The sequence below is a fragment of the Lolium perenne genome, chromosome 5 (assembly GCF_019359855.2).
Source record: "Lolium perenne isolate Kyuss_39 chromosome 5, Kyuss_2.0, whole genome shotgun sequence".
Lineage (NCBI taxonomy): Eukaryota > Viridiplantae > Streptophyta > Magnoliopsida > Poales > Poaceae > Lolium > Lolium perenne.
The window spans coordinates 243,046,911-243,115,335 of record NC_067248.2 but is presented as its reverse complement, the minus strand read 5'-3'; the positions used below and the strand labels follow the sequence as shown (position 1 = coordinate 243,115,335).

At 44.7% G+C, this 68,425-nt stretch overlaps 1 protein-coding gene and 1 pseudogene across 1 annotated transcript; both read right to left on the bottom strand.

Moving 5' to 3' along the window:
- Positions 1 to 28,187: 28,187 nt before the first annotated feature.
- LOC127302484 (dehydration-responsive element-binding protein 1H) lies at positions 28,188 to 29,508 on the bottom strand. The gene has a single exon (XM_051332952.2). It carries the CDS (start codon positions 29,412 to 29,414, stop codon positions 28,665 to 28,667), a length of 750 nt encoding a protein of 249 aa, XP_051188912.1. The 5' UTR covers positions 29,415 to 29,508; the 3' UTR covers positions 28,188 to 28,664.
- Positions 29,509 to 36,820: 7,312 nt separating this feature from the next.
- On the bottom strand, positions 36,821 to 38,100 carry LOC127302486 (dehydration-responsive element-binding protein 1H-like; annotated as a pseudogene).
- Positions 38,101 to 68,425: the final 30,325 nt, after the last annotated feature.

Here is a 68,425-nt window from a genome sequence, read left to right as displayed (position 1 = left end):
GAAGAAGAAGGGAACGAAGAAGAAGAAGAAGAAGAAGAAGGAGAATAAAAAGAAAGAGGTAACGGCGTATCCCCGCGTGAATGAGGTAACGCTAGGTAACCATAAGTATGTTGCTCCTAATGATTATTGTGATAATGAATCTGAATACGATGATCTTCCTATGCCCTTTACATACATTAGAGATCATGATTTGAATGAGCACACTACTTTTGATATTGCAAATCTCTGGGAAACTAATTCTGAAAATGATGATGATAATAATTGCCATAGTGTCAGTACTATCCATGCTTCCTCCCATAATGATATAGAAAGCTCTAAGCTTGGGGAAGAGGTGTTTGAAAATCCTTTTGCTACTGATCATTATGTGTTTAATACATCTCCTTCTAATAACAACGATGGTATGGTCATAGATAAACCGACTGTGAAAGATAACTATTCTATTTCTTATGATGACACTGTGCCTCCGATCTTTGATGATTATTATAAAAAATGCTATGATATAGGTTATAACTACCCTTATGAAACTTGTCATAGTCATGATTGGGTTACCAAAAATAATTCCCTTAATATGAAACTTGTTTACCATGTTCAAATTCTTGATAATAATCCTGCTCCAATTACTATTAATGAAAAGAACTCTCCTTATGCCAAAATTAATGATACTTCTATGCATATGAACCATGATAAGAATGTTTTAAGTGATGGGTATATTGTGGATTTCATCAATGATGCTACTGAAAGTTATTATGAGAGAGGGAAATATGGTTATATGCATCTTAATAATATTAAGTTTCCCCTCTTTATGTTGAGAATCTTGAAGTTACTCGTGTTTTATCCTCTTATGCTTGTCACTTTGATCTTCATGAATTCATTTGTGTACAAGATTCCTCTGCATAGGAAGCATGTTAGGCTTAAATGTGTTTTGAATTTGCCTCTTGAAGCTCTCTTTTGCTTCAAATACTATTTCTTGCGGGTGCATCACCAAAACTGCTGAGCCCATCTTAATGGCTATAAAGAAAGAACTTCTTGGGAGATAACCCATGTGTTATTTTGCTACAGTATTTTGTTTTATATTTGTGTCTTGGAAGTTGTTTACTACTGTAGCAACCTCTCCTTATCTTAGTTTTGTGTTTTGTTGTGCCAAGTGAAGCCTCTAATCGAAGGTTGATACTAGATTTGGATTTCTGCGCAGAAACAGATTTCTATCTGTCACGAATCTGGGCTGTTTTCTCTGTAGAAAAATCATAAAAATATGCCAATTTACGTGCGTGTTCCTCAGATATGTACGCAACTTTCATTAGTTTTGAGTTTTCTGATCTGAGCAACGGAAGTATTTATTAAAAATTCGTCTTTACGGACTGTTCTGTTTCGACAGATTCTGCCTTTTATTTCGCATTGCTTCTTTCGCTGTGTTGGGTGGATTTCTTTGTTCCATTACCTTCCAGTAGCTTTGAGCAATGTCCAGAAGTGTTAAGAATGATTGTGTCACCTCTGAACATGTGAGTTTTTGATTATGTACTAACCCCTCTAATGAAGTTTATGAGAAGTTTGGTGTGAAGGAAGTTTTCAAGGGTCAAGAGAGGAGGATGATATACTATGATCAAGAAGAGTGAAAACTCTAAGCTTGGGGATGCCCCGGTGGTTCACCCCTGCATATATCAAGAAGACTCAAGCGTCTAAGCTTGGGGATGCCCAAGGCATCCCCTTCTTCATCGACAACTTATCAGGTTCCTCCACTGAAACTATATTTTTATTCCGTCACATCTTATGTGCTTTGCTTGGAGCGTCTGTGTGCTTTTGTTTTTGTTTTTGTTTGAATAAATGCTTTTGTGGGAGAGAGACACGCTCCGCTGGTTCATATGAACACATGTGTTCTTAGCTTTTAATTTTCATGGCGAAGTTTCTTCTTCGATAAATTGTTATATGGTTGGAATTGGAAAATGATACATGTAGTAATTGCTATTAATGTCTTGGGTAATGTGATACTTGGCAATTGTTGTGCTCATGTTTAAGCTCTTGCATCATATACTTTGCACCCATTAATGAAGAAATACATAGAGCATGCTAAAATTTGGTTTGCATATTTGGTTTCTCTAAGGTCTAGATAATTTCTAGTATTGAGTTTGAACAACAAGGAAGACGGTGTAGAGTCTTATAATGTTTACAATATGTCTTTTATGTGAGTTTTGCTGCACCGGTTCATCCTTGTGTTTGTTTTAAATAAGCCTTGCTAGCCTAAACCTTGTATCGAGAGGGAATACTTCTCATGCATCCAAAATACTTGAGCCAACCACTATGCCATTTGTGTCCACCATACCTACCTACTACATGGTATTTTCCGCCATTCCAAAGTAAATTGCTTGAGTGCTACCTTTAAAATTCCATCATTCACCTTTGCAATACATAGCTCATGGGACAAATAGCTTAAAAACTATTGTGGTATTGAATATGTAATTATGCACTTTATCTCTTATTAAGTTGCTTGTTGTGCGATAACCATGATTACTGGGGACGCCATCAACTACTCTTTGTTGAATTTCATGTGAGTTGCTATGCATGTTCGTCTTGTCTGAAGTAAGAGAGATCTACCACCTTATGGTTAAGCATGCATATTGTTAGAGAAGAACATTGGGCCGCTAACTAAAGCCATGATCCATGGTGGAAGTTTCAGTTTTGGACATATATCCTCAATCTCATATGAGAAAATTATTAATTGTTGTTACATGCTTATGCATAAAAGAGGAGTCCATTATCTCGTTGTCTATGTTGTCCCGGTATGGATGTCTAAGTTGAGAATAATCAATAGCGAGAAATCCAATGCGAGCTTTCTCCTTAGACCTTTGTACAAAGTGCATAGAGGTACCCCTTTGTGACACTTGGTTAAAACATGTGCATTGCGATGATCCGGTAGTCCAAGCTAATTAGGACAAGGTGCAGGCACTATTAGTACACTATGCATGAGGCTTGCAACTTGTAAGATATAATTTACATGATACATATGCTTTATTACTACCGTTGACAAAATTGTTTCATGTTTTCAAAATCAAAGCTCTAGCACAAATATAGCAATCGATGCTTTTCCTCTATGGAGGACCATTCTTTTACTTTCATTGTTGAGTCAGTTCACCTATTTCTCTCCACCTCAAGAAGCAAACACTTGTGTGAACTGTGCATTGATTCCTACATATTTGCATATTGCATTTGTTATATTGCTTTGCATTGACAATTATCCATGAGATATACATGTTATAAGTTGAAAGCAACCGCTGAAACTTCATCTTCCTTTATGTTGCTTCAATACCTCTACTTTGAATTATTGCTTTATGAGTTAACTCTTATGCAAGACTTATTGATGCTTGTCTTGAAGTGCTATTCATGAAAAGTCTTTGCTTTATGATTCACTTGTTTACTCATGTCATATACATTGTTTTGATCGCTGCATTCACTACATATGCTTTACAAATAGTATGATCAAGGTTATGATGGCATGTCACTCCGTAAATTATCCGTGTTATCGTTTTACTCGCCGGGACGAGCATAACTAAGCTTGGGGATGCTGATACGTCTCCGACGTATCGATAATTTCTTATGTTCCATGCCACATTATTGATGTTATCTACATGTTTTATGCACACTTTATGTCATATTCGTGCATTTTCTGGAACTAACCTATTAACAAGATGCCGAAGTGCCGTTCTGTTTTCTGCTTTTGGTTTCGTAAAGGCTGTTCGGGCAATATTCTCGTAATTGGACGAAATCAACGCCAAACCTCCTATTTTTCCCGGAAGGCTCCGAACACCGAAGAAGAGTCGTAGAGGGGCCTGGGGCCACCACACCACATGGCGGCGCGGCCGACTCGGCCGCGCCGGCCTAGGGTGTGGCGCCCCCAGGTGCCCCCCTGCGCCGCCTCTTCGCCTATAAAATCCCTTTCGACCTAAAAACGCAGTACCAATTGACGAAACTCCAGAAAGACTCCAGGGCGCCGCCGCCATCGCGAAACTCCAATTCGGGGGACAGAACTCTGTTTCGGCACCCTGCCGAGACGGGGAATTGCCCCCGGAGCCATCTCCACCGCCGTCTTCACCGCCATCTTCACCGCCATCGCTGCCTCCATGATGAGGAGGGAGTAATCCACCCCCGAGGCTGAGGGCTCCGCTGTAGCTATGTGGTTCATCTCTCTCCCATGTACCTCAATACAATAATCTCATGAGCTGCTTTACATGATTGAGATTCATATGAGTTTTGTATCACAATTCATCTATGTGCTACTCTAGTGATGTTATTAAAGTATTCTATTCCTCCTGCATGGTGTAAAGGTGACTAGTGTGTGCACCATGTGGTTCTTGTCGTAGGCTATGATCATGATCTCTTGTGGATTGTGAAGTTAACTATTACTATGATGGTATTGATGTGATCTATTTGGTTATGTTGATCTATCTTACACTATAAGGTTACTAAAATATGAACATTAATTATGGAGCTTGTTAACTCCGGCATTGAGGGTTCGTGTAATCCTACGCAATGTGTTCATCATCCAACAAAAGTGTAGAGTATGCATTTATCTATTCTGTTATGTGATCAATGTTGAGAGTGTCCACTAGTGAAAGTGTAATCCCTAGGCCTTGTTCCTAAATACTACTATCGCTGCTTGTTTACTGTTTTACTACGTTACTACTGCTGCAATACTACCACCATCAACTACACGCCAGCAAGCTATTTTTTGGCACCGTTGCTACTGCTCATACTTATTCATACCACCTGTATTTCACTATCTCTTCGCCGAACTAGTACACCTATTAGGTGTGTTGGGGACACAAGAGACTTCTTGCTTTGTGGTTGCAGGGTTGCATGAGAGGGATATCTTTGACCTCTTCCTCCCTGAGTTCGATAAACCTTGGGTGATCCACTTAAGGGAAAACTTGCTGCTGTTCTACAAACCTCTGCTCTTGGAGGCCCAACACTGTCTACAGGAAAAGGAGGGGGAAGTAGACATCAACTAGCAACTAATTTTTTTGTGTTTTGATATAGTGCAGCAAACAAAGTAGTAAATAAAATAAAGCAAGACAAAAACAAAGTAAAGAGATTGCGATGTGGAGACTCCCCTTGCAGCGTGTCTTGATCTCCCCGGCAACGGCGCCAGAAAAAGATTTGCTGGCGTGCAGTTGACGTGGGAGATAGAAATATCTGTGGTGTAATTTCCTTCACGTCCCCGGCAACGGCGCCAGAAAAAGAGCTTGATACGCGTACAACACGCGTCCGTTGGGAACCCCAAGAGGAAGGTGTGATGCGTACAGCGGAAAGTTTTCCCTCAGTATGAAACCAAGGTTTATCGAACCAGTAGGAGCCAAGAAGCACGTTGAAGGTTGATGGCGGCGAGATGTAGTGTGGCGTAACACCAGGAATTCCGGCGCCAACGTGGAACCTGCACAACACAACCAAAGTACTTTGCCCCAACGAAACAGTGAGGTTGTCAATCTCACCGGCTTGCTGTAACAAAGGATTAGATGTATAGTGTGGATGATGATTGTTTGCAGAGAACAGTAGAACAAGTATTGCAGTAGATTGTATCGATGTAAAAGAATAGGACCGGGGTCCACAGTTCACTAGAGGTGTCTCTCCCATAAGATAAATAGCATGTTGGGTGAACAAATTACAGTTGGGCAATTGACAAATAGAGAGGGCATGACCATGCACATACATGATATGATGAGTATTGTGAGATTTAATTTGGCATTACGACAAAGTACATAGATCGCTATCCAGCATGCATCTATGCCTAAAAAGTCCACCTTCAGGTTATCATCCGAACCCCTTCCAGTATTAAGTTGCTAACAACAGACAATTGCATTAAGTATGGTGCGTAATGTAATCAATAACTACATCCTCGGACATAGCATCAATGTTTTATCCCTAGTGGCAACAGTACATCCATAACCTTAGAGATTTCTGTCACTCCCCCAGATTCACGGAGACATGAACCCACTATCGAGCATAAATACCCCCTCTTGGAGTTAAGAGTAAAAACTTGGCCAGAGCCTCTACTAATAACGGAGAGCATGCAAGATCATAAACAACACATAGATATAAATTGATAATCAACATAACATAGTATTCTCTATCCATCGGATCCCAACAAACACAACATATAGCATTACAGATAGATGATCTTGATCATGTTCGGCAGCTCACAAGATCCGACAATGAAGCACATAAGGAGAAGACAACCATCTAGCTACTGCTATGGACCCATAGTCCAGGGGTAGACTACTCACTCATCACTCCGGAGGCGACCATGGTGGTGTAGAGTCCTCCGGGAGATGAAACCCCTCTCCGGCAGGGTGCCGGAGGCGATCTCCTGAATCCCCCGAGATGGGATTGGCGGCGGCGGCGTCTCTGGAAGGTTTTCCGTATCGTGGCTCTCGGTACTGGGGGTTTCGCGACGAAGGCTATTTGTAGGCGGAAGGGCAGGTCAAGGGGCGTCACGAGGGGCCCAGATGACAGGCCAGCGCGGCCAAGGGCTGGGCCGCGCCGCCCTATCGTCTGGCCACCTCGTGGCCTGATACGTCCAATTTGCATCACTATTTTATATCATAATTTGCTGTTATTCATTGATATATTTCATATTTGGACACAATACTTATGTTATTTCATCTATTTTGCATGTTTCATCATTATTGGAGGATCGAGCACCGGAGCCAGGATTCTGCTGGAAAAAGCACCGTCAGAACGCAATATTTCGGAAGATCAACTGTGGAAGGAAATTATACCAAAAATCCTATTTTTCCAGATGACGAAGGAAGCCAGAAGGGGGAGCCAGCTGGACCCAAGGTGGGCCCAGACCATAGGGCGGCGTGGCCCATGGCCTGGCCGCGCCACCTGGTGGTGAGGGGGCCCCACAGCCCCTTTCGCCTCCTTTTCTTCGCGAAATCCTTCGTCCCGAAGACCTAAGCCACAGAGGGTACCTCGCGAAGAGTTACAGCCGCCTCTGCGGGGCGGAGAACACCAGAGAGAAAAGAGCTCTCCGGCGGGCTGAGATCCGCCGGGGAAATTCCCTCCGGGAGGGGGAAATCGACGCCATCGTCACCGTCATCGAGCTGGACATCATCTCCATCACCATCATCATCATCTCCACCATCATCACCGCCGTCTCCACCGCTGGACATCGTCACCGCCGTAGCAATTTGGGTTTGATCTTGATTGTTTGATAGGGGAAACTCTCCCGGTATCGATTTCTACTTGTTGTTGATGCTATTGAGTGAAACCATTGAACCAAGGTTTATGTTCAGATTGTTATTTGTCATCATATCACCTCTGATCATGTTCCATATGATGTCTCGTGAGTAGTTCGTTTAGTTCTTGAGGACATGGGTGAAGTCTAAATGTTAGTAGTGAAACATGGTTGAGTAATATTCAATGTTATGATATTTAAGTTGTGGTGTTATTCTTCTAGTGGTGTCATGTGAACGTCGACTACATGACACTTCACCTTTATGGGCCTAGGGGAATGCATCTTGTACTCGTTTGCCAATTGCGGGGTTGCCGGAGTGACAGAAACCTAAACCCCCGTTGGTATATCGATGCAGGAGGGATAGCAGATCTCGAGTTTAAGGCTGTTGTTAGATTTATTCTTAATTACTTTCTTGTAGTTGCGGATGCTTGCAAGGGGTATAATCACAAGTATGTATTAGTCCTAGGAAGGGCGGTACATTAGCATAGGTTCACCCACACAACACTTATCATAACAATGGAGATTATTTAGCCGTATGTAGCGAAAGCACTAGACTAAAATCCCGTGTGTCCTCGAGAACGTTTGGTCATTATAAGTAAACAACCCGGCTTGTCCTTTGTGCTAAAAAGGATTGGGCCACTCACTGCAATTATTACTCTCGCACTTTACTTACTCGTACTTTATTCGCTTGTTACATCAAAACCCCCTGAATACTTGTCTGTGAGCATTTACAGTGAATCCTTCATCGAAACTGCTTGTCAACACCTTCTGCTCCTCGTTGGGATCGACATTCTTACTTATCGAAGATACTACGATACACCCCCTATACTTGTGGGTCATCAAGACTATTTTCTGGCGCCGTTGCCGGGGAGTGAAGCGCTATTGGTAAGTGGAATTGGTAAGGGAAATATCTACTGTTTGTGCTGATTTTATTTCTGCCTGTTGCCATAATTCATTATGGAGAGATCTCCTTTAGAATGCTTATTTGGGAAATCCGCTACTACTGCAAAGGTAGTGGATGAGGCGCCAGGTGAGGAGGAAATACCATACAAAATACCTATGAAAATTATTGAACGCGTAGTGAATAACCGTTATACAGGGGATGGAACTGTCCACCCTGGAGATCATTTATTGTTCTTGCATGAATTATGCGGTTTATTCAAGTGTGCAGGTATTGCTATGGATGAAGTGAGGAAGAAACTATTCTCTATATCGCTGTCTGGTAAAGCGGCGCATTGGTATAAATTAATGGATAATGGGGATTCTCTTGAATGGAATGATATTGTGCCCCGATTTTATTCTAAGTTCTATCCTCCAAGTGAAATTCACAAGGATCGGAATCGCATATATAATTTTTGGCCTCATGATGGAGAGAGTATTGCCCAAGCTTGGGGGAGATTGAAGTCTTTAATGCTCAAATGCCCCATTCATGAGCTCCCTGGTAATGTTATTATTGATAATTTCTATGCAAGACTTTCTTTTGAAGACAAGACCTTGCTGGATACTTCTTGTTCTGGATCATTCACGCGCAATAAGGAAGAGTTTAAAAGGGACCTTCTTAATCGGATCCAGGAAAATACTGAAGGATGGGAGATCGACAAAGATAGAGAATCAGGTATAAATTATGATTACAAATGCATTGAAGCTTTTATGGATACTGATAAATTTCGTAATATGAGTGCTACATATGGTCTTGATTCTCAAGTTGCTGCAAATCTTTATAAAGCTTTTGCCTCTCATTATGAATTGCCTAAGAAGAATTTTGATAAGTATCATGAACCGTATAAAAATAAAATTGATTCATCTATTAATAAATGCGTTGTAGTTGAAACTGTTGATCATGTTATTCCTGAAGCTTATATTGAAAAAACTCCTTTCCCTGCTAAAATGAAGGAGTACTCTGTTATAAATAGTGCGGTTCATAAAAGTGAAAAGAAACCTATAGAACCTGAAGAACAAATAAAAGTTGAACTCCCGTTGCAATAGTTAAAGATCTTGTGACTGAAAATTTGGAGGAAGGTCATATTATTTTCTCGTGAAGATGCTTCTAATATTGTTTCACATCCTAATAAACCCAAGCAAGCTAGTGTTCCTATGCTATCTCGTTAGAATTGGTGATCATTGCTATTATGGTTTATGTGATATTGGTGCAAGTATTAGTGCTATTCCTTATGAGCTTTATACGGAGATTATGCACGAAATTGGTTCTTGTGAACTTGAAGATATTGATGTGGTTATTCAGCTGGCTAATAGAGAAACTATCTCTCCAATTGGTATTGTTCGAGATGTGGAAGTTCTATGTGGTAAGATTAAATATCCTGCTGACTTTTTGATACTTGGTTCTGCTGCTAGTAATTATTGTCCTATCATTTTTGGTAGACCTTTTCTAAATACTTGTGGAGCTATTATAGATTGCAAGAAAGAGAAAATTTTGACTAAATTTGCTGGTGAATCTTATGAGTTTAACTTCTCTAAATTTACCAAAACTCCTTATAAAGCTGATTTGCCTAGTAATGATTTTAAAATGGAACAGTGTGCATCTATTGTTCTTGTTCCTAATAATCCTTTGCAGCAACATTTGGAGAATAGCGAGAGTGAAGTTTTTAGGAAAGAAAGAGATGAGCTTGAGGAAATTTTTCTCCGCCAACCTATTCTTAAGCATGATTTACCGATGGAAGATCTGGGTACAACACCGCCACCAAAGGAAGATCCTGTCTTTGATTTAAAACCTTTGCCTGATAATCTTAAATATGCTCATATTGATGATAAGAAAATATATCCTGTTATTATTAGTTCTAAGCTTACAGAGTTTGAAGAAGAAAGGTTATTGGAAATATTGAAGAAACACCGAGGTGCTATTGGCTACACTCTTGATGATTTGAAGGGGATTTCTCCCTCTATTTGCCAACACGCCATTAATATGGAAGAAGATGCGAAGCCTGTTGTTGAACCTCAGCGTCGTCTAATTCCTAAGATGAAGGATGTGGTAAGAAATGAGGTATTACGACTTCTTGAAGCTGGTATTATATATCCTATTGCTGATAGTAGATGGGTTAGTCCTGTGCATTGTGTTCCTAAGAAAGGAGGAATGACTGTTGTGCCTAATGATAATGATGAGCTCATACCTCAAAGAGTAGTTGTAGGGTATAGAATGTGCATTGATTATCGAAAAGTTAATAAAGTTACTAAAAAGATCATTACCCTTTGCCTTTTATTGATCAAATGTTAGAAAGGTTATCTAAAAATACTCATTTTTGTTTTCTTGATGGTTATTCTGGGTTTTCGCAAATTGCTGTTAAAACTAAGGATCAAGAGAAAACCACTTTCACTTGTCCCTATGGAACTTATGCTTATAGACGTATGCCTTTTGGTTTATGTAATGCTCCTGCTACTTTTCAAAGATGGATGTCTGCTATTTTTCATGGTTTTTGCGAGAGTATTGTAGAGGTATTCATGGATGATTTTTCTGTCTATGGGAATTCTTTTGATAATTGCTTGCGGAACCTTGATAAAGTTTTGCAGAGATGTGAAGAAACTAACCTTGTTCTTAATTGGGAGAAATGCCACTTTATGGTTAATGAAGGAATTGTATTGGGACATAAAATTTCCGAGAGAGGTATTGAAGTTGATAGAGCTAAAGTTGAAGCAATTGAGAAGATGCCCTATCCTAGGGATGTTAAAGGTATTCGTAGTGTTCTTGGTCATGTTGGGTTTTATAGGAGGTTTATTAAAGATTTCTCCAAGATTTCAAAGCCTCTTACTAATCTTCTTCAAAAAGATGTACCTTTTGTTTTTGATGATGATTGTAAGGAAGCTTTTGAAACTCTAAAGAAAGCCTTAACAACTGCTCCTATAGTTGAACCTCCTGATTGGAACTTACCATTTGAAATTATGTGTGATGCTAGTGATTTTGCTGTAGGCGCTGTTCTTGGACAGCGAGTAAACAAAAAATTGAATGTTATTCATTATGCTAGTAAAACTCTTGATGCTGCTCAAAGAAATTATGCTACTACTGAAAAGGAATTGTTAGTTGTAGTCTTTGCTTGTGATAAGTTTAGATCTTATATTGTTGATTCAAAAGTTACTATACATACTGATCATGCTGCAATCAGATACCTTATGCAAAAGAAAGATGCTAAGCCAAGGCTTATTAGATGGGTACTTCTGTTGCAAGAATTTGATTTACATATTGTAGATAGGAAAGGTGCTGATAATCCTGTTGCTGATAATTTGTCTAGATTGGAAAATATTGCTTATGATCCTGTTCCTGTTAATGATAGTTTTCCAAATGAACAATTGGCTGCAATAAAGGTGAGTTCGCGAGACAGTCCTTGGTATGCTGATTATGCTAACTTTATTGTTTCCAAGTACTTGCCTCCAACCTTTTCAGCTCAGCAAAGGAGGAAATTCTTTTATGATTTGAGGCATTATTTTTGGGATGACCCACACTTATATAAAGAAGGAGTGGATGGTATTCTGCGAAGATGTGTTCCCGAATATGAACAACAGGAGATATTGAGTAAATGTCATGGTAGTGCTTATGGAGGACATCACGCCGGAGAAAGAACCGCTCAAAAGGTTCTACAATCAGGTTTTTATTGGCCAACTCTCTTCAAAGATGCAAGGAAGTTTATTTTATCTTGTGATGAATGCCAAAGGGTTGGTAATATCTCCAGACGCAATGAAATGCCTATGAATTATACTCTTGTTATTGAACCGTTCGATTGTTGGGGATTTGACTTCATGGGACCTTTTCCCTCTTCGTAAGGTAACACTCATATAATTGTTGCTGTTGATTATGTTACTAAATGGGTGGAAGCCATACCTACAAAAAGTGCTGATGGTGAGACCTCTTTAAGAATGCTCTTAGATATTATTTTTCCTAGATTTGGAGTTCCTAGATATATTATGACTGATGGAGGTTCTCATTTTATTCATGGTGGTTTTAGAAAAACTCTTGCTAAATATGGTATTAATCATAGAATTGCTTCCGCTTATCATCCTCAAACTAGTGGGCAAGTAGAATTATCAAATAGAGAAATTAAATCTATCTTGCAAAAGACTGTTAATAAAACTAGAAAGAATTGGGCTAGTAAATTGAAGGATGCACTATGGGCTTATAGAACTGCTTATAAAAATCCCATGGGAATGTCACCTTATAAAATGGTTTATGGGAAAGCTTGTCATTTACCTTTAGAACTAGAGCACAAAGCTTATTGGGCTGTTAGAGAATTAAATAAAGATCCTAAACTTGCCGGTAATAAGAGGTTGTTGCAATTGAGTTCTCTAGATGAATGGAGAAGTGAAGCTTACGAAAATGCTAAACTCTTTAAAGAGAAAGTTAAAAAATGGCATGATAGAAGGATTATCAAAAGAGAATTTAATATTGGGGATAAAGTCCTATTGTATCGGTCTCGTCTCAGATTCTTTGCAGGGAAATTACTCTCGAAATGGGAAGGACCATATGTTGTTGAGGAGGTGTATCGTCCAGGAGCAATTAAAATTAGCTCTCTCCAAGGCAATGCTACACAAGTGGTGAATGGACAAAGACTCAAGCATTATATCTCAGGTGATTCTTATAATGTTGATGTTGATATTATTCGAGTGGAAACACCGGAGGCTTTCATCAAAGGACAAATTGACAGTCCGCCAGAACTCGACTTTGAATAGGTAACAGTACTGGTAATGAAAAGTTCGCAATTTACTTTCCGAACAATATTTTTGCTGTTTTTGGAAAATATGAAAAATTACGAGATCGAAACGGAGTGGAAAAGACGCATGAGGGCGTGCCACCATAGGCCGGCGCGGCCTGGCCTGGGCCCGCGCCGCCCTATGAGCTGGCCACCTCGACGCCCCTTTTCGACTCTGGTTCGATCTGGTACTTTCCTTTTGTCGTGAATTTTTTTGCTATATAATTCCCCGGACCCCTGGAGGCCCGTATATCGCTTTTTTGACGTGTTTTGTTTCGAGCTGTTTCTGCCAGGATCTGTTTTCAGTTTAGAAGCACCATGGCCTCCAACAACAAGGGCAAGGGGCTTTCGGAGGAAGAAGTGAAGAGGGTGCCATCAAAACAAGAGCAGCAAGCCGTTGGGAGCAAGCAAATCTTGGTGGGATCTGTTGACACTCGACGTTCTTTTTCTCATAACTTGCAGGGACCCTTACCACCCGCTCTTAGCCTCGACTCCTTCCCTGTGTTGGAAGAAGCTCTACGGACTACCGATGAGTTTTGTGATCAATATCGGGCTCTAAGAAGAGAAGTGGAGATACTCCAGGAGGAGAATTTCCGTCTCCGTAGAATGCTGGAATACCACTCGATTCACATCACAAGGTCATCATCGCCAACTTCAGATAACAATGAATCTCTTCGAGTCTTAGTGCAGAATTGCCAAGCTGAGAAACTGAAGCTGAAGGAGACCTGTAAGAAGCGCGGAAGGAGTTCTTCACCACCATGGCCGAAGGAGTAATTCATCATCGGTATTGGCATCCCCTTGGTTTGTTCCAAGCTTGGGGGAGTGCCGCGGTATCACATCATCACTGCCTTTTACTTTTTATTGTCAAGTAGTGTCATATCATGAGTAGGGAAGTTATCATATAAGATGGGTTGCAGTTTGGAAGTATTTCTCCTTTAGTTGGTTACCTATGTATCCCTTGGTGTGAGTTATCGTTATGGAATATTAATGAGAAGTCTTATCATTTACATATTGCACATCTTATTTTAGTTTGCAATCTCTATTATATGATTTATCTTGTCATTAGTATTGGTATCACTTTGGGAGCATTGAATAAATCTATTTGGTTTTGGCAAACTTAGCATTGGTCAATAGCAACAACACTTTGAGGTTTAAGTAGAAAAGAGAAATACATGTAGTTGTTTAATTGTCTTTTTTTCTTGTTAGCTCATAGCTTATTATTCTGAAGTTAAAATTGTTTGTGCTTATAGGGAAGATGCATGATTGTTTCTATCACATGTATATTTGTTTGTTTCCTTCGACTCTTATGCTTGCTAATTAACCTTGCTAGCCAAAGACCTGTACTGAGAGGGAATACTTCTCGTGCATCCAAACCTTAACCCAAACCTATGCCATTTGTGTCCACCATACCTACCTACTACATGGTATTTTCTGCCATTCCAAGTAAATACTTCATGTGCTACCTTTAAACAATTCAAAATTTACTATCTCTTATTTGTGTCAATGTTTTATAGCTCATGAGGAAGTATGTGGTGTTTTATCTTTCAATCTTGTTGGGCAACTTTCATCAATGGACTAGTGGCTTCATCCGCTTATCCAATAATTTTGCAAAAAGAGCTGGCAATGGGATTCCCAGTCCCAAATTAATTAAACTAAATAGACACTCCTCCATGGTATGTGATTGATGGACGGCACCCGAAGGATTCGGTTAGCCATGGCTTGTGTAAGCAAAGGTTGGGGGGAGTGTCATCATCATAATAAAACCAAAATAAAAAGGCACTCCTTCATGGTATGAGATTGTTGGCAGGCACCCGAAGGATTCGGTTAGCCATGGTTTGTGAAAGAAAGGTTGGAAGGAGTGCCGCACAAAATAAAAATAAAATGGGAGCCGCTCTTTGAAGGTTGTCTGGCAAGGGGGTTAGAGTACCCGCTACCAGTCGTTGACAACAACAAACACCTCTCAAAATACTACTTTTATTCTCTTTATATGATTTCAAAACTGAAAAAGCTCTAGCACATGATTTAATCCCTGCTTCCCTCTGCGAAGGGCCTGTCTTTTACTTTATGTTGAGTCAGTAAACCTATTTCCCTCCATCTCAAGCAAGCATTTGAGTAGTTGTGATCAAACCATTATATTGTGATTTGCTTCATCATGTCTTTTATTCTTCCTTGTTTAGTACAAGTTTTATCTGAATGAATATAGCTTTGCAAGTTATCAATGATCATGAGGAGACTATTATGATTGAGTATGCAAGTTGTGCCATATAAACTTTAACATGAGAGCGCTGCTCAATGAGATAAGTATAATCTGTTAATTGTTCTCTGACCAAGAACGAAGTTTGCCATCACCGACTAATGATTTCTTATGCACCTTTATTTGTGATTACTTTATACTTGTTTCAAGTTGAGTTATATGAGGAAGTTGTTTATTAGAATGTCTTGTGTGAATGAATATGATGCTTCTTGTCCGTATTTTATTTATCGACTCTTCACTCCATAAACATGTGGTCCTGTTATCGAGTTCAGTTTCGCTTGGGGACAAGCGAAGTCTAAGCTTGGGGGGAGTTGATACGTCCAATTTGCATCACTATTTTATATCATAATTTGCTGTTATTCATTGATATATTTCATATTTGGACACAATACTTATGTTATTTCATCTATTTTGCATGTTTCATCATTATTGGAGGATCGAGCACCGGAGCCAGGATTCTGCTGGAAAAAGCACCGTCAGAACGCAATATTTCGGAAGATCAACTGTGGAAGGAAATTATACCAAAAATCCTATTTTTCCAGATGACGAAGGAAGCCAGAAGGGGGAGCCAGCTGGACCCAAGGTGGGCCTAGACCATAGGGCGGCGCGGCCCATGGCCTGGCCGCGCCACCTGGTGGTGAGGGGGCCCCACAGCCCCTTTCGCCTCCTTTTCTTCGCGAAATCCTTCGTCCCGAAGACCTAAGCCACAGAGGGTACCTCGCGAAGAGTTACAGCCGCCTCTGCGGGGCGGAGAACACCAGAGAGAAAAGAGCTCTCCGGCGGGCTGAGATCCGCTGGGAAATTCCTCCGGGAGGGGGAAATCGACGCCATCGTCACCGTCATCGAGCTGGACATCATCTCCATCACCATCATCATCATCTCCACCATCATCACCGCCGTCTCCACCGCTGGACATCGTCACCGCCGTAGCAATTTGGGTTTGATCTTGATTGTTTGATAGGGGAAACTCTCCCGGTATCGATTTCTACTTGTTGTTGATGCTATTGAGTGAAACCATTGAACCAAGGTTTATGTTCAGATTGTTATTTGTCATCATATCACCTCTGATCATGTTCCATATGATGTCTCGTGAGTAGTTCGTTTAGTTCTTGAGGACATGGGTGAAGTCTAAATGTTAGTAGTGAAACATGGTTGAGTAATATTCAATGTTATGATATTTAAGTTGTGGTGTTATTCTTCTAGTGGTGTCATGTGAACGTCGACTACATGACACTTCACCTATATGGGCCTAGGGGAATGCATCTTGTACTCGTTTGCCAATTGCGGGGTTGCCGGAGTGACAGAAACCTAAACCCCCGTTGGTATATCGATGCAGGAGGGATAGCAGGATCTCAGAGTTTAAGGCTGTGGTTAGATTTATTCTTAATTACTTTCTTGTAGTTGCGGATGCTTGCAAGGGGTATAATCACAAGTATGTATTAGTCCTAGGAAGGGCGGTACATTAGCATAGGTTCACCCACGCAACGCTTGTCATAACAATGAAGATTATTTAGCCGTATGTAGCGAAAGCACTAGACTAAAATCCCGTGTGTCCTCGAGAACGTTTGGTCATTATAAGTAAACAACCCGGCTTGTCCTTTGTGCTAAAAAGGATTGGGCCACTCGCTGCAATTATTACTCTCGCACTTTACTTACTCGTACTTTATTCGCTTGTTACATCAAAACCCCCTGAATACTTGTCTGTGAGCATTTACAGTGAATCCTTCATCGAAACTGCTTGTCAACACCTTCTGCTCCTCGTTGGGATCGACATTCTTACTTATCGAAGATACTACGATACACCCCCTATACTTGTGGGTCATCATGGCCCCACTTCATTAGCTCTCCGGTCTTCTGGAAGCTTCGTGTGAAAATAGGCCCCTGGGCGTTGATTTCGTCCAATTCCGATAATATTTCCTTACTAGGATTTCTAAAACCAAAAACAGCAGAAAATAGAAACTGGCTCTTCGGCATCTCGTTAATAGGTTAGTTCCAGAAAATGCATAAATATGATATAAAGTATGCATAAAACATGTAGGTATCATCAATAATGTGGCATGGAACATAAGAAATTATCGATACGTCGGAGACGTATCAGGAACCGTGACCTAGGCCTTTGTGGCGAGGGTCACCGGAGATTTAGGTGAGGCGCCTTCGTGCCGTTCGGTGTGTCGTGTGAGTACCGCATCTTGGGGTGAGGCCTTTGTGGCGTTGGTGTGCATCGAGCAACCACACCTCAAGGTGAGCCTCTTGTGGCGTTCGGGAGCACTAAGCGACCGCACCTCTCCAACGGAGATTAGCACTCGCAAGAGTGTGAACTTCGGGATAAATCTTCGTCTCTCGCGTGCCTCGGTTATCTCTATACCCGAGCTCTTTAATTATGCACTTTACCTTGTGATAGCCATCGTGCTTGAAGTTATATATATCTTGCTATCACATACTTGCTTGTATTGCTTAGCATAAGTTGTTGGTGCACATAGGTGAACCATAGTATATAGGCTTTGGGCTTGACAAAGTAAACGCTAGTTTTATTCCGCATTTGTTAGGCCCATCTCGTAAAAGTTTTAAATCGCCTATTCACCCCCCCTCTAGGCGACATATGTGTCCTTTCAATTGGTATCAGAGCAAGGTCTCTCTTTCTTAGGCTTCACCGCCTTGAGAGTAAAGATGTCGGTTAGGGGATTAGCGCACAATAACTTGTTTATATTTGATGGCACAAATTATGATCTATGGAAAATTTATGTGCTTAAAATCTTACGGGGAATGTCCCCGGACATGGAGCGATATCTTGGCATGGGTTTTTCTTCTCCTAAGGATCCTCAAAATTTATCTCTTGAGGAGGAGAAAAACTCTTGCCTCGATGCTCTTGCTTCTCATTTGTTTTCCATTGTTGTGAGCAATGTAGTTACTTCGTCAATCATGCCTTTTGGGAGCTCTCATGAATTATGGACAAAGCTTCAAGATAAATATGATGTGTCCAATATTATTGAGGATGATTGTATTGCTTCCACTTCCGGCCGTGATGAGTTCTCATCTTCATCCACTTCACCAAAGTGTGTCAAGACACAAGGTAATGATATGGTGAGTGGTGATGAAAATTGCAATGTTGATATTGAGCTTACTATTGATGATTCTTCATCTCTATCTCATTGCAATGCTTCATCTACGGACTCAAACACATCTAGCTCTAGAAATGATTTACATGCTTGTGTTGATAGTCCTTGCATATCATGTGTAAGTTGCTTGAATAAATCTAATGATGATATGCTTGCATTGTCTTGTGGCCATGATAAAAATGCTTCTATTTCCTCTAGTTGTTGTGTGTCTAACAATGTAGAGGAAACCAAAGATTCTATTGGTCAAGACAAGATCTTGAAAGGAGCCTCAAGTAACTCCTCATCTTTATCTCACGGTCCTCATATATGCCTTATGGCCAAGGGTTCCACGGTACCTCCTACCATGGAACCTAATATGTCTCGTGGTGATAAGGATGAGGATGAATATGAAGAAGAGGATTGGGTTGTCTCTCTACGCGATAAGGGTAAGAGCGTATTCAAGGTTATTTGCAAAGATAAAATTGCTAGCACTCACTTCTTTGAAATCTTGACTACCGCTATTGAGAGCCAAAAACTTATTTGGATGCATGAGAACACCATTGATAAAATGGGTGCTCTTGAACGAGAGTATGCCAATGATGTGGCATCTCTAAAGGATGAACTTGAAGAAGAACAAACCACCAAGGAAGCTCTTGAGGAAACCTTTGCTCTAGAATTGTCTAGAGAAAAGGAAAACCATGATAGAGCTCTTGAGGTTGCAAATGAACTAAAGCTAAAAAATGATAAGCTTGTGTTTGTTAATGCTAAACTCCTTGAGGATTTTGAGCAACTCAAAAAGGGCTCAAGGGTTATTGAGAGTGCGCTCACCAAACTCACCGAGTCGCATGAGCAACTTAAAGCTTCTTATCTAAAAGAGCATGACAACTTGCCTTCTCCCATTTCTATTAATAATGATGCTTGTGCTACTAACTCTACTTCTTGTGAAGCATCTATCTTGAAGGAGAATGTTGAGCTAAGGGCTCAACTTAAATTGCTAACTAGCAATTATGGGAAATTGGAAGAAAATCATGGAAAGCTTTCTAGCTCCTATGAGGATCTTCTAGCCTCTCATGATAGGCTAAAGTTAGCTCATGAGGCTATAATATCTAAGGCAACACCTTGTGAGCCTCATGTGGGTACTAGCACTACTACTCAAAATGTTATATTGCCATGTGCTAGTCCTAGTAATTCATCCACTCATAATATTGCTAAATCTTGTGATGAATTATCTTCCTTGCCTTGTTGCTCTAACAATGAAGGTTCTACTTCCTCTAGTACTTGTGTTGTTACTAACCATGTAGAGGAAATCAAAGAGCTCAAGGCCCAAGTCTCTTCTTTGAAGAACGACTTGGTAAAGGGTCATGAAGGGAAATGCAAACTTGATAAGATGTTAAGTGTGCAACAATCCCCCAATGACAAGAGTGGACTTGGATTCAACTCCAACAACAAGATCAAGTCCAAGAACAACAAGATTAAGAAGGGCCAATTACAAGTCAAAGACCCGGCCAAGATTGTTTGCTTCAAGTGCAAAATTGAAGGGCATCATGTTAGATCTTGCCCTTTGAAGAAGAAGCAAAAAGAGAAGCGGCCTCAAGCTCAAACTCATATTCAACCTCAAGTTGAAGAAATGTCGCTTCCCAAGAAGAATCAAGCCAATGCTCCCATTGTGGAGAAATCTAGTGAGAAGAAGGAGAAGAAAAGAACTTACTACATATGCCGCGAGAAGGGCCACATCTCCTCCTTTTGCACTATTGGTACCTCATCCAACTCTATCACCGTTGATGATGTTTATTCTCTTCGTAAGGATGAGGGTGACAATGTGTTTGCCAAATTTGTTGGTGCTCAAAGTGGTGTCAAGAAAAGAACCATTTGGGTTGCCAAGCCTATTGTGACTAACCTCTTAGGACCAAACTTAGTTGGGGACCAACAATCCAAAACTTGATCAATAGGTGCTTGTTGGAGGGAATTGGAGACTTGGCTACATCATGAAGAATTAAGGGATCTTCATCATTTATATTATCTCAAGCCAAGTCTTGGTTATCTTGCTTCTATCATATATTCAATGTTTCTCCTTGCGGTAACATGTTCTCAACTCACTTATATTGAAAGTTACTCGCCCCTTTGCATGTGTTAGTTTTGTTCCTAACATGTGTTTGTATATGTTGTGCTTCCTAATTGTTTTGCTTGAGAAATCAAGTCTATGCATGTTGGGTTGCACACCATGTATTTGTGTTTGTGTTGGAGCCTCTTTGCATCTTGTTGTATCTTATATGGCTCTTATGAAAGATTAATGGACTATCCCATTTTGGGGGAGTGATATTCCTTTGGGAATTTCATTATCCTAAACAATGTGTGTACATGAGGAATATCACTTAGAATTGATATTGCGAGATTATCTAGTCGCTATGTGGTATGTAATCTTCATGAGAAATTCAAATTCTAATGTCCATTAATATCTCTAGTTGGATCTTATTTGCCTCTTGTGAAAATAAATTCCTTATCACATTATGGGGGAGTAATAAGCTTTGTGCATATTACAAGCCTAGAAAATGTGAACATTTGAGGTTGTGTCACATAGAATTGATACCGTAATTTATCTCTCTCCTATGTGGCATGTTTGCTCAAACAAGCTCCAATTTGCTTAAATGGCTTCATTGCTAATATCTTTGTGGATCTTATTTGTGAAAGTTTTTCTTGGCATGGTTTTTCACAACGTGTCCCTCAATACATTTTTGGAAAACCATGTGCTTCAAGTCATACTATTAAATTGCTTTGCATGTTGGTATGAATACTATTAATTGCCTTGCATGTTGGTATGACTAAATGAAGCTATCAAGAAACTTTCTTTGCATGATGGTTAACTCTTATCTCTTACCATATGCTTTGTTCGTTGTAAATATGATCTTATGTATACTTACAAACTACCACCGGGAAATATTTCCTAATACCTCTTGTCCTAGGACAATTGGTAATCATTATGAGGTAGATATTTATTGATCATATCTACATTGGCTCTTGTGTTTAAAATTGCCTTATTTATTGCCATGAATTTGTTGTGCTTTGACTCCCATGTGTCTTCCTTGCATCTCATGGATCTAATTTGTCTATTCAAACTTTCTTAGCATTTTTAGTAGATATAGGTAGCGTGATGATCCTAGTTTTATGCATTTTGTATCCATATTATAAATCCTAGATAATTCACTAATCTTGGGGGAGCTCTCCTATATTTGTTATAATGCTTAAACTTCTCTTGATCATTATCAAAAATTTGGTTTTGGGAGACATAAATTTTATTTTTGGTACTTTGTGCCATCATAAAAAGTGTCGAGGGTTTGGTTTATTTGTTGGAACCTTGCTCTCTTGGGAGTTGGTTATCTCATTCCTTTGTGCCTAGGCTTAATTAGCTTCTTATAATGAGATAAGTCTTTGGAGTCAATCTTGTGTTGATTTGATTCTTTGATATAATTTGGGCAACCATTGTCTCTTGATTTATTTGGTGTTTTGTCCAAATTGTATCTTCCTTTGGTCCTTGAAAGTATTGTGCATGTATATTTAATATATGTATATCTTATGGCATGTGTCACTTTCTTTGATCCAATATATAGGGTAAACTCCATCATATCCTAATTTGGCTAAGATGTGCATGAAATTCAATTTCATATCTATATGCACATAGAATTGTGGAGTTTGTCCTATATGTTGTAGTGTGTCTAACTACTTCGGACCCAATTAGTTTGGGGACCATTTTGTACTTACCTTTGTGTTAGGTACAATGGATATGCATTGGATGCTTGTCTCACTCTTGGAAAGAAGTGGTGACTCAATGGTAACTTGAGGCAAGCTAGGATGGTCAACGAACACATATCTACTACATCCACACCAATGCTATCTTGGTAACAAGTATCTTCTCATGCATACTTTTCTTGTATCCAACCTTATGGTTGCATCTTGGCATGAATCTCTTGATTTGCAAATGTTGTGCTTCTTGCAAAAGTCTTAATGAAACCTCTTTATTGTGAATGTGAGTAATTTGAGATGAGTGCATTTGTTGGGAAGTATTTTAAATCATGCTCATGATTCATCCATCCCAACTATGCCTATCTAGCAATTTTGTTGCATATCAATTCCTCAAGGCTCTCACATGTGCAATATAGATGAAAGTGCAAATTTAGTTACTTCTTTTGGTATCCCCGTTTGTGATACTTGTTGCCTTTCTCAAATGCATCCCAACTATCTTCTATCCCTTGTTGATATTTGTGATGTATTTTAGTTGTTTGTGGTTGAAGTTCATGAATGAACAATAAGATAAAATTGAGCCTTTGGCCATGCTATTAAGCAAAAATCCTTATTGGTATATTGCATGACTTCGTCTTGGATATCATACTATTTTTCTTGCGTATCTATTTTGTGTGTGCATGTTTCTTTGTGGATAAATATCTTTGTGATATTGCCCACTTAGAGAAACTTATACACATAAGAGATGATACATCTCCTTTTTGATATCTTATTTATTTATTGCGTGTTGATTGGTTATGCTAAGCAATATAATTCATTGAAGACTATGATGATGCTTTTTGCTCATCCTTGTAATAGTCTTATAATATGCTTTATCATGCCTTTCACATATCCTCTTGGTTGAGCCTTTTTATTATGGTGCCTCTTACTTGTTGCTCAACTATTTGTTTGTTGCAAGTGTTTAGCTTACTTTTCTATCTATGATCTATTACAAATGTTTGTGTTTTAAATGAGGGAGTGAGGATTCCATGTTATGCATATTGTATTCAAATGCAACATTTTATTTTATGCATGTACCTTGGGGAGCTTCCTCATTTGATTTAGAACACTATCTTGTGGTGATCATTAGAGTTTGATTCACTTGGTATCTTTTGTTTTTGAATGATATTATGGGAGTGATGATTCCATGTTTGTGCACTTTATACTCCAATGCAAATTGTCTAGTTTTGTGCACAAACCTTGGGGAGCTTCCTCATATTATTTAGAGCAATCTTCTTGATCTTATCATAATATCTATCTCTCTTTTGGTATCTTCCTTGTGGTTCATTTGGTTGCTTGCTTCATTTGTTGAAGCTTCTTGACTTTGTTATCTTTTTGCAATCTTTTATCCTATCTATAGTGTGATTCCTTCTGAATATTCGTCATTGGATATGTGCATTTGATTCCACTCAAATTATGAGAAATGCACTCGCTATGGAGGAACTCTCACTATATTGGCCTTCTAAATTTTTCACCCATTTCGGCAATTGGTGCCAATGGGGGAGAAGTTTGGAGGGTTTAAGGGAATTTGGTTATGTCTTTGCTTCGTGCTTAAGCATGTGCCTTTATTGCATTGCATCTTGTTGCTTTGCATAGTTGAATAGTTAGAGGAAACTCCACTAGGCTTTGAATGCCAATATATGCAATGAAAGTCAAGATCATTCACACACGCATATATTATGGGGGAGTTTGCTCTATATATTCAACTTGCTTGCTACTTCAATTCCTTATATAAACCCTCTCAAAGAGATTGTCATCAATTACCAAAATGGGGGAGATTGAAAGTGCATGGAGCCCCCATGTGTGGTTTTGGTAATTAATGACAATCCCTATGGACTAATGTTTGCATTGAATTATATTTGTAGGAGTTGTCCATAGGCAATTCTTGAACCATATGTTGGCTTCGAGGTTGCAATAAGAAGAATTTGATGAAGGATATCAAGTGTCAAGTATGTCTTGAAGATGAAGATGAAGTGAGCCCTCAAGTTACTTCAAGACATCAATATGATGAAGAATGAAGAATGAAGTGCAAGTTCAAGATGAGTCAACTCGAAGAGTTCATAAGCTTGAAGCTTGCCATGGAGAAATGAAGTGCAAGTTCAAGATGAGCCATCTCGAAGAGATCCTTTGCTTGAGTCTTGCCATCCATATGGTGATCATGGTTATGTGAAGATGCGCCGAAGAAGAAGCTCTCCCATGGTGGATTATGGGGGAGCAATCCACAAGACTTCGTCAAGCAAGCAGAAGCAAGAAAGGCGTTCCATCTTGTTGAGGTCAAGATCGTCGTCATCAATATCAAGTGGAATGCGCAAGTATAAGGTTTGCTCTTGATAGGGTTTCTTTCTCACCGGTCTCATAGTGTAGTTGGAGACCGGTTTATAGTTTAGTTGCCGTACTATCAAGAGGGCTCTCGAGTGAGTAACTCGATCGTATCATTCGGAAAGAGCTCAAACCTTTGCATCCTTGCATAATCTTTCTTGGTTGTTATTTGGACCTTATCCATGTGATGTTTTAGAGCTTGTGCTTATTCTCATGACAAGTTCTAGTTCATCGAAAACGGATTTCGCATAGATCACTTGTGTTTTCGAGTTTGATTCATCATCTTTCTTGGTTGTTATTTGGATATTATCCATGTGATGATTTAGAGCTTGTGCTTATTCTCATGACAAGCTCTAGTTCATAAAGAATGGTTTTTGCACGGGCAACTTGTTGCATTTTCGAGATTGGAGGTTTTACCGGTATGTCTTTTTTAGATAGGTCAAACCTTTCATCATTTGTTTCTATCCTCCCTTGTTGGACTATGATGGTTTCCTACATGATCTTGTAGAGCTTGTTCCTAGCTTCAAAACAAGTCAAAGATCATCAAAATCGGAGTCCGGATGCTAAAGTTATGCCCGTTTTAGTTTTGGTGTTTCTGCAGTTTGCCAGGCCGGATATTTCGGAAATATCCGGCCCCCTCGAAATCGGCTAAGGACCAGAAGAAAAGCAGCTCTGGATAGGGGCCGGACTTTTGGCCGGATTTTTACCAGGTTTTGTCCCTGAGGCCGGATAATCCGCCCCCCGGATAATCCGGCCCTTACTTAGGCCGGATTATCCGGCCCTGGTTTTGCCCAACGGCTCGATTTTCTTGGGGGGTATAAATACCCCCCTTCTTCCTCCTTGGGCTGTGGCTTCTCTCACTCTCTCTCTCCTCCATTGTTGAACTAGAGAAGCTTGCACTATCTCTCAATCCCTCCATGATTCTTGCCCCCATTTGAGGGAAAAGAGAGAGTAGATCTAGATCTACATTTCTACCAATCAAATCCATCTCTTTGTGAGTGGAACTCTCTAGATCTTGATCTTGGTGTTCTTTGTGAATTCCTTTGTTCTTCCTCTCTTATTCCCCCAATATCTTTTGTAGCTTTGTTGGAATTTGAGAGAGAGGACTTGAGCATCTTTGTGGTGTTCTTGCCATTGCATTTGGTGCATAGGTTTGAGTTCTCCACGGTGATTCATGGTGGTGAAAGCAAGAAGGTTGTTACTCTTGGGTTCTTGGAACCCTAGACGGATTCTAGGCCTTTGTGGCAGTTTGTTGGGAGCCTTCAATTAAGTTGTGGATGTGTGCCCCAATCTTTGTGTAAGGCCCGGTTTCCGCCTCGAAGGAAATCCCTTAGTGGAACCGTGACCTAGGTCTTTGTGGCGAGGGTCACCGGAGATTTAGGTGAGGCGCCTTCGTGGCGTTCGGTGTGTCGTGTGAGTACCGCATCTTGGGGTGAGGCCTTTGTGGCGTTGGTGTGCATCGAGCAACCACACCTCAAGGTGAGCCTCTTGTGGCGTTCGGGAGCACTAAGCCACCGCACCTCTCCAACGGATATTAGCACTCGCAAGAGTGTGAACTTCGGGATAAATCTTCGTCTCCCGCGTGCCTCGGTTATCTCTATACCCGAGCTCTTTAATTATGCACTTTACCTTGTGATAGTCATCGTGCTTGAAGTTATATATATCTTGCTATCACATACTTGCTTGTATTGCTTAGCATAAGTTGTTGGTGCACATAGGTGAACCATAGTATATAGGCTTTGGGGTTGACAAAGTAAACGCTAGTTTTATTCCGCATTTGTTAAGCCCATCTCGTAAAAGTTTTAAATCGCCTATTCACCCCCCATCTAGGCGACATCTGTGTCCTTTCAGTAGGGTGGCGCACCGGCGGCCACCACGTCCCAAACCCTAAACTAGGGTTTCCCCATTTTTTAGTTTAAAGCCCATATAGGGCTTTCTTTTCTTTTGTGTAAAAATTGCCCAAATAGGGCTAAGTTTAAATTTAATTTGTTTTCTTTTTTTTTGTTATCTTTGACGTTTGGGATGCATCCCCGCGTTGGACGCACTGCGCGACCCAAATGGACCGACAGCCAAATTTACCTATCCGCGTATCCACGCGACCACTCAAATGACCCAAAACGGACAAACCAACACGTCCGTTTGAGTGGTCGCATTGGAGATGCCCTAAGATTTTCTCACTCAACTGTGACCAGGCAAAAATGGACGCCACCACCACCTGCCCACATCAAGGCAAAGATCAATGCAACTAGAAGCCAAGTCCCTAGTGTAACAAGGGGACACATCAAATCGATGCCATGTTGGCCACAGCACACGCTTAACCGGGGAGGAGAGGAGACGCTAGCTGAGGTAGCGCGTGACTGCATCGATCATTCACCGCGTGAGAGTAGGGCGGCTGCTTCCTCCACCACCACACGCTCGCGCACTGGACCAGCGAAGCGACGGCAGGGCACGCTTGCCACTAGCGCGATTTTGACAACACTGAGCTAGCGCGTGAGAGCTCTGCGGCTACTTCCTCCAGAACCACTCGCGCGCCCAATGGACCAGCGAAGCAACGGCAGGCACGCACACTACGCTTGCGCTACGACAGTGCTGACAGCAACAAGATTCAGTGATCCAGTTGCCATTTCTAGACTACTTGGATGTGGTAGCTGGGGGCACGCACCTACCTGGGCCACATGTGTTCTACTGCTACTGGATGATGATAAGTTGATGACGGAGCAGTTACCCTTGGTCTTCTTGTTCGTGTCACCACACGTCAACATAGTATCTTCTTTCAGGATCCTTTCAGCAGGACGTCTCGAAGACTGGAACCATCATTTTCAAGTTTCAACCAAAAGCGACGCCCCTCCATGTGGCATTGTGTCTGTCTGGTTGTCAAGTGTTAAACTGTTCAAGTACGGTTTTGTTATACTGAAAGCCTCTTCTGTTTGTTGCAAAGACTACATCGGAAATTCAATTTGGCTCCCGGCTGCGTATGCTCCTTCTACCAACAAAACATATTTTGAAGTGTGGAAAAATTTTGACAAAAAATTCTACATGTATATCTTCATAATATATGTGTATGCGTCAAGTTTCACGAAAAAATAATATTTTTTGTGGCCTATGTAAAAAAGAGAAAACTTATCTAGTGAAAAGCATTATTTTCAGCACTGGATTTTATCTTTTTTACACACGTCACGTGATAAGTTTATTTTTTATGAAACGACTATGTGAGCGCGTAGCACGTGAAGATGTACGTGGGAATTTTTTGTTTCAATTTTTTTGAAATTTAAAATATGTGTAAGATGCATTTCAAAATATAGGGTGCATGTGCTCCCATGTTCCAAAACACCACTCCCTACCAGACTACATGCTCTTACTTCATGGTTTTATTACAGTCACACGTCTATTGTATTCGAGCTCACCATACAAAATTAGCATCAACAATAGGTAATTACAGACACAAAATGTTTATAAGTTATTAAAAAAATTGAAAAATAATTCTGGAGATTGTCAGTGATACATCTCACAACCATGCAAAACCTCAATCCAATTTTTTTTTTACTTTGTGCTAGACAAAAATAACAAAATCTGACATGTTTTTAGAGATTTGAAATATACTTCTCAGATCTGCATTTTTGTCATTTTTGTAGCTTAAAATATAAAGTATTTTAAATTTATATTTTACACGTTTGTGGGATACAACATTGGCTATATGTAGATTTTTTCAGAATTTTTAAAACTCAAAAATATGATTTTTAATTTATTTAGAAAACGAGATCACTAGTGCCCATATGCAGGGAATATCTGTCCATAATTAAGACTAAGAGGCTATAAACTTTCCAGAGTTAATTAACATGAGAACTTCCTTCCTTCATTTCACGGGATCAAAATTCAAACGCTTACAAACAAGAAATGCAACATTGTTTACCTACTACACTACTCCACCAAACTAGATATCTAAATATCTAAGGTGGCACGTGATCTAAAAAAGTGACACATTTGCCCTGTTGGCCATAGGAAGGAGCCGCCAAAGAGCGAGGGAGGACGTCAGATCGCCGCGTCCGTTCGCGTGGCTACTAGAACTTTGAGGAAAAGGCCAGTAGCTTCGGTAAGCTTCAACCGGCTGACCTGGGATGGGTTCTCGGCCGCATGCTCCATCTTTTTTTCTTTTTCTTTTCTATTGGCCTTTTCTGGAAGCAAATCTTTTTTGCGACCTGCCTGAAATCTGAAACCGTTGACATTCAACCGGGCGTGCGTCATGTTAATTTTACTAGGCTGAGTAGAAGCAGGTTGAGTTCGTTCCAGATGGTGGTGTTTCAGTTTCAGTTGTAGCTCCAGAGCGCGGCGTAATCAGCTCCGCCATCCCAGCACACCTCGGTGAATTCCGGCTGTGGCGGCTCGAGGAGCATCCCCTCCGCGAGGTCCGCGTAGTAGGATCCCAGGTCCATTATCTCGCCGGACATGCCGAACTCGAAGTCGAACATGTCGTTTCCCATGCCAAGTGGTGCAGCTGCCGGCACCTCGAACAATCCGTCCAGTTCAGAACACAGGGACGTCGCCGACGAAGAACCGGCGTCGTCCGCTGAAGACGACGCGGACGAGCTGGAGGCGTCGGCCTCGTAAATGGGGACGGTCGCCACGCAACTGGTGGCCTCCCGGCGCTGCAAGTCCGCGACGGCGGCGAGCGCCGCGCGCCGGACCGCGGCGAGGTCGGCGAGCGCGGACGGGACGGCGAGGAGCCACGCGGAGTCCGCGAAGTTGAGGCGCGCGGCGGAGGCGGAGACGGAGCGGCCGCCTAGCAGCGCGAGCATGCCGGCGTCGTGCGCGCGCGCGGCGGCCTCAGCGGTGGCGTGCGTGCCGAGCCAGAGCCGCTCGCCGCGCTTGCCGCCGGGGACGCGCACCTCGCAGACCCACCGTCCGGCGCTGCCCCGGCGCCGCACGCCGCGGTACACCGGGTGCCGCGTCTCCTTGAACTTGGTGCGCCCCGCGGGACGCTTGGGCGGCTGCGCCATCAACGCCGCCGAGTGCTCGTGCGACGACGTTGAAGAGGAAGATGAGCCGCTCATGTCCATTGCTGGCTGCCGATCGATGGGTAGCTGGGTGCTGGCTTTAGCTTCGTCAGGTATGGTTGGGATGTGGAGTGTGAGGTTACCGGCGATCTTGCTGAGGTCGAGTTCGAAGTGTTGGGTAACTCATTGCTGTGCTGCGGTCTTATATAGTTTATGCTCACGCGTTCAAACATATACGTGGCGGCGGGCGGCGGCGCGTTTCCAGTGAGGAGCTGACGCGTGTCGTTCTTTTGCAGCGTTAAGCAAAGCAGGGACCTATATATTATATTTCGAGGGGCTCTCTGCGCTGTAAAGCCGTATGCAGCACACGGGACAAAACGACATGACAGGATTTCCGTTCGTACCGTTGTAATCTTGTGATATGTGTACATGTAAACTATAAATCTCGTAGTCTAGCAGTACTTTCTTCTTTCTCCATCATCTTCGGAGAGCCGCCTTCAATAGAACCGCTGAGAAAGATACTAACAGAGGCTGAAAGTTTTGTATTTTGACATAGTTTTAAATAGCGGACTATAGACCTGCTATAGCTTGGTTATAACCTTTCGAGCAAGGTGCGGCTAAAGGCATTCGGATGCTAAAAGGTTGCTATAGCACGCTATAATCTGGCTATAGCATTTTTTCGCACGTCTCGGCTATATCCTATAGCCGACTATTTGAAACTATGATTTTGAAAGAAGTGTTAAATATTTGGTGAAGAGATTTTTATGTTGTTTCGAAAAGGAGATTTATTAGTATTATAAAGATGCTAATTACACGTTGACTCTGCAACAACACAGACTATGCACTATGCTAATGGCAATATGGATGCACACGAACAAAAAAAAATACAGAAAAGAAAAATCATGCTATCTATTTATTGTAACATCCAACCAAACACCACCATGACATCAACAAAATACATCCTCACCAAAAACGATGCCTCCAAGAAGAAACAAAACACCGTTATCACCGTGATCGTAGATCATAGGTTTTCACCCACCACGCTCACAAAATAATGCCTAAGGACATTGCCATGACAACAGAGTGTGAAGCTTCGCATGACTACCTCTGTAACCAAAAGGTAAAAAAAAAAACATGGTCGCGCATCACCAAATCACACCCGATCCGGCAATCTCTAGGCATGTCACCATTGGAGTTCGCTGGCGGAGCCTTCCAAATCTCGGCACTCGGGCCAGATCAATGAAGACATGCATCAAGCAGATCTTCGTCAAGGCGTTGGAGGCATCCTAGGACTAAACCCCCTAAATTAGAAGCCATGACGGCAGTCCCCAAACCACCGGGCATCACCCGCCCGCCAGACCCACCGCAACTACGTCGAAAGATCGAGGATGGAGGACCTGGATAGGACCCAAGATCCACATCACCGCCTCTTCCGCAAGATTGCACTGAAGTGAAACATCAAGGAAGTGGATCAGGGCCGAGGAGCGGGAGAGGAAGCAAGGCACAGGGCTTCTACCCGGCTACCACTGCCCCGCGAAGAAGCCCTGAATCGGGTGAGTCTCTAAAGAACCGCAGCTCTGGCATGCTCACCCCTCTAGCACGCCAAGGCACAACCTGCGGAGCTGCCTTCTATAGAATACCGGATGAGCCGGAGTCTCGAGTTCCAAGGTAGAAGAAAGAGGGGAATCTCGGGGACCTACCTAAAGGGGGGTAGACTTGATCATATTTACACATTTTTCATGAAATTTGACTTCACAAATACGTAGAAAGTGATCTGTGATTAATATCTAAAAGTGTCTCAAAATCCAAATATAAGGGAAAAAATATGGCTTTCGGCTATAACCTTGTGTACTTTCAAAATGAGGAACCACAACTTCCCACAAAATAACTGAATTGTTTCTCCAAGATAATGATGATCAAAGAATATCCAGCCTTCCTCATCAATAGCAAGTCGGGGGTGCCACCAAATTCTACATGTATTTGATTGTTCCAACGTTTTGTACAGGTTGTTGTGGTTACCCCTCCCTACCAACATGGCAAAACCCTAGCCCCTGTCGACTCCCCCCACCCTCTCCTTTCTCCGCTCTCTCCATTATCGGAGGGGTTGCTGGCAAAGGAGGCTCGCCCGAGGGCGGCATCGGTGCGGGCCGTGGCCGTCGGGAGCGCGTCATGTCCTAGGAGACAGCAGTCGTGGGTGGATATCAATGGTGGGCGTTCATGGTGGAGCATGCGGCCTCGGCAAGAGGGGGTGGCAGCACATAAGGACTACATTTTTTTTCATGGAGTACTGAGTCACGATTTAGGGTAGAACGCAAGGTCTGGCCTTTATTGGTTGTACCTAGCAATGGTCTTGCTGAAGTCATTATTTTGTGAACTCATATTTTCTCCAGGGTCAAAGCTTAAGACCTTCGACCGGAAGACGACAACGCTTGATCATTGTTTTCTTCTTAGAGACGTTGATTTCAGAGAGTCTCTTTTGTAGTCTGAGTGTTGTCTTTGGTGATGTTTAGAGGGATGTTGTTGCAAATGTTTCATCACGACGATGGAGTCTTAGTTTTATGCTTTTTTTCATTGGTTGTGTGCATCCTTGTTGGTGCAGAAGTTGTGTGTAATCGTTATTAATATACTCCCTCCGATCCTAAAAAAAGTGTGGACAACCTAATACAAGTCTGTTTTACATTTAAGCCCTTCTAAATTTAGGAAAAGAGAATCACAATGTTTGACAACCTGTGCATCCATGGCAGAGAGCAATCAGAGCATGTCCAACACCGATTTGACATTCCAGAGCGGGAGAAGGCGTGGGCGACGAAGACCTTTACATGGTCGTCTTAGGCACCGAAACATGTTGCCGGCTCCCCTTGCGCTCTTGCTGCTATCAAATCGCCATAGGTTATATTGTGAGGCACCTCTCCACGTTATATAGGGGGTCCCGGCTACTACCGCCCGACTTTGAACACTACTCGTAACCTATCGACACTTATTATAACTCAAAGTCGAAATGTAACATATCTTGTACATAATATTCGACACAAGCACATCATCTCTAGTAGAAAAACGGAGATTTAAAATCTGCAGGACAATTGGTTTAGATGTTGTCTTACTGTTTCATGATTACCATATGTTGTTTTTTTCCCTCAATTCTCCTGCTAGTCAACGGCTTCAAAAACATGGGCGTCACTACCAACTGCCCACATCACGGCAAAGATCAATGCAACTAGAAGCCAAGTCGCTAGCGACACATCAAATGGATGCCATGTTTTTTTTTTTTTTTTTTTTTGCGGAGAAAATGGATGCCATGTTGGCCACAGTAGTACACGCTAATCGGATGAGGAGACGCTAGCTGGGCTAGCGCGTGTATGTGCATCGATCATTCACCGCGTCAGAGTAGCGCGACTGCTTCCTCCACCCAGTCCACCACCACACGCTCGCGTACTGGACCAGCGAAGGGACGACAGGAACGGTAGGAGAAACAGCGGCTAACTGAGCTAGCGCGTCAGAGCTCTGCGGCTGCTTCCTCCAAAACCACTAGCGCGCCCACTGGACCAGCGAAGCGACAGCAGAAAGCACACTACGCTTGCGTCTACGAGACTACGACAATTTTGACAGGAACAGAAAGACTACTTGGATGTGGTAGTAGCTGGGGGCAAGCACCACATGTTTACTCGTAATGGATGATGATACGTTGATGACGACAGTTACCCTTTTGGTCTTCCTGCTCGTGTCACCACACATGAACGTAGAGTATTGAGAAATCGTAAATGGAGGCCGAGCTACATGTAACCTTTTATTTTAAAATTTTAGAAATTATATTTAAAATTTTCAAAAAAATCTAATAAAATATTGGTTATAACCAATGATGAAATCTGCAAAATTTCAATGTAAAGTTATTTGTATTCTAAGCTACACAAAAATGACAAAATCTGACGAGTTTTACAGTTTTGAAATGAGCACTATTCATTACGCTCAGATCTACTCCCTCCGTCCCAATTTAATTAACTTGGCTGTCTTTTTTGCGAAAACCCCCCACCTTTTCTTGTTTTTTGAGCGTACATTGTTGGTTGCCGAGTCAACTGGAAACCAGCCCCACGACCCCGTCGTCCCCTTCCCCTACCCCCGTCCCCTCCCTCCCAGTCCTCTCCCTCCACCGCCACCGCCGCCGCCCCTGCAGCCACGGCTTCCTCCACCGTCTCATCTGTTGGGCGCGCCATCAAGGCGGCCTGTCCCACCGCCGCAGCGGGTTCGCCGGCGCTGGTGAGGCCCGTGTCGTCCCTGCCTTCTTGCCCGAGGAGCCTGTGCCGGCGGAGCCGGAGGTCGCCGCGGAACCTCGACCCCGACACTCGCCTGCACACGTCCCCGTCGCCGCCGCCGGCAGCAGCTCCGTCGCCGCCGGCAGCAGCCTCCCGTCGCCGCCGGGCAGCAGCCTCGTCGCCGCCGGCAGCAGCTCCCCGTCGCCGCCGGCAGCAGCTCCCCGTCGCCGCCGCCGCCGTGCGTGGCGGGCCCCATCAGGAGCGGGCGGAGGCGGGTGGCATCCTCATCGATCCAGCTCGATCGATCCAGTGCTTGACGGAGGTTACTGTTTTTGTTAAGGACTGGACTGTAAAATGTGATTAGTGAACTGTTTTTCTCCTCCCGCGTTGATTAAAACGGGACGGAGGGAGTACACACTTGTCATTTTTGTGTAGCCTACAATGTAAAGAATTTCACATTGAGATTTTCTTTGTTAGTAGATTTCATCATTGGCTTCATCGAGAATTTTTTTCAAACGTTTCTGAAACTAAAAATATGATCTCTAAACTTTTCTGAGGCCAAACGCACCCACAGTGTTCAGCTGTTCAAGTACTGTTTTGTTATACCGAAAGCCTCTTCAGTTTGTTCCAAAGCTTCTACATGTTCTTGCTTCATGGATTTATTACAGTCAGACGTCTGTTGCATTCCAGCTCAACAAACAAAATTAGCACCAACAATAGGTAATTACAGAAACATCAGGTCAGCCTGCAACGCTCAAGTTAAACAAACTAGTTCTCTCTTTTTCCTACAATAAAGATTACCGGTTTGCTATACAGACAAAAGGGCTACCTTCTTAAATTTACACCTAAAAAGACCTCCCAAAGAAACATTAACACAATCACAGGAGCATGTACAGCAAGTCCAGTCAGTCAGAGCGTGTCAGCTTTGTTTCAGTCGAACAGCAGCCGGCGTCGCAAGGACTTGGGAATTTTTTTGTTCAGGTCCACGGGCGAGGCTTTTCTCGAGCCAGGTTTCGATGACTGCCCCGCTTCGTCCCGGCTACTTTGTAGTACTCCCGCCAAAACTTCTAATTCTATCTATTATATACTAAAAGCATAATACGAGGGTCTAAAATAGAGGCACTACATTGATCCACATCATCAGAATTATTTTGACCGTTAGATCTGTAATTTTAATGGACAAGATTTAAAAAGATTACGTAACATATTCGCACATATATTTTATGGACATACACTTTCACATGTCCGTGACAACCTCCCTTTTAGTGGATAAGATTTAAAAAGATTACGTAACGTATTCACACATATATTTTACGGACATACACTTTGACATGTATGTGACACATAAAAAAGAGTAGTCTAGAAAGTTACATTACAAATCCTCTCACGTGTTTCAAGGCAAAAAAAAAATCATCACGTGTATTACACGTGAAAGGAAAGTTCAAATTGCCTTTCCGTTAGGATTCTAATCCAAACTAATTGTATGTTAATAATTTAGCGATAAAAAAATCTAGATTTTAATCGGAATATAGAGTGACTGAACATATAAAACTAAACTTAAAAAATAACTAATACCACTACTAAAGAAATTTTCGGAAAATTGATCTAATCAATATCCAATTATCCACATGTGCACCATGAGACTGTAAAATTTGGATTCGTGCTTTATTTAAAACACGGAGGCTATACAAATTAGATTCGTGTTTTATTTAAAACACATACATGTAACACGATATAGGGTCAGTCAGCATAAAAGCCGACATGCCGAGCTCTCGAAGATGGCCATCGGCATACATGTGGGTATGCAAGGGTTTTCTGGGATAAACCTTTGGCAAAATCCGCCGGCGACATACATGTCATTATGCAGAGGGTGCCCGTCTGAAAAACTATAGCCTCCAACATAGATTCCTGCCACGTCGCCTTGCAGTTCCGCCAGCCTGACGGAAGCCTGATGGTGGTACGTAGATGTATGTTGATGACCACATTAGAATCCCTCAGCATATACAACGGTAGGAATTTTTATAAAAAATAATCCGATCAATACCCAGTTATCCATGTATCATGTGGCGTGAGGGCCACTGTGCTAGTGATTGTATATATTGGCTAATGCAGTGAATGTTTAGGACAAGTATAATGATGTGGCGTAGTATCTATTACAGTTGCCTCATAGACATTATGTTTATTTAAAAGAGAGAAAAATGAGGATGTTGTATTTTCTTACCTAAGAGATGATCTCTTAATAAAAAAATAAGAGAATGTTGTTTTCTCTTTTTGTATCATTTATCTTTCCTTAGTAACATAATTTCTCACTAAAAATAATTAATACTCACTCCATGTCAAAATATAAGACGTTTAAGAAAGCTTCAGACATGGTGCAAAATCGGGCAAAATGACATCGCTACGCATGTCTTCCATCTCCGCCTCAAACCAGGTGGTCATCTTCCATTTCCGCAAAGATTGAGCACTCCTCGGCTACATCTAGCTCCCATGATCCCATCTGCCCCAAGTAGCATGTTCTCATTCGTCCCAAGTTGCCTCATCCCCTCTGCCCTAGGTCGTGCTCTCTTCCGCCCTAGGTCGTCTCACCCCGTCCGCCCCAGGTCGCTCATCCCCTGATAATCTAGAGTCCCAGGTTTCCTGCGATGATGAGCACCAGGTCGCCTGATCTCCTGATAATCTAGAGTCCCAGGTTTCCTGCGATGATGAGCACCACGTCGCCTGATCCCCTGATCATTGAGATCAAGAGGTCGCCCAGATCATCCATACCCCAGGTCAGAGCTGAGAGGGCGCCTACGCGGGGAGCAGCGGAGGTGGAGGTGAGGACGGGGACCCTCACGGCTGCAAGAACGGGGGATGGCGGTAGCGGAGAAATGACATCTATTGTAGATCGTACATAATTCATTTTAGTTGTTAATTCCCGTTGTGATTACTGCATGTGCAATTAAGACATATGTGCTAGGTTATTGCATATTCTTTGATCGTATATCTAGTCTCCTCAAAACATGCTTTCGCACCGTTTTATAAACAAATGCCAACGGCCAAACCGATACAAAATGATGAGGAATTCCTTTTGAAATTAGATCACAGATAAACAAGAGAAACTAAGAAGCACCGAGTTTGACACCGAAGATGCCGTCTAGGCAAATCTCGTGAATCTTGGTGTCATGATATCTAGTTGAGTTAAATTAATATATGGAAATTGCTTATTATTGAGAGGCTATAAACTCCAGAGTTAATTAACATGAGAAAAGAATTTCCTTCCTTCATTTCATCGGATCAAAATTCTAACGATTACAGACAACAAATGCAACAGTGTTTACCTACTGCACTACTCCACGAAACTAAATATCTAAGGTGGCATACGTCATCTAAAAAAGGTGACACATTATATCTAGGCATCTTGCCCTGGTGGCCATAGGATTCAGGAAGGCGCCACCAAAGAGTGAGGGAGGCACATCAAATCGCCGCGTCAGTTCGCGTGGCTACCAGGACTTTGAGGAAAAGGTAGCTTCGGTAAGCTTCAACCGGCTGACCTAGGATGGTTTCTCGGCTGCTCGATGCTTTCTCCATCTTATTTTCTTTTCTATTGGCCTTTTCTGGAAGCAAATCTTTTTTGCGACCTGCCTGAAATCTGAAACCGTTGACCTTCAACCGATCGACAGGCAGCAGCACTGTCATTCCGCTCGCGTTTCTTTGATGAGTTCAGATAAGGGTTGCACACATTTTACTAGGCTGAGTAGATTCATCCCAGATGGTGGTGTTTCAGTTTCAGTTATAGCTCCAGAGCGCGGCGTAATCAGCTCCGCCATCCCAGCACACCTCGGCGAATTCCTGCCGCGGCGGCTCCAGGAGCATCCCTCCGCGAGGTCCGCGTAGTACGACCCCAGGTCCATTTCGCCGGACAAGCCGAACTCGAAGTCGAACATGCCGTTTCCCATGCCAAGTGCTGCAGCCGCCGGCACCTCGAACAATCCGTCCAGTTCAGAACACAGGGACGTCGCCGACGAAGAACCGGCGTCGTCCGCTGAAGACGACGCGGACGAGCTGGAGGCGTCGGCCTCGTAAATGGGGACGGTCGCCACGCAATCGGGCGGCCTCCCGGCGCTGCAAGTCCGCGACGGCGGCGAGCGCCGTGCACCGGACCGCGGCGAGGTCGGCGAGCGCGGACGGGACGGCGAGGAGCCACGCGGAGTCCGCGGCTGAGGCGCGCGGCGGAGGCGGAGACGGGGCGGCCGCCGAGCAGCGCGAGCATGCCGGCGTCGTGCGCGCGCGCGGCGGCCTCGGCGGTGGCGTGGGTGCCGAGCCGAGCCGCCGCCGCTTGCCGGGGACGCGAACCTCGCAGACCCACCGCCCGCGCTGCCGCCGCGCCGCACGCCGCGGTACACCGGGTGCCGCGTCTCCTTGAACTTGGTGCGCCCGCGGACGCTTGGCGGCGGCGCCATCAACGCCGCCGAGTGCTCGTGCGACGACGTTGAAGAGGAAGATGAGCCGCTCATGTCCATTGCTGGCTGCCGATCGATCACTAGCTGGGTGCCGGCTTTAGCTTCGTCGGGTATGGTTGGGATGTGGAGTGTGAGGTTGCCGGCGATCTTGCCGAGGTCGAGCTCGGAGTGTGTTGGGTAACTAACTCATTGCTGTGCGATCGGTGCGGTCTTATATAGTTTATGCCTCACGCGCTCAAACATATACGTGGCGGCGGCGGCGGCGCCGTTCCGGTGAGGAGCTGACGCGTGTCCTTCTTTTGCAGCGTTAAGCAAAGAAATTGGAGAAGTGGGCCCGTCGCGCGGGGAGTTAGGAGCGGCAGCGACTCCGGGGTTGATGACGTCAAAGGAAAAGACATCCGGGCTTGTGAGTCGCAGAGCGCGCTTCGGTTGTCACGCGCGCCTCCTCAGACGCACGCACAACGAAAAGACATCACGCGCGCCGGCCGCTGCGCTAGCCAATGAAAATAAATACGACGGACGCATGTATTTCTCGCCTCCCTTCTCTCTTTCTTCTTGTCTTTAATGATAATTCCTTGGATTCAAGATACAGTAGTGCGTAGTAGTAGTAGAATACAAGATGCCTCCACTTTATCTAAATTTCAATCTACTATATCTATCTATGCAAAAAAAAAACTACTATATCTATAATCAAAGCATTATTCTTTTTTATTCTAAAAAAAAGCTACTCAAATTTACCAAACTTTATCTACATACGGACGTATATATAGACATGCAGCTCGGGGAAGAAGCGGGAATCCAACAAGCATGGGGTTGTCCACGGAAGCTACCGCGTTAGGCGGGGACCGGTCAGCCTAGCTGACATGCCATGGACCGTGTGCCATCATAAGCACACAAGGGACGCGGAAAGTTACCCTTTTAATTTGGAGGTGCTATCCATTTGCCAGCCAGCGTCGGCCCTCATAGGCGGTCAAGCCGGGCACCGTGGCCTCATCGGCCCTATTTGTCCCAATAATTTCTCCCTCACAACCCTTTTTCCCAATAATTCAAAAAGATATGTTCATATACTTTCCCTCGAAAACCAAATAAACATAATTTCCTTCCCGTCTCTCTCTCTCCTCCCTTCGCTCCAGGCCGGATCGAAACCCTCCTTGATGTCTTAGCCGTCGGAGAATGGTGGAGGCGAGGCACCGAACCTAGTACTGTATATAGTAGGTCTAGGTTGAGTAGAGGTTTGTCTTGTATGGCGTGTGGGAGTAGATCTCTTGATCTTGCCGGCCAGATCTGGTGTCTTGTGGCCGCTTCTCGTTGCTGGCGGGCACTGTGGTGCGCTGTTATCTGAGGAGAAGTCGGGCGCACGCATCTTCATCAATAAAGTTGTGCCATCGAGCTGCTCCGCCCTGCTGCCATGGCGTTGCACGGGGTGGTCGGTGTCGAGCTTCTTCGATCTGCTCCCGAGGTGGGAGGAGGACGAGGAGCTATGCATTTCGAACTCTTGTAGCAAGCGCCGCTAGCCCCTCCACTATGATCTGCATGCGACCTTCCTTCTATTGGCCGACCATGTGGCGGCGAGGGAGAGAAATAAGGGAGCTTTGTAGCGGGCGGGCCGTGGGAGATGGCTTGAGGAGCTTCTGGAATCTGTGCTCCCCGTGGCAGTTCCTCGGCGGCGGCATAGTTTGGCTGTTAATATCCTCGGTCAAAAGGTTGGCCTCGCCATTCTCGGCAGCAGCTGTTGCGCGAGATTTTTCTTCCTGCTGAAGAAGATCTACCTGCACTTGGGCGTGTCTCACGCTCATGCTCTCCCAAGTGGCCGAGCCCCAACGGTAGCAGGAGTGGTCATGGCTGGATGTGGTTCACCGTCGGCGAGCTTGGATTCGATCGTGTTTTCCATAATCTTTTAGGGTGTTTCTCCACGGAAGTGCTCGACTATGTTGTAATTCTTTCGTTCTGTAAGGTCCTTTCGTAATTGCCCACCCACCGACGAAGTAATTTAGATGCTTTGTCCTTCGGGACCTTTCATGTAAAAAAAAAGATTAGGTGGGACCAACCTAATAATAAATGGCGTGCTTGGCTCCCTAGTTTTTGTGATTTTTGTACTTTTGTAGATTTGTGTCTCGCAAGTTCAAACTTGATTTGAAAATTTGGCTTGGGTGGAACGATTGAATTGGGTAGCATTGCATGTGGTAGGAGACAATGACTAGTGCCGATTGTGGAGCTTCAACGCACTAGAGCATGGATCATGAGGTTGTTATTTCATGATACAATATGTTCTGGGCCTATTATTTTATGTGTTAGTACATGGCTAGGCCGAGTTTAGGTGGGTGACGCAAATGGTGGAGCTAAGCAATGGTGTGAAGGCAATGGCTCCCTAGATGAGGGTAGGTACGGAGTTATGTGGTGAGTGGTTGGGAATAGGAACAATACTAGCTAAAAAAATAGAGGCCAGGTTGGTATTTGTTTAGTTTATTCAGAATGGGAATATTCAAGTCTAAGTCCAAAAACTTACTACAAGTTGTCCAATTTATAAAGGAGGTTATGCTTAAAAGTTGTGCATTGATTTTTTTTTCTCTTTACCACCAACTTTATATATCAAAATAAGGACTCCATACCAAAGATCTAGGGTTTTCGACCTTGGGCGATTTCATTTGTCTCCCTATTCTCCGGTCCCTGGAATAGAAATATGCGAACTTTTCATACAAAGTGGTGATTTCACGTGACTTTCCTCCTTATTAGTAATATAATTGGTCATAGAAACAATACGACTGAAAAAGATGCCGAGTTGTTACAAAATATGCCTCGGTTGCTTTGAAGTGAGAGATTTATACTCTAACTCAAGTTTTTTTTTCGAGATATTCAAGTGTGTGAAGGAGGGTGCTACTTCATTGTTTGTTTACTAGATTTTACTCTTGACCACCATTCTTCGATGCTCGGACCCACATACACCCGTATTGGTTATCCGACCCCACATACATCTATCTAAGTAATGCGACCCCATGTGCACTTCTCTCGGTCATCTAGTCCGTCTGGACATATGCAGATTTTATGAATTTCTCACGTAAGGTAGACAAGATTGCTTCCAAGCATTCACCATTGACAGTGCTTTTATCTTCACATAAATAACACGCGATGGCAATTACGTTATAAATTAAATTGGTTAAGTAAAACACTTGTCAAGACGATGTCGTGTGGTAGTCTATAAGGCAATTCTTAGACACATGAAATAATAGGTGCACATGCGCCGCTACCGATGATGATGGTGTGCAATATGGACCTAACTCTCCCACCTTCAAAGAGAGACACTAAATTAAAGTAGTGTTGATAAGGGATACGGATCGACATTAATTTAGGTTACACCATGAGATATTGACACGTCAAAATGAAATAAAACCAAAGAAAATACACAAGATCACATATATGGGACACTTGGATATGAATGCCACCTGATCACATAAAATAAAAAATGTTCTGAACCTAAAATATGAAGACTTAGATGTGGTCCAAGTTTCCTATGGAAGGTGAATTCTTTGGACACCTAGCATAAACCAATGCTGCAATGACACCGAGAATGCATTTTAAATAAAAGGTAATGGATATATCCACATATAATATATAAGTGCCCTAATGATGATTAGAAAATAATATTATTTTCAAAATATGACCATGTAGGGGTTCGGAAAAGAAAAACAAGATTGATGTGCATTCGAGATCGCCGAAAAGCAGTAATTGAGCCACATTACATCAAATGGAGGAGGTAATAAAAGTAACATCGCTCATCGCCCGTTGCGCAATATTTTTGATGCTGACCTAACCTCTTTGGATATAGGGATGTCGATCTCATGTTATCTGTTGTTGCTCAAGATTGAGTTGCCCCTCTCGACCCCAACCAAATGGGATCCAGGAGAGGTGGAGAAAATGACACGTGATAAAAAGCTTAGACGCCCTTGTGTTACTGCCTCCCTACCATCCGTGTTGGACATAGCGTCGAGTATCATAGCGTACGACATCAACAAATATGAGCTCAGGTCCGGGTGCAAGAGAAAAAAATCTCGGCGGCGCAAGCTGCCAGCCGTCAAGAGGTAATATAGATTGTTGGTGAAGCCTACGCTCGTGCACTATGTCATCCATAGTGTGTTGACAAGGGATAAGGTTCGACATTTTTCTAGGTTACATCATGAGATATTGACACGTCGAAATGAAATAAAACCAAATAAACTACACAAGATCACATATATGGGACACCTGGATATGATTGTCACCTGATCACACAAAATAATCAATAAATATGTTCTGAACCTAAAATATGAAGATAGATGTGGGCCAAGTTTCCTATGGACTATGTACGCGGTGAATTCTTTGGACACCTAGCATAAACCAATGTTGCAATGACACCGAGAAGGCATTTTAAATAAAAGGTAATGAATATATCCACATATAATATAAGGGCCCTAATGACGATTAGAAAAATAAGATTAATTTCAAACTATGACCATGTAGGGGTTCAGGAAAAGAAAAACAAGATTGATGTGAATTCGAGATCGCCGAAAAGCAGTAATTGAGCCACACTATATCAAATGGAGGAGGTAATAAAAGTGGCAGCGCATCTCATCGCCCGTTGCGGGATATTTGACGCTGACCTAACCTCTTTGGATATAGGGATGCCGATCTCATGTTATATGTTGTTGCTAAAGATTGAGTTTTCCCTCTTAACCCCAACCAAATGGAATCCAAGAGAGGTGGAGAAAATGACACGTGATAAAAAGCTAAGACGCCCTTGTGTTACTGCCTCCCTACTATCCGTGTTGGACATAGCGTCGAGTATCATAGCGTAAGACGTCAACACATATGAGCTCGGGTCCGGGTGCAGCCATGGTCGTCAAAGGCGAATGAGACTTAAAAGAATACGGATTATGGTTGTAAACGCCTTCTTCTCTCCTTTTTAATAATAAATAATAATTATATATACACACATATACGTGCATTCTACCGATGTGTATATAAATGATTATGTAAGCATTAGAGTGTATTCCTAGTAGTTTATACAACACATCAAGTGGGTGCTGGAGCAATATTAGTGAGTATACCTGGTTTTTTCATGAAGTACTAGCCAATGACCACGTGATTATATGGATGCATGCACTCGCAGCAAAATTATAAATCAATTGATGTAGGACCCGCCCGACATAACTATGCAGTCATTGCTATAGTTATGCATGTGCATGCGCCAGTGTTACTTAATTATACGCCCATGCTTTCTACCTTCTCTATGCTATTTAATTGGAGTAGTGGTGTTTCTCAAAGTTAGTTCATCCATTTTTTTCACATTACCACTGTGAACGAGTGTCTTCTCGGTACATGAAGTAGGAGTATTAGTTGGGCATGGCCAATTAATTTTTCTTTTGCTACTAGTTGAAACTTAAAAACGCGTACATGGTAGAAGTCAAATTTGTGGCAAATTCTCTTTGCTAGTCAAAATTTATTAGTATTTTTATATGAGTTGAAAATTTACTCGGCATATTCATGCCCAGAATCATCTTGGGACCAAGAATATGTTTTCCGAATAGAACCATGGCATTAAGCACCTCAACAAAAAACGAAAATTACAAAGAAATTATTGAGATGGCCTACATCTCAACCTCTAGACCGTGTCGACGACGCGCCACCGCTCCTCCTTGAGACGGCCTGACATTGTTGGTTGCGGATGTGAAGTCACCGAACGGGTCAAGAAAACCACATCCGGCACGGAGACGAACAAGGAGAACTAACCACCGATGAGGCTCCATGAAGATCCACACCACTACCACAAGCCTTCTTGACATCGCCGCCGAGATGGTGTTGAACTCGGAGAGACTTATTGGAGAAGACGCCGCCGCCACCACCTGAGCGCTGCCCCGCCAAACTAAAACCCTAAAAACCAGGGGAACGGACCTCTCGTCGACGGAGGCCGAGATCCATCCGCTTCCATGGCCCGAAGGCCAGAAGCGAGGCTGGACGTCGGCGGTGACAGGAGGTGGCTGGGAGCCCTAATCGTCTAGAGATCGCCTCGCATGAGGCGTACATACCTGTTCGCAACCAAGAATATATGTTGGTGGCGATCTTGTGGAGTTGGAGGAGTAGGCGTGACCGTGGACTTGTCTATGATCTATGATGGCGAGTGTACTCAGTCACAGGATGCCGACGACTAGCAGAACAGGAGGAAGACAACTTAGTGGGCTATGAGTGTCCAAAATTTCATGACCATAAGAAAAGCAACAAAAATATACTATCTTCTAAATATGAAAATGATCATATTAATTGATATTTTCCACAGGAATCATGACATCTGGCTCGTGCGAGAAAAGAGAGAGCATCATGTACTAGCATGCACACATGCATGTTTAAGAGTTGACGGTAGATGAAGACGAGGCATACGAGGCATCACAATGCACCTACCGGCTGCAAGAGAAAAGATTCCCGGCGGTGCAGGTTGCAAGCCGTCAGAGCTAATATACTAGATTGGTGGTGGAGTCTACGCTCGTGCACTATATATGTCACCCATACCGACCATGATGACCACACCAACGACGGTGCCTTTTGGTCAGGTAGACTATGCGTCGTTTCAAGAGACATGATAACATTGACGTCGAGCTAGACGAGGGCGTTTAGAGCAAGTACAATAGATCCTACTCAGCAGGCTATAAGTTTGTCCACATCAGCAAAATCTTAGCTGGAAGTGGGAAAAGTGAGGAGAGAGAGGAGAGCGGGCTCTTCTGCAATCGCCGAGCTACAGCGCAAAACTAGAAGGTATCGCTCGCATGCAGCCTGATACCGATAAAGCTGGCTGTAACTCGCTGCCTGAGTCTTGCATGCAACGAGCCGCATGCGGTGCATTAATTAATTAAATATTCGGTAGAGCCAACCTAATAGCTAGGTCTGCTGTACTGATGTGTATTTACGTTTGCTCTAAGTTACCTGACACGCCCATATAGCCAGCAGCTGGCTTTGTTACTGTTCTTGCTCTTAGGACGGTGATGAGCACGACGACAACAATCTTACTAGTTTTGTTCTAGTACGTATTCTCCAAGTCGGTCATTCAAAAACGATTAAATATTTTCACAGGTTCGAAATCATTTAATCCAAGCTCCATAGCATGCTGCACATCGACGATGACATCCAAGGCATGAATCAATTCTCCTGAACAACATTTTGCAAACACTAGTACTCCCTTGTCAGACCCATGCGTAGTCAGTCGCAATTCAAGTGAATTGATTCATGCGTGGTCATTCCCAATTCAAGTGATGTCCTCTATGGCTGCAGCATGCAGGTAATTAATGCTGGGTTTATGGTGCATACGTAGACCCCCAAGTCTCAAAAATCCTCCCTTGTCTATCCATCTTCTTCTGCCATTTCTCCCCTTCCTTGCCGAGAACCTCTACGGCGCCGCTCGCCGCTCTGGCCCTCTCGGCTAACCCATCCTCGCAGCCCGCCGGCGAAGCTACAGATCCTCATCCCCAGCCGATTTCCTCGACTACGCCACATCCCCTCAATCTTGGGTTATAGCTAACCGCCTAACCCTAGCTCCGGGCCTGCTGGCTGCCATCGAGGACGACAGGGCCCGGCCCCGGCCTCGCGCTGTTTGGCTCTCCTTTGGCTGGGCCTTCCGTCCATTCACATGCCATGGAAGGGCCTTGCCTTGCGCGCCGAGGCCTCGCAATCCCTTGTCACCGGCCGCCTCCGAAGTCGCCGGTCGCCGCCGCGCGCGAGCGGCGAGCTCCGGTACTCGGCCGTGCGCTGCTTGGCCGGCGTCTTCGCGGGGTCGCCATACGGCAGGGATTTTTTTGACTTGCCCGTAAGTGCGGCACCTCTAGGCGGCGACCTGCAGGAGCTCGCCCCTAAGCACCACCGCCAAGGCCGCCGTTCGAGGACCTCGTCGACATCAAGGTCGAATTTTTACCCTCCCTCGTGCTCGAATCGGTTCCATTGCTCCCTATCCTATTTCCTACCGAAATCGTATCTCAAATTAGCATATTTGGAACCAGCGGCAGGAAGGGCTTTCTGCAACATCTTCCCGGCGAGTCAAGCTGCTACCGCTGCTCGTGTCGATGAGGCATCCGTCCTCGCTATCCAAAGGTGATGTCTCAGCCTCGAACCCTCTCCGGTGAGCTCTGGTTTTGGTGATTTGGTCCCATGTAGGTTTTCCGATCTGCTCCGGCCGTTGAACCCCAGCGTGGTGATGACTGCTAGCTTTCTTTGTTTTTTGTAACTACTGAGAATAATTCAGCAGTGATGACTGATTTTTTAGCATGGTGATGACTGCTAGCTTTCTTTGTAACAAAAATCTGTGAGACTCTCGGTTTCTTAATGAAACTGGGGACCCCTATTGAGGGTTCCTTTTATCTAAAAAAAAAGAATAACTCGGTCTCTTCTCTTGTCCAAGAGGGATACTAGCTAGTACTCAATGTGTAATTCGTCCACTTTTGTTATTGTTACTGCAAATTTCTCGATTCTCGACTATGTTGTGTCATATCTTCATTAACCATGTGTATGTGTGATGTGTAAGAGTGAATTCAGAGGAAACATGAGTTCTGTTCTACTTGTTCTTAATAATTGTTTATGCAATTTGGGATAGACAAATGTGTTTAGCACCTAGAAAGATGCATGTCAGTTTTCAGTCACCTAATGAAACCTAGTGTGAGGTTCATCGTCCGTGGGCATATGCAGTTCTAGCTACATGATCATTTCTTAGTGCCACTGTGAATGTAACATAGTGTGGATGTTAATTTCAAGTTGAGAATTATCGACTTTATTTTTGTTTCAAATGGGGATATAGGAGTTTAGATTTGGGTATCTACATAACTCCATTTTGATTTCAGGTTCATGCTTATGGTAAGAGGCCTATCCGTGTAAAGGTTTTGCTGTGCAGTTTGAAAGTCAAGAATGATTAGCTGATCACATTAAAGCGTTGTGGAGTACCCATGATACATTGGATGAACTAAGTCCAAATGATTATAACTTGTATTTATGGCGTTGTGGAGTCCCATGCTGCATTAGATGCATTAAGATGAAATGATTATAAATTTGTGTTACATGGCTCCTGTGGAGTAGTCTTATTGCATTGAGTACGTCAGTTCGGAATAAATTATAAATCATGGTGAAGGATCAAAAAAATCATGACAATGTCATATGTATAAATTAATCGGGCAACATGCACTGCAGTGCTTCTTTTCTACTGAGTTGCATTCATGAGTGGCAAGAATGTAACTTGTAAAATTAATGCATATTATTGCTGTTTATATTGTAGGTCGTCAATTTCCTGATAAGGCAATAGATCTGATCGATGAGGCATGTAACACTGCAGCCAAAAGGATGGTACAGATTGGAAAACAAGAAAATCACATCACACTGTGCTAACTGCCTCTCCAAATGCAGTGAACAAAGCAATTGTTAGCCCGGATGAATTTGCCGGGCATTCTCTTCCTATTGACAGTGTGATGTGATTTTCACACATGTCCCATTGTTGTGATTTGAAGGGTGTGAGCAGATGTAATGGAATTCCTGTCTCCACGCTTGATCAAGGGGAGAAGGATAAGTTGATCCACCTTGCGGCCAGGTTTCATGAGCGAGATGTTGGCCAAGCTAAAGCTGTTTATAAGAGCGTTCTAGGACTGGCCTAGATCAGCTTGGCAAACCAGTAGGATCATAACTCTTTTTGGGCTCGACTCATATTGGAAAAATAGAGATAGCAAAAGCTCTTGCCGAATAGCTATTTTATAGTGGGAAGATGTTGATGCGCATTGAAACGTCCGAATACATTGTGGCTGGATCTCGTGGCGTCTAACCGGAGCCTCTCTAGGGTTTGTCTTCTCTATTTAAACACCACTACGTACCATATCATTCGAAGTCTTCAATTAGTCCTGTCTGATCTTAATGTTTCTCTTGTATTGGAAGTTTGGAACATGTTAAAGCTCATATGACCATCAAGGTGGTGGAGAAGGTGCGGATCATCCCATATAGTGTCATCTGTCTCAATGAGGTGGAGAAGGCAGATCCCTTGGTGTTGAATATTTTTCTCCGCATCCTTGATGGTGGTATGTTGACCGATTGCAAAGGGCGGGTAGTAGATTGCAGGAATACCATTATCAACATGACCTCAAATCTGGGGTCGTGGCACCTTCTAGCAGGAATACGCGGAGAAAATACAATGCAAACCGCACGGAACCTTGTCATGAATCAGGTTTGCTTGTGAATCCAAAACTGTGCCTATACAGGTTGCATAAAGTAGTTATTTTTCAGCTGGTTGTTACATATATGTTTGCTTGTGCAGGTTCGAAACAGTTGAAGGCCGAGCTTGTGAATGATCGGGTGCGGTCATTGTATTTGAGCCGCTTTCTCTAGTGAAAGAGATCATGGCAATCCGTATGAAGATCGTTGTTGTCGTGGTAGCTGCCAAGAGAATCATGCATTTATGGATAGAAATCTATCTCGCTCAACTAAAATTCGTTGTGTGCATAGGCAGACATCCGTAGGAAATTGATCTGCTATTTTTTTGAATAGTTTGCTGCTTATTATGCATAGAGAGTGTAGGGTTTTTCTTATGCATTATATGGTTCAGAGCATATAGGATTATTTCCGCCAATGCATAAATTTTTATATAGGCAAATGATTTGGACGGTGATAGTGCTTGGAATCTTCTGTTTTGTTTCGTCATGCTACTTACTAGTCGGTCTATTTCTGTTTGCATAAAGGTTTGCTTAATAACGTATTGCAGTCTCCGTGGCTGCAGCTCCCGGTGCCTCGCTTGGTGTGTACCGAAATCTGGGGTTTCGCCTCAATGTCATTCTCGACTGCCATCACGGCTTCCCCAATGAAGCTCCAGCTGCTCGGTGCTCTTTGGCGATAGGAAGGAATCTGGAAGCTCAACAAGGGCACAATGAGAGTGAGAAAGATGCCGCTTTGCCGGTCCTGGAGTAAGTTCCAACCCCGATCTAGTCCTTAGTTGTACCAGTGACGGTGGATTGTTGATTTTTCTAGGGTGCTTCGGGTGCAGGAAGTTGAAGAAGGACTACGAGAGCTTGGCAGCGCCACCGTGGACCTCATTCTGCAAAGGTGCCGACCTCCTTGAGCTATCTGCTGCCGGGTTCAACCCGAAGCAATAGATGGAGTCTTCCGGTATAAGGACGAGGGGACAAGCAGGATGACCTGCTGTTGCTCTCATCTCGCTGGTAACTACAATGCTAGGGACCAGCTGTTGTTGATTGACCCGCTTCCACGACAAGGAGGATCAAACGCATGAACATGAAAGTCAGGTTTGCGTCTTGCTGATCGTGTGCCCCATTATTTCCCATGTATCTCGTGAGATGTATGTTATGCCATGCTTATGGCTGCCATAGGACTATTCCCAATCGTAACTTGACAAGATGTCGTGAAAGGATTTGCTACACATAGGCTAGCGCTTAAGCACTATGCGACAAAATATCAATTTGGTGTCATTGGAACGGAGATATAGAAAATTAGGATTTTTTTACATGCAGTCATAGCTGAACAGATGTGGTTGTAGTCACTACAAATAAAACCGTATGACTGAGTGCAATGGTGGCATATAGGATGACCATAACATTTTGCAAAACCGCAAAGTGGTAACTCATGATAAACAAGCTATAGTTTCGACAACCGTAGAAAATTTGGTGCTTATGATTTTAGAAACTTATTTTGCAGTGCCTTGATTTGATATAGTTAGATTTTCCGGCTGGGTTAGGAGTTGCGCTTCCGAAGTTTATTCATACATCAGCCTTGAAGATAGTAGATATGGGCCAGCTTTAATTCCTTCACCGTTGTTACCTACTCAACATGATTCTGGTTAAGGCTGGAGTATGCAAGGGGTTATATTTGTATCACCACCTATGTTTTCCACTTTCACGATTTAGTGAATCCCTATATTATGAATGGGGTTATCGGCATGGTTCTATCACTATTCCCAAAGACTAACATTATTGTTGACTTGCTTTGCTTGATGATATAATGCTTTTTCATTGAATCTAGTAATATTTATAAAGTATAAATTGTATTTTGTATTCACACTATACCACGGTTAATATCTATGCATTCTAGGACTGGGAGAACATATAAACACTATTCTTGTCTGTAATAACGTACTTCCATTTCATCATAAAGTTCAGAATTTGTAATATATGCACGAAAATACATTAGTTGGTAATCCATAGTTTTTTGTGTATTCCTGTTTTATTTTGAGGGTTTGTACAATTCATCATGTTTATCATCTAACTTAAACTCCAGTGGCTTCGCTATTCTTTTAGATGTGTACGAGAGTTTAATTCAGAAAAGAAGAAAGGTTGTTTTCCTTCATTCAATGGGCATGTTATTTGAATCATGTTCATGTTCAATGTATTTCTCTTATCCACCTTCTATGTCTTAGTTCATGTTCAATGTATACTTGTCATGTAGCAGAGCATCCTAAAGTTTGTTGTATGAAACATTTGCTAAATGAAACAAGAATGCTCGGGTTGGAATTTAGAGCTGCCACTGTCTAATCTGAATGTGTGGTAGATGAGTTCATGGCTAGACACACTTCTTACATGCTGCCCGGAATGTGGACAGGGTGACGTGTTGTTTCGAATGATGGCGATCAGTACTTGCACCTGGAACTAATGGAACCAGAAGAGGCTGGTTATCTCCTCCCGTGATGCTTAAGAGTCTACCGAAGCTAGAAAGCGAAACTTAGGTGATTTTGTTCATCCCGTACATGCTTTGTGGTACCTTTTTTCACGATCGTGACACAAGTTCTCTTGCTTGTAGTTCTTTTGATGAAACCTGAATATATGGTACTGAAGTTGAGCAATTTATTTGTCAAATGATCATGTCTATACCCAGCTTGACCCATTTTAGCTCTCTCTTTGTTGTACACTTTACTCGCTCAAACAAGTAACCAGGTCACTCAAACACAAAGCAATCAGATCTATTACATCTTCTCGAAATATTCTTTAGTGTAATTCCTCTCTTTGTTAGAGTAGAGGATTTTCCGCACCAAAAGTTACTTTTATAGTTGTTGGCCATTTGATTACATGCATATTATTGATATCTAGGAGTAATCAATTTTTAGCTAGATAATATGTCTGAATACGAGTTGTTGTGTTGTTGTGCCATTTATCAATCTCAAATCTGTCTCAATACGAGTTGTTGTGTTATTTGGTAAGTATATCTTTACTCTGATGCGCCTTGATGAGCATTTATCATATTTATTGCGACCTTTCTCATTAATCAATGTTTTCTTGTTCTCTGTTTCGTGCTTGAATTGCTCATGGCTTATGTGGTATTGTGATAAAATCTTTTGTTGTACAAGAACATATTTATACTGTGCTATCCAGGAAAGTACAGCTTGAAATGTTTTTTTGCTTTAACCGTGTTTGATTGGGTTAGAACAATGTAACATACACTTTGTCACGTGGGCTTGGAAAGCCAGGCAATTGTTGTCTATTTTTCTAACTCGATGTGCACGAGACCCTCAATATCAAAAATACCTCTCTTATGTAACGGAAATCAGCAGGTCCTTCATTCAGCTTTCTATGTTGTCTGCTCCATCGCTTTCTTGATTCTCAAATAGTAACTCAACAAATTGGGTATTGCTATAGTGTGGAGTGATCTGGACTAGGTCCAAGTGGCTTAGTTGGTTGCCTTTTTGTGCTTCAACAAAATGCTGCGTAAGATGAATTATGTTCCCTAATTGATGTCTGTCTTGCTTCCCTTAAACTGCTGAAATCATTTGTAGCAATATCATTTCCTTCTCTTGATGAGAAATCCACTTATGCACAGACATCAATAACTTGTGATCGATATTGATATAATTCGCAATGCTGCGACATTTCTTGTGCCATGGAGGTTATTCTATCTTTGTTTGTTGTTGTGCAGGTTATGGACGAGCTGAGCTTCTTCATCCCGTGGTAGTCGCTGGGGCTGTACATGGAGCGGCAGTTGACTGCCGTGGCATTTGAGAAGAGGAGATTAGGCAGCATGACACTAATGCAAGCAGCACGTAAGAAGTGGAGCCGGAGCTGGCCTCTTCTTCGAGTTAACGATTTAGGCAGGTATCCGCTTCGGCTCACCGATATGTCTAGGCCGATCGGCTCACCGGTATACCTTGTATTGATTGTTGTGTTCAATGACATTATTTAGGCTTATTATGGTACCTACTGGCTCTAGTGTTGGTGTCTATAATAAGTATTAGGTTTTGTGATCTGCGGTTGCTGGTTATAGAAACACTCTTTTTTATTTGCCAAACTAAGAGGCCACGACGGCCTTTACTTCTTGAAATCATTACAAAGTATCAACAATACTCATAGTTAGTCGTATGATATGCTAAAAAATGAGAGCAACATGTATCCATTTGAATTGATGATAGCATGCCGGTTTCTTGCTATGTATTTTCCGCTGATCCATTTGCCAGAAGGATCATGTTTTGGTACGTAAGTTGTTGTCGTTTTTCGACTAGCTGAGAGTGTTTTCTACTTGGTGCGCTTTTCAACCAATATATGTAGTGGCAACTTATTAAACACATCGAATTGAAGGTGTCTAATAAATAAGGAGTGAATTTGCAGTTGCTTACTAACCATTAGAGAAGACATGCCATGGTATATAATTCTTTCATTATTGTATGTTGAATCAAGAGTTGACTCTTGATTGATTGTTTTGTGATGGATTGTCAGATTCCCTGCCCTTTTCTTCTTTTAGAACGTTTTCTAAGCTGTTATGGACCAGGAGTAAAGTGGAGTGAGAGTGGCTTTTAAATGGTCCATCTGATAAACTTGTGCAACCATGCTTATTACGAACATTATTACCTTTATGTATTTGAAGTTTTGCACTCCGTCTAGGCGTCTATCACTTGTGTGGTAGTCGTTTAGCAACAAGGTTTAACATACTAGTATCCATAGTTTACGCGGAGTTAATCTTTTTTTCACAACAATAACTTCCTTTCTTGACACACAGATGCTAGTTCCCTAATTTCATGGATGATCTCACTGTTTCCAGCACAACTTTGTGGCTATAGAAGAGCTTGTTTGATTGATGTTTCAAGAGTAGAAAGAACAGGTCGCAATTTTCTCCAAATGATGCTTTTTTTAAAAAAATATCGAAACATATGCTCTTGGGTGGCTGATGGCTGCATATCTTTTTTCCCATGGCGATTCCTGGATTTGCGTGTAGTAATACTAGTGTGTAATTGTGTGAGTAGCTCTATATTTTTTTGCGAAAACGCAAAAGACTTGCGTTTCGATGCATTGATAGATAGAAAGAAAGGTTATACGTACATGTCCATGAGAGGACGAACACCCCGCATTACAACTCGACCCAAGAGAGGAGACCTAGCCTAGGGGAGGAGCTGGCGGACACCCCGGGCTCCCGCACTCGCCCACTGTTGCGCTTCGGTCTTGATGTCGCCGAGCAGGGAAGGCACTGAAGGCTGTGCGTTGTCAAAGATCGCAGCATTCCGGTGCTTCCAGATCCACCACGCCGTGAGCATGATTATCGACGATGTACCTTTACGCAACTGGCGAGGGGCGGTACGCACCACCTGCGACCACCACTCTGTGAAGTCCCCTTCCGGAGAAGGAGGTCCAGAGGTGGATCGGATCCACGAGAGGATCTCGAACCAGACCGTTCTGGAGAATGAGCACCTAGTGAGAAGGTGCGTCATAGTCTCCTCGGATTGGTCACACAGCGGGCATTTGGGCGCATGTGGCAGACCACGACGCGCCAGCCTCTCACCCGTCCAGCACCTGTCAAGGCAGGCCAACCAAATGAAGAATTTCACCCTAGGGGGCGCCCAGGATCTCTGGTTATGATGCAACAGGTCGTAACTTCTTTGAACTGTGTGCTAAGTGGCACCTATATTTGCACGATGGTCTTGTAGGTGCCTCCAGTATGGTAGCTAGTTACGAAAGTCAAGTTGTTTTCCTGGAGCATAAACATTTTGTTCTTTTGATTGATAAATAGAAGAATATATAGGTGTATCTTTATTGTTGTGTTGATTTAGAAACTAATATTCTTCCCTGGAATAATAGTATTGTTGACATTATTGTCACTTGTACTTAGATGATGGTAATGATGGTAAATTGGTATTAGAATTTCAGCATGGATTGTCTTTTTTTTATGTATGGTCCTATCCACTACGGGAACCAGCCGAGGGGCCGACGGCCGGCGGCCGTCGGCACAGAAGACTGCTGCCGGCCCACGTTCGTGCCGACGGCCGCCGTCGGCACACCGCCGTCGGCACAATATCGCCTCGGCACGCATCGCTCGCCGTCGGCCCAGCCTTTGCCGTCGGCACGCACTCCAGCCCGACGGTCAAACGACGCCGTCGGCACAGAGCCGTCGGCACAGTCAACGTGGGGCCCGCGGAGCGTCTAACGGCCGTTAGGTCGTAGCATCGTGCCGACGGCCAAGCCGTCGGCCCGCACATCGCCATCGGATGACCAGCGGCCGCCACGCGTCCACGCCTCGTTGCGTGCCGACGGCCGCCGTCGGCCCATCAATCGCCATCGGACGACCACGGGCTGCCACGCGTCCACGCCTGCTCTGTGCCGACGGCCAAGCCGTCGGCCCGTACACCGCCATCGGATGACCAGCGGCCGCCACGCGTCCACGCCCTGCTGTTGTGCCGACGGCCAAGCCGTCGGCCCATCAACTGCCATCGGACGACCACGGGCTGCCACGCGTCCACGCCCGCTCTGTGCCGACGGCTTGGCCGTCGGCCCAGTCCTTCGGCCAGACGCGCCGCCGCTCGCTCGCGCTGCCGCTGGCGCAACCTTCTGTGCCGACGGCATAGCCGTCGGCACAGCCCCTGCCATTTGGCACGTCCAGGGGGCTGTGCCCACGGCTATGCCGCCGGCACGCACCATACCATTTGGTTTCCGCCGCTGCATTTCCTGGCCCCAAAGACACACACAAAAGATATATAGCAGTAATATACATTCAAATGCATCACAAATGTTGCACAACACATAATCATCATCAAATGTAGCAACAACATCATCGTGATACAAATATGTGTCATGTAGCACACACAATCATCATACATCGTCGACACATGGCACACACGATCGACGCACACCCGCTAGACACCTAGCTAAGGGAAACTAAGATCAGGGGGTCCAACCAAGTTCCCGACTCGTAAATTCAGGCGTCCGGCCTTTGTCGAGGTAGACCGAAGTAGAACCATGGCCTGAACCATCGCCAGCAGTGAAAACCCTGAAGCACCGGGAGAATGGTGGCCGGGGTGCATCGGTGTGCCCTCGCGCGACGAACCAGGAGAGGGTCGGTTCCGCGAACTTCCCGTGCCCTACATGTTTGACAAGAGTTAGCATCTTACACATGGGAAAGGAAAGCGGTGAGAACTGGTTAGGCACAGGACTTATCGGAGTCCGTGCGTAGTATGTGGCCGCGAAAGCTTCCCTCGATGGGCACACTGGAGTCGGCCCCGGCCTAGCTGGCTCCTCGGCCGGAAGTGCGATCCTCTCTCCAGTCAGGAAGAACGTCCTGACCGCCTGCAAGATAGTTTAGATGTCAAGCGCCGCAGATATAAAAAAAGGGAAGGTGGGACTTGTCATGTCTTCGAACCATAAAAGATTGGAACTTACACGACTCGTCGCCTCCTGGTACTCTTCCCAAGCCGCTCTCTTGAGGTCCCACTCTGCTACAACCGTCAAATACTTCTCATAAGCGGCCGCGTAGGCGGCCTCAAAGTGAGCCTACAATTTCCAAGAAAAGGAGTCATGTCAATTTAGCCATTCAGGGATGAATGTTGGAAAGAAGATGGAAATGAGAAAACTTACATCCGTACGACGGTGTCGAGGAGGCGCGACCGGTGGGTCGCCGGTGGTGAGGGTAGACCTGATCTGCGTGAGGGTCCTCTCGCGGCTTGATCACCCCACTAAGAAGCTTCGTGCGGCCATGCTCCGCGCCGCTCCCCGCCACCATAATCGCCGTCAAGTCGGTCTCCTGCTCAATAGGATCATCCACCTCCGGATGAAGACCCTTGAACACCGAGCAAGACTTCTCCAACTCCTCTTCGGCATAGCCGAAGTACTCGGGCAGCGAGGGCTGAGGCTGGCTTAGATCGGGCTGCTTCAGCTTCATCTTCTGCCACCCTCCCACCTCGGTGAGAGGCTCCCCGAGTTCCGCCTCCTGCACAGCAAGATAAATGTTATGTGTATCAAGTAGTAATATGAGGGGAAATAAATGCAAGTTGTTCCATGTATATATGTACCTTGTGCTTCCCGTAGCGCTCGGTCTGCGGCTTCCCGCACCGTGTGTTCCTCCAAAGGTGCCCCGGTTTGCCTTGTTGCGCGCGCTCTTGGCGTTGAAGTCGGCGTCTTCGCCAACCCACCTCGCTACCAAGGCCTCAAATGCGTCTTCCTTATTCTCGCACCATAGGGGCATAACCTGAAAAACCAAAACTCATTTGAAGAACACATAATGCAATCCCAACTATGCAGCAACATAGAGTCTCATTGAATATTTACTTACCTTGAAGTAATCTTCCTTTGTCAGCTGAGGATCGTCCCTGATATTGTCAGCTTTCTTGACCCTCGTGCCCCGCTCAGCCTTGAAGTGCCCGATGCGTGTATGCTTCGATTGTACCACCGTTGCCTTGTCAACCTCTCGACAAGCCCTAGTCGCACCGCCCTCCCTTGCTCAACCATATCATCAGGAACCTTATAATGGGTCTGCAATCATGCATAAGAATAATTGTGAGAGAGACATGAGTTAGCATAGTGTGGTCATCAACTATGAAGTAAACTCGAGAAGCATGCTTTACCCAAAACTTGGTGTACACGGCGTCAGAAGCTGTCCCAAAGCCCGGGCAAGGAGCTGCCTCATAGTCCGCCCAAGTCTCGGCTAGCTTCTTCTCGCCGCCGGGGACCGGAGTGTAAAAGCCCGGCCAAGATCGCCTAATAAGAGCTCCAATCATGCTCGACGGCCGGCGAACCCCCTTGTCATATGTCCAATTGCTGCACAATAATCAAAACATTAGTATGCCAATCAGTTATGCACAATAATGAAAACATTAGTACATAGCAAAATGAATCTAAATGTTCAAAATTAAACTTACTCTTTTTCGTTCGGGATGATGAGGGCTTTCGCATCCTGGCTAGTAGGCTCCCTCCTCTCATCAGGGACTTGCGCTTCACCACGAATGCGCAACTTCTTCGGCGCCATCTCCCTCTCCGCCTCCTCGTCCTGCCCCTCCACCTCCATCTCCACCTCCATCTCCCCTCGCAGATCGTGTGTGAGCGGACCGGGAAGCCACGTCGCCGTGGCAGAGGGTATGTCACCAAGGAAAGGTCCACCTCCACCTCGTCCTCGTCCTCCACCTCCACCTCGTCCTCGTCCTCCACCTCCGCCTCCGCCTCGTCCTCCAGCTCGTCCTCCACCTCCACCTCGTCCTCCACCTCCACCACGTCCTCCACCTCCACCTACACCTCCACCTCCAACTCCACCCGTGTCATCGTCCGCGTAACGCGAGCTGACACGCGTTGGTCTTCCACTTCTAGTGGTCCCGGTGAACTTCTGTTGGGTCATACTCTTCAAAATGGAGTTCATGGATTGCTTGCTTCCGCTCATATTGATCAATCACCTGCATTGACAAAGAGTAAACAAGTAAGCATTCATGCCTTAATAAAATGTAGACACTAAGCAAAAAATAGATACTAAGCATAAGAAGCATATTGAAAAATAGATACTAAGCATAAGAAGCATATTGAAAAATAGATACTAAGCATAAGAAGCATATTGAAAAATAGATACTAAGCATAAGAAGCATATTGAAAAATAAATACTAAGTATAAGAAGCATATGGAGAAATAGATACTAAGCATAAAGGCATAAAGGACCCTCACCTCGAATCATCACTATCATAATGAGGCATTGGGTTCTCATAACGAGGCATTGGGTTCTCATTTTCACTATCACTATCAGTATCATGTGAGTAATGAGGTTGGGTGGGAATGTCCGGTGGAGGCTCATCATTGAACCCATTGCCCTCATGTAACTTGGTGAGCATTTGTATGTCCTTTAGGTCCACCACTGTTTCACCATGAAGATGTGCCTCTGCTCGAGGTCCTCAAGACCAATTTCTATTTCGAAATCCCCAAAGTTCTCTTGCTCTTGATAAAAAATTCCCTCGTATGTTACAGGGTCAATGTTGTTGTAATCCTCGTCGGAGGGCATGGGTAGCTTACCGTGTGGTGATACCTTGAACACGACTTCCCAGCCTTTGAGGTACTCCTTTTGACATGGGTCCAGCGGATTCGGCGGGGCACCGCAGAAGCGGGTGGGATTCCCGTGATGGCTTCCGCGCACATATGGCATGTGATAGGTGGTACGTAGGAGGTATCCTACCGCTGCGAGGAGGTCCCGCGCGATCGAAATGCGCACCATGTAGCTGCTTCACAAAAAAAAGCCCTTCCGGCACCCCGAAAATGGAAAAACCGTCGCCCGTGGTTCAGATTGGAAATCCGTGACCGGGGCCTTGCTTCCCATCCTAAGGCCCACGCACGTGCCAAATATGGCCTCGTTCCGACAAACTATGTGGTGAAACGGGCCGTTTCCTACTCATTTCCCTAAAAGCCATAGAACTCCTGACGAGATAGCCCTGTTCGTGAAGGGTTCTCCAAGATAATCGCCGTATCCCAGTTCCGTCTTTTGCAGTGGTTGCTAGGACACATAAAATGACGCCACGCGGCTCCGCTCGATTTTTTGGCTCCGTTTGCTTTGCCAACTGCGCAAAACGGGGCCGCCGGGACATGCGGTATGGCCGTACCAGGCGCGCGGTTGCACCCGTCCGCCAACACGCGAAACGGAAAACATTTAGCACATAAAATGATGCGTCATAGACCTAAAACCATTTTTCCCTCCATTTATTGAGCGAAGGAAAGTGTCGCCCCAGTTCAAATCCGGTCAGTTTCCAGCGGATTCGGCGGGGCACCGCAGGAAGCGGGTGGGATTCCCAGATGGCTTCCGCGCGCATATGGCATGTGATAGGTGGTACGTAGGAGGTATCCTACCGCTGCGCGGAGGTCCCGCGCGATACTGAAATGCGCACCATGTAGCTGCTTCACAAAAAAAAGCCCTTCCGGCACCCCGAAAATGGAAAAACCGTCGCCCGTGGTTCAGATTGGAAATCCGCGACCGGGGCCTTGCTTCCCATCCTAAGGCCCACGCACGTGCCAAATATGGCCTCGTTCCGACAAACTATGTGGTGAAACGGGCCGTTTCCTACTCATTTCCCCTAAAAGCCATAGAACTCCGGACGAGATAGCCCTGTTCGTGAAGGGTTCTCCAAGATAATTGCCGTATCCCAGTTCCGTCTTTTGCAGTGGTTTCTAGGACACATAAAATGACGCCACGCGGCTCCGCTCGATTTTTTGGCTCCGTTTGCTTTGCCAACTGCGCAAAACGGGGCCGCCGGGACATGCGGTATGGCCGTACCGGGCGCGCGGTTGCACCCGTCCGCCAACGCGCGAAACAGAAAACATTTAGCACATAAAATGACGCGTCATAGACCTAAAACCATTTTTCCCTCCATTTATTGAGCGAAGGAAAGTGTCGCCCCAGTTCAAATCCGGTCAGTTTCCAGCGGATTCGGCGGGGCACCGCAGGAAGCGGGTGGGATTCCCAGATGGCTTCCGCGCGCATATGGCATGTGATAGGTGGTACGTAGGAGGTATCCTACCAGGAGTTTGCACATACAGATCCTGGATTTTCACCAAGTGCTGGCCCATGTCTGCGAAAATCGTCAACGCCGGGTACATGCAAGGTTAGCCAAACCCTACATCACACTTGTGCACATATGCTAGGGACATATGCAAGTTTTTAAGCGGTTCCGACGCTCCGCTGATCTGTATCTTCGGAAACCCTAGGGCGGGGACCCCGCAGATCTACCCCTATAGCTTTCTCCGTGTGACGGTGTAACAATGGATTTTTTTATTTGCTTTGGTTTGTTTAGGACATATGTACATGGGAAACCATAGGTTGGGCTTACTTTACCATAAAATAGGCTCCATTTTAGCCGTACCAGGAGTTTGCACATACGTATCCCGGATTTTCACCAAGTGCCGGCCCATGTCTGCGAAAATCGTCAACGCCGGTACATGCAAGGTTAGCCAAACCCTACATCACACTTGTGCACATATGCTAGGGACATATGCAAGTTTTTAAGCGGTTCCGACGCTCCACTGATCTGTATCTTCGGAAACCCTAGGGCGGGGACCCCGCAGATCTACCCCTATAGCTTTCTCCGTGTGACGGTGTAACAATGGATTTTTTTATTTGCTTTGGTTTGTTTAGGACATATGTACATGGGAAACCATAGGTTGGGCTTACTTTACCATAAAATAGGCTCCATTTTAGCCGTACCAGGAGTTTGCACATACAGATCCTGGATTTTCACCAAGTGCTGGCCCATGTCTGCGAAAATCGTCAACGCCGGGTACATGCAAGGTTAGCCAAACCCTACATCACACTTGTGCACATATGCTAGGGACATATGCAAGTTTTTAAGCGGTTCCGACGCTCCGCTGATCTGTATCTTCGGAAACCCTAGGGCGGGGACCCCGCAGATCTACCCCTATAGCTTTCTCCGTGTGACGGTGTAACAATGGATTTTTTTATTTGCTTTGGTTTGTTTAGGACATATGTACACCCACACACGAAGCAAAGCACTTAAAAACTACACTACTAACACACAAACCAAAACACTTAAAAAACTAAACCCACACACGAACAAAGCACTTAACACTGGTCGACACATGACACGTTAGACAGACGGTCTCGACACACTCACATACTAATGAGTTCTCGAAATCTTCGTCCTCGCTAGGGGTGTCCTCTCGAAGCGGTACTTGAGAGGTATGAAAACCACCGTTCATCATTTTCCCCCATGTCGACGCCTCTCCTTTGGCGTACTCCGCGTCATATTCGGCCCTCCTCTGCCGCTTTCCCGCCCTCCTCTCTCTCCCGTACGCCGCTTCTCCTTCCGGAATGCGCGCGTGGCCGCGACGTCTCGGGATGGTCTCTGCGCCACCGTGCCATGAACTGCTCGTCCGCCTCGGTGGTATCAATCCGCCGCTGGCCATCTCTCGAACCGCTGCGCTTCACCCTCTCGAGCGAAGTAGCGGCTCGCAGAGAGACTCTCGGCTTCCGTCGGAGACCCGACCTCCGGAAGTTCAATTCGTGGCGCGACCGGCCAAACCTCCAAGCAGCAACGTCGTATGCGCGGGCAGCAGCCTCCTTCGTGTAGAAGGTGCCGAGCCACACACGCACACCACCGGCGGAGATTTCGGACGCGAAATGGCCCGCAGCCCGCTGGCGAACGCCGATGAAGCCCGTGTTGCTACGGCGACGAGGAGCCATCTCGACGGCAATGAGCTCGAGAGGATTCTGTGGTGTTTTTTGGATGAGAGAGTTGATGAGGAGAGAAATGTTGCTGGTGATGTTAGTGTTGAGAAGACATGGCTATATATAGGACGACGAGGGCTGAAACGGCGGGAATAATTGGCGGGAGAGAATGGGCGCGAGAAGAATGGCGGGAGGGAAGGAGGGGGGAAAAATGGCGGGAACCTGTGCCGACGGCCTGGCCGTCGGCCTACATAGGAAGTGGCGCGAAAAAATGGCGCGAATAAGGGCGGGAAGAAGGAAAATTTGGCGGGGAAGCTGTGCCGACGGCCTGGCCGTCGGCCCACATCACGCCGTTTGCCACCTGCTGACGCCGTTGTCGGTGGCTGTCTGTGGCCCCACCATATGTCCATGTGCCGACGGCTAGGCTACGTGCCGTCGGCACAGACTGGGTTTGTGCCGACGGCCAAAGTGTGCCGACGGCGGCCGTCGGCTCTGGTGGTTCTGTGCCGACGGCCGTGCTGTGCCGACGGCTACTTTGTTTGGCCGACGGCGAGCGAGGCTGTGCCGACGGCGGCCGTCGGCACAGATTCTGGCCGCGTCGGCACGTCGGCGGGTTCCCGTAGTGATCTAACGATGGTAAATAGAAGTTTGCTGAAGTAGTAGTGATAGTAGGATAACACAAATTTTGATAAGCCGTACATATACGTTTTCTGTTAGTAGCATAAAAGAACACAACTTGCATGTTATGTGATTCTCCGGTTGAGCTATTTGTATGTCAATGTAAGATTTGTGGATGACATACTGAATATATTCTCCTTTGTTTCTCCTTTCCATGCCCCAATTGTCAAGGTGATGCCATGCCCTGTTGCTTATCCTGCTTCTTTCATATTGATGTATTTTTTCTTGGTCAGCTGTCACGACGGTCAAGCCGCCGAGCCTTGGTTCCACTGACCAATGCGTTGGAGGTTGTACACAGGGAAGCACGAGCTGTCGTGTAGGGGAGAAGTGGATCGGAGGTGGTTCGTTGGCAAGGATGTAGGGAGCCATGCGGTTTCGTCCGGCCAATCATGCTTTCATTGTTTATTTCTTCCACCGATGTGAGCTTTTAGGGATTGACTGATACAGTGGGTTATTTGCACTTCTATTTCATCTTACGTTATCGCACTGCTAGATCAATTGGCCTGGAGCATCTTATGAGAGACAAGCTACTTGGTCACCTTGTGTGTTTGAAGGCGCTAAATGGCATGATCAAAACTTGTGGTTGAATTCTATATTTAAAATAGCACAAGAGTTATCCTTTCTACATATTATCTCTTTTATTATCCATTATTCTGTCGTGTGATCAAATGTCAAAGAAATAGTAAACTTGATGTCAAAATTTCCTAACATTAGGTGTTCTAGTGGTCTTGGTTGCATGCATGGCTGGCAATCACGTACTAGTACATGTGTCTCTAGACTCTACCTATGCGCGTCTTAGGAAATTTTAAGCAGCACTAAGCCAAGTTCTGAAATAGAGGTGTTTAAAAACTTTCCAAAATAAAATGCTAGAAAATTATACCAAAATCAGGTTTATTGTGGATATTGCGAAGACCATATATATTAAGTTCAACAAAGCTTGAATGTGGGGAGTATCACTGACCAGAGGCGACTTCGAGGAGTGGACACGACGCTGAAGAGCGATATAAGAAAACATGCTTTCGCCCCGACCAACAATACTAGAGTTCGCTATCGACGGCGACGCTCATGTTGCAACTCTTCCTCATGTTGCAACTCTTTGGCATGGGGAGGACGGCACAGGTTTGCCAAGAGCTAGAGTCATGAGTGGAATGCACGAAAAATTAGGATCCGTAAGTCTGCATGCGTGGAATGCATGACTAAGGCTAAGGGGGCTACTAGTACGGAAGGAATCTCTTAGTAGAAATGACCCATAAATCTGCATGCATGCTTTTTTAATTAAGGCTAGCTTCCCACTTCCCTAGTCAGCATGCAACACTGCCAGCCCGCCCACAACTGCAATTAATGGAGCAAATGGGATCGGCTTTCCAAGTACCGATTAAGATGCCCTCGTATCATCTACCAAGAGACGTTTTGATTAACAAGACCCACTGCCAAGTCAGCGATCCTGGAACAGCTTGATCTGAACCGTTCATCCATCTTCTCAATCACATCCACCGGTACGTCACATTTTGTTTCAGTCTCCCTTGGTTCTATATATGCGAGTCACTCGTCACACACCGCGTGCGGATTGCGCGTGTGACTATGACTTAGACTTTGACTTTGTCGAGGAGAGGAGAGGAAAGGGGGCACCATGGCCAACCAGCTTGAGCCCGATGGCAAGACTGGTAGATTCATCTCAATCTGTTAGTCGAGCGAGTCGAGCGGTGTGTTGTCCGTCGGAGGCTGGAGACCATGAGGTATGTATGTGGTTTGGCTTGGTTTGGTGCTCTTGCGTATTTATTTTGAAGCATAGCTTTAATTCCATCTGTGTGTGCATCGACGGGTGTTGGAAGAAACTAGCTCGTTTGGTTTGGCTTTATGATCCATCTCTCCATCCATCCTTTGCTGGAAACAATATAGGGCACTGGATTTGACGGCGGGGAGCCGCAGAGCAGCGGCCAACTGTGCAGGTGTGACCACAGCTCGGGTTGCAGCCGCCACAGGCACCGGCTTTCTCTTGGTTCCCATCTCAGCTATTGAACAAATCTTGCAGACGGAAGTTTGAGGTCGTGAACGACACATGCTAGCTGCACGAACACGACTAGGTGAGATCATTCGTCCCTTTTTCTTCTATTGACTCGTATTAATCTCTTTTCCTCTCATTGCCCCTCTATAATCTTCTCGGCTGCCTTTGTTTGTCTGAATATTTACCCAGCTTCTCTGGTGGAGTGAATCCCTGGGGAATTTACCCAGTTTAGCCACATTTACTATCACCTTGTGTGCTACCCAGGTTATTGCCTATACTTTGATCACATATCTTGTTTACTCTTGAAACAAGTTTTGGTCCCGCTCTATAAATAAAGCCAAACGGCTAAACTGGTACAAAAGTGATGAGAAATTCCTCTTGAAACAAGCATTAAGTATGTGACGCCGGCGAGCGGTGGACCTGCGAGCAGCTGTTGTGCCACCCGTTACTTGCCGCGGACTCTCACGACGATGATGATGTCGGCGAGCCATCGCCGCGAGCGGTCCTTGATTGGGCGGCGGCATCGGATTCAGACTTCTATGCGTCGTCTAGCTGCTCGGAGGCCGACATGGATGAGGGCGTCGAGGCCAGGCGAGATGCCGCCAGCCACGCAACAGGTCGAACACCTCACGCGCTGACGTGCATCTTCACGAGCGCCGTGTGTGGGGAGACAGCTGGAAAATCATTGCTCCCCATGTCAAAAATAGGTCCAATCCGGACCAATTTCCATCTAGATTGTGTCCCAGGGGTCTCCAACAGGTGCTTTAACAAACAAAAAATGCAACAGTGTTTACCTACTACACTACTCCACCAACTAGATATCTAAATATCTAGTTTGGGAGGACCCCGCCTACAACGACGACCCCGCCTACAGCTGCCGACGAACTTTCGGGAGGACCCCGCCTACAACGACACAAGTCAACTAGGACTTGAGGTTCGAGGTGGAGCACGATGCGCGCCGGTGCACATGCGTCACCTCGGCGACGGCGAGGCCTCGCTGGCAGCCGCCTCGCGCGCAGCCGCACACGCCTGCTAGGAGGGCTGGCCGCCGCCCTGGTGGCCTCTACATCGACGAGCCCACGGAGGCGCCAGCGCAAGCGCCACATGCCCAGCCCGAGGAGGACGACGACCCCGAGATGCACGCCGCGCTGGTTGTGTCCCGCGAGGTCAACAACCTCGAGGAGCTGGCCAAATGGCCGCACCTCGCCGAGGCGCGGAGGCCAGGAAGGCGAAGGAGGATGCCGACGCGTGGGCGTTCCTCGCCCTGGCGCGCCAGCAGGAGGAGGCCACGCGACAGTCCGCGCTCCGGTAAGAGGAAGGGCAAGGTTGCCGGGATATCAATGGTGGGCGTTCATGGTGGAGCATGCGGCCTCGGCAAGAGGGGGTGGCAGCACATAAGGACTACATTTTTTTTCATGGAGTACTGAGTCACGATTTAGGGTAGAACGCAAGGTCTGGCCTTTATTGGTTGTACCTAGCAATGGTCTTGCTGAAGTCATTATTTTGTGAACTCATATTTTCTCCAGGGTCAAAGCTTAAGACCTTCGACCGGAAGACGACAACGCTTGATCATTGTTTTCTTCTTAGAGACGTTGATTTCAGAGAGTCTCTTTTGTAGTCTGAGTGTTGTCTTTGGTGATGTTTAGAGGGATGTTGTTGCAAATGTTTCATCACGACGATGGAGTCTTAGTTTTATGCTTTTTTTCATTGGTTGTGTGCATCCTTGTTGGTGCAGAAGTTGTGTGTAATCGTTATTAATATACTCCCTCCGATCCTAAAAAAAGTGTGGACAACCTAATACAAGTCTGTTTTACATTTAAGCCCTTCTAAATTTAGGAAAAGAGAATCACAATGTTTGACAACCTGTGCATCCATGGCAGAGAGCAATCAGAGCATGTCCAACACCGATTTGACATTCCAGAGCGGGAGAAGGCGTGGGCGACGAAGACCTTTACATGGTCGTCTTAGGCACCGAAACATGTTGCCGGCTCCCCTTGCGCTCTTGCTGCTATCAAATCGCCATAGGTTATATTGTGAGGCACCTCTCCACGTTATATAGGGGGTCCCGGCTACTACCGCCCGACTTTGAACACTACTCGTAACCTATCGACACTTATTATAACTCAAAGTCGAAATGTAACATATCTTGTACATAATATTCGACACAAGCACATCATCTCTAGTAGAAAAACGGAGATTTAAAATCTGCAGGACAATTGGTTTAGATGTTGTCTTACTGTTTCATGATTACCATATGTTGTTTTTTTCCCTCAATTCTCCTGCTAGTCAACGGCTTCAAAAACATGGGCGTCACTACCAACTGCCCACATCACGGCAAAGATCAATGCAACTAGAAGCCAAGTCGCTAGCGACACATCAAATGGATGCCATGTTTTTTTTTTTTTTTTTTTTTGCGGAGAAAATGGATGCCATGTTGGCCACAGTAGTACACGCTAATCGGATGAGGAGACGCTAGCTGGGCTAGCGCGTGTATGTGCATCGATCATTCACCGCGTCAGAGTAGCGCGACTGCTTCCTCCACCCAGTCCACCACCACACGCTCGCGTACTGGACCAGCGAAGGGACGACAGGAACGGTAGGAGAAACAGCGGCTAACTGAGCTAGCGCGTCAGAGCTCTGCGGCTGCTTCCTCCAAAACCACTAGCGCGCCCACTGGACCAGCGAAGCGACAGCAGAAAGCACACTACGCTTGCGTCTACGAGACTACGACAATTTTGACAGGAACAGAAAGACTACTTGGATGTGGTAGTAGCTGGGGGCAAGCACCACATGTTTACTCGTAATGGATGATGATACGTTGATGACGACAGTTACCCTTTTGGTCTTCCTGCTCGTGTCACCACACATGAACGTAGAGTATTGAGAAATCGTAAATGGAGGCCGAGCTACATGTAACCTTTTATTTTAAAATTTTAGAAATTATATTTAAAATTTTCAAAAAAATCTAATAAAATATTGGTTATAACCAATGATGAAATCTGCAAAATTTCAATGTAAAGTTATTTGTATTCTAAGCTACACAAAAATGACAAAATCTGACGAGTTTTACAGTTTTGAAATGAGCACTATTCATTACGCTCAGATCTACTCCCTCCGTCCCAATTTAATTAACTTGGCTGTCTTTTTTGCGAAAACCCCCCACCTTTTCTTGTTTTTTGAGCGTACATTGTTGGTTGCCGAGTCAACTGGAAACCAGCCCCACGACCCCGTCGTCCCCTTCCCCTACCCCCGTCCCCTCCCTCCCAGTCCTCTCCCTCCACCGCCACCGCCGCCGCCCCTGCAGCCACGGCTTCCTCCACCGTCTCATCTGTTGGGCGCGCCATCAAGGCGGCCTGTCCCACCGCCGCAGCGGGTTCGCCGGCGCTGGTGAGGCCCGTGTCGTCCCTGCCTTCTTGCCCGAGGAGCCCAGGCTGGCGGAGCTGGAGGCTGTCGCGGAACCTGACCCCGACACTCGCCCAGACACGTCCCCGTCGCCGCCGCCGGCAGCAGCCTCCCGTCGCCGCCGGCAGCAGCCAGCAGCTCCCCGTCGCCGCCGGCAGCAGCTCCCCGTCGCCGCCGCCGCCGTGCGTGGCGGGCCCCATCAGGAGCGGGCGGAGGCGGGTGGCATCCTCATCGATCCAGCTCGATCGATCCAGTGCTTGACGGAGGTTACTGTTTTTGTTAAGGACTGGACTGTAAAATGTGATTAGTGAACTGTTTTTCTCCTCCCGCGTTGATTAAAACGGGACGGAGGGAGTACACACTTGTCATTTTTGTGTAGCCTACAATGTAAAGAATTTCACATTGAGATTTTCTTTGTTAGTAGATTTCATCATTGGCTTCATCGAGAATTTTTTTCAAACGTTTCTGAAACTAAAAATATGATCTCTAAACTTTTCTGAGGCCAAACGCACCCACAGTGTTCAGCTGTTCAAGTACTGTTTTGTTATACCGAAAGCCTCTTCAGTTTGTTCCAAAGCTTCTACATGTTCTTGCTTCATGGATTTATTACAGTCAGACGTCTGTTGCATTCCAGCTCAACAAACAAAATTAGCACCAACAATAGGTAATTACAGAAACATCAGGTCAGCCTGCAACGCTCAAGTTAAACAAACTAGTTCTCTCTTTTTCCTACAATAAAGATTACCGGTTTGCTATACAGACAAAAGGGCTACCTTCTTAAATTTACACCTAAAAAGACCTCCCAAAGAAACATTAACACAATCACAGGAGCATGTACAGCAAGTCCAGTCAGTCAGAGCGTGTCAGCTTTGTTTCAGTCGAACAGCAGCCGGCGTCGCAAGGACTTGGGAATTTTTT

What these genes read in the sequence shown, in the direction of transcription:
- LOC127302484 (XM_051332952.2), bottom strand. Translation starts at nt 29,414, where the DNA reads ATGGACATGAGCGGCTCATCTTCCTCTTCAACGTCGTCGCACGAGCAC.